Source organism: Adiantum capillus-veneris, chromosome 8, assembly GCF_014529385.1.
Source record: "Adiantum capillus-veneris isolate H3 chromosome 8, ASM1452938v2, whole genome shotgun sequence".
NCBI classification, from domain to species: Eukaryota; Viridiplantae; Streptophyta; class Polypodiopsida; order Polypodiales; family Pteridaceae; genus Adiantum; species Adiantum capillus-veneris.
In genome coordinates this window covers 43,183,124-43,255,212 of record NC_140938.1, presented here as the reverse complement: position 1 = coordinate 43,255,212, position 72,089 = coordinate 43,183,124, and positions in this window count along the sequence as shown.

Sequence of the window (72,089 nt, the reverse complement as noted above, 5' to 3'; positions counted from 1 at the left end):
GAGCACTTTGACATTCTAGACTGGGGTTTTGGGCCGTTCCGGACGCGATGGCGCTGTCCATTTTTCCAAATTCCTCACTCTTTTTCTGCTATTTTTGCTGTGTAAGTTTCTCCTATGAGCGAAGTTTCTGCTCTAGTTTGTGATTGTATCTGGCTTATTTTACCCATATTGTGTGAGCTATTTGCCCCATTGGTGTTGGCCCAAGCTCAATTGTATCTAAACATCAGAAATTATCCTCTTTTGAGCTGAGTTTTTTGGGTGTGTGTGTGTGTGTGTCTGTGTGGAGTGGGCAAGTGGATAGTCTCTCTCCTCTCACTCCAGAGGTGTGTTCCTTGTCTTGGCCAGGTGTGTTGTCTAAGCCGAGTGGTGCCCCATAGTGTGTGTGTGTATCTTCCCAAGAGTGTGTGTCGGGTCGTTATAGAGGCGCTGTGTGTGTTTTTATCCCGCTCACAGCGCGTTAGGTGACCAACACGGAGGATCTCTTTCAGTGATTCTACAGCTGGACTACACTTATAGTGCCAGCCTAGTACGCTTCTAGCGAGTTCACACTTAGTGACCGCATGTACATATGTGCTACTTTTCAGTTTTAGCACTAAGTCATTTTGTACTCTCTTTTCTGTGAGTAGAAGAAGAAGCTTTTCATCTCTCTGTGCTTTGTGCTTGTCTTGTGTAGCTCTCTTGCATCCTCTTTCTTTACATGGTATCAGAGCCTGGTGCAGGCAAGAGAGGCTAAGAGAGCAAGAGCATCACAATCCCTTCGTTCGCAATCCATGACCAGATGCCGAACAATTTTTTGTACAAGTTTCTGAACAGGTCTCCAAAGTGCAGTACACAGAGATTTACTGTACAAGTACAGTGGTTTTATGTACGCTTGATTGTGGACACTCGTTGAGTGTAGAAAGCGTTATAGGTACCACGATAGCAGGTTCAACAGATTTGCAGGTTTTTGCAGATTGCACCTATTTTGTCTTAGTGCTTCAAGATGTCTAACGGTTTCAGTCAGATTGTCACTGAGAAGCTTGAGAAAAATAACTACCCTGCATGGAAGTTCAGAATAACAAATTTCCTAAAAGGAAAAGGTTATTGGGACTATGTAGAAGGAGACAATGAAAAGGAACCAGAGATTTCCGAGGCAAATGCTACAGCAGAACAAAGGAAAGCTTTGAGGGACTGGCAACAAGGCCAGAACAAAGTGATGTATTGGCTTTCTATGAGCATCACAGATGGCATGATGGGCTATCTACAGGATGTTGAAACCCCCGCCATTGCATGGAAAAAATTAGGCAGAGTGTTTGAGGTGAACACCAAGTCCAGGAAGCTTCAACTAAAGTCGGAGCTAAATCAGGTTAAGAGGAACAACCTCTCCATCAATGATTATGCTTTGAAGATCAAGAGTATCACTGAGGCTCTTGGATCTATTAAAGTCTCAGTGGAAGACGATGACATTGTCCGTGCATGCTTGGATGGCCTAGGAGATGAGTATGTACATTTCAGGTCTTCCATGAATACAAGAGACGACATCCCCATGTTTCAAGATTTGATTTCTATGCTTATTCTTGAGGAGAAGAACCTTGACACATCTTCTTCTCATGGCAGAAATAATTCTGAACAGGCCTTCTATTCTAACTCCAACAGAGGTAGAGGTAGAGGTCGTGGTCGAGGCCCAAGGGGTTGCAGGGGCCAATTTCAAGAAGGTCAATCAAATCAAAACAATATAGGTGGCAGTGGAAACCAGTCTCAAGGCAGGGGGAGTCAAAGAGGTCGTGGTGCAGGATCAAGCAGGCAGCAACATACTGCAGATAGTAGAGAATGTTGGACTTGTGGTGAAAGAGGTCACATGTCACATGACTGTCCAAAGGGAAAAGCAAGTGGAAAGAGAGAATAGGGCAACTATGCATCTACTAGAAGAGATGCAGATGACAGCAAAAACGAGCGCATGTTTGTTTTGCAGCATGTAATGAATACAATGACTGTAGAGAATTCCACCCAAGATGATGTTTGGTATGTGGATTCAGGTGCCTCTAATCACATGACGTCTCGTGGAGAGTGGTTTAGAGATATGCGCAAACCAGATCTGTCAGGCTATGTGCAGACAGGAGATGACACAGCTCACCCCATTGCTCATGTAGGGGACATACCTCTAAATACAAAGAGTGGGAAATCAAAGTACTTAGCAGATGTACTTCATGTCCCAAACACTACAAAGAATCTTGTTTCTATTGGACAAATGGTTGAGCAGGGTTTGCAGGTTCGTTTCAATCCGAATGGATGTTATGTAGAAGATTTCCAGAATGGCTGTAAGCTAATCACAGAGGGCAAATGTGTGGGCAGAATTTTTACGCTGAATGTAGACATGCCTGAGGTAAAAGCTGCATTATTTGCACAGGGCACATGTGTTGTGGCTGATGTTGACATTTGGCACAAACGCATTGTCCATGTCAATGAGCAGAGATTACGCAGCATGCAATCAAAACAGATTGTAAAAGGTTTGCCCAAATTCAAGGTGGATGGTATGCATAAAGTGTGTGCAGCATGCTAGTTTCGAAAACAATCAAAGGGCTCATTTCCACATGAGCGCAATGTATGTAAAAAGCCACTTGAGGTGGTGCACACAGATGTTTGGGGTCCACAACCGATACTGCAAGTATACATGGTTGCAGGTATTATGTCTCTTTCATTGATGACCATACAAGGAAAGTATGGGTCTACTTCATGCGTAACAAAAGTGAAGTGTTTGGTCACTTTCAGGACTTCAAAGTCATGATTGAGAAGGAGACAGATATGCAAATCAAGACATTGAGGTCAGATGGAGGGGGAGAGTACTTCTCCAATGATTTTTCAGATTTTTTACGAATGCATGGTATACGCAGGCAGTTTACATGAAGATATACTCCACAGCAGAATGGGGTCGCAGAAAGGAAAAACAGGCACATTGCAGAGGTTGCACGTGCATTGATGAATGAGAAGAACATGCCTCATCATTACTGGGCTGAAGCTATAAATACAGCTGTGTACATTATGAACAGGACACCTACAGCTGCGGTGCATGATGTAACACCCGAGGAAAAGTTTACAGGTACAAAGCTTGATTTGGCACAGTTGAAAGTGTTTGGCTGCATAGCTTACGTGCATGTACCAGATGAGTTGCGTAGGAAATTGGATCCTAAAGCAAAGAAATGTATTTTTGTGGGATGTTCCCTTGAACAAAAGGGGTACAGGTGCTACAATCCTACTACACGAGAATTACGAGTGAGCAGAGATGTAGTCTTTGATGAGATGAGCAGCTGGTACAGTAATGCACATGGCACTATTGGGGCTGATGTAAAAGATGATGTGGTTGTACAAAATGTGAGGCCACAGTCACAGGTTTTGAGTGGACCACAAGAGTCGTCTTCTCGTGGCTCTGTTGAGAAGCCATGGAATGGTAGATTACGTACGCAGGTTACTCCACCAGCAGGTACAGGGAATGTATCACGAAAAGGAAAGGAAAAGGTTGATGAACCTCCCTTTATGGCTGATGCATCATCAGGTTTTTCACATGTAGACATGGATTCAGATGGTTCTGAACAAAGTCTTGATGAGGAATTTGGAATTCCGGCTGTCAGGACACCTGGTGTAAGGAAAGTACAAGAAGATGCTAGAGGGCAAAGGAGTGACCTAGGACCGCGCAGATCTAACAGAGTCAGAAATCCAGTTCAGAAATTGACTTATGATGGGTATCTAGCGTATCACCAAGCCTACATGGCTAAGGTGATACAGGATTTGGAGCCCACATGTTTTGAGGATGTAGTTGGAAATGTGCATTGGGATGATACAATGAATGAAGAGATGACTGCATTGGAAGCAAATGACACATGGGAGTTGGTGCCATTGCCAAGTGTCAAGAAAGCTATTGGCTATAAATGGATGTATAAAAACAAGCATAAGGCTGATGGTAACATTGAGCGTCACAAGGCAAGGCTGGTCGCAAAGGGTTATGCAAAGACGTATGGCATAGACTATGAGGAGATCTTTGCTCCAGTGGCAAAGATGACGACTGTGAGAGCTGTCATAGCAGTGGCTACATCTAGAGGATGGATTATGCATCAAATGGATGTAAAGAATGCCTTCTTGAATGGTGAGTTGCAAGAGGAAGTGTATATGGATCAGCCACCTGGTTATGTCGATCTAGGTTACCCAGATTATGTATGCAGGCTTCTCAAAGCTTTGTATGGTTTGAAGTAGGGCTCTAGAGCATGGTATGACAGGATTGCCAAGTATCTTGTCAGTATTGGGTTTAGGAGAGCTCATGCTGATCATTCACTCTATGTACGTGAGAGTGATGTGGGGATTGTGGTCGTTACCATATATGTAGATGACCTTATTATTGTGGGTGACAATGCTATGGAGATTGACCGTGTGAAGGGTCTTCTCAAACAGGAGTTTGAAATGAAATATTTGGGCGAGTTGCGCTACTTTCTTGGCATTGAGGTGATCAGGACTCCAGAGGGTGTATGGTTGTCACAGAGACAATATGCTTTGGATATGTTGTCAAAGTATGGTATGGTTGATTGTAAGCCAATTTCTATTCCCTTGGATGTGAATGCAAAGCTGAGTGCAGATAAGGGTGATGTTGTTGAGGATGTCAAGATGTACAGGAAGATTGTGGGTAGTCTAATCTACTTGACTATCACGAGGCTAGACTTGAGCTACACAGTAGGCTTGGAGAGTCAGTTCATGCAGCTTCCGAGGAAGCCACATTTGGGAGTACGACGCACACTTCGGTATGTGCAAGGGACTCTTGACTACACATTGTTCTATGCAGCAGATGCGCCATTAGCATTGTATGGGTATACAGATGCAGATTGGGCATGTAGCATTGTTGATAAGAGATCTATGAGTGGCTTCATGTTCTCTTTTGGGAGTACTGCTGTTACTTGGAGCAGCAAAAAGCAGCCTACAACTGCTTTATCGAGCACAGAGGCCGAGTACAGAGGTGCAGCAGTTGTGGCGTGCGAGGTAGCTTGGCTACGGGTAGCTTGGCAGGGAGTGCAGGTGGACCAGCAGATTGTCATCCATTGTGAAAACCTCAGCAACATGCAGTTGGCTAGGAACCCAGTGTTCCATGCCAGGACCAAGCACAAAGAGGTCCATTAGCACTACGTTCGAGAGCGAGTGTTGGTGGGCGACATCGACTTGGTCTATGTAAGCATAGAGGAGCAAATAGAGGATATCTTTACCAAGGCCCTCAGAGCTGAGAAGCTTCGACGTTTCCGGACTATGCTTGGACTTTGCGACATGCAAAGCTCGAGGGGGAGTGTTGAGATGTCGAGCTCTACATCTTGAGCTGGCATCCACTACGGGTCTTGGCCGCTTACGGCATTTACTCACTGGCGCGTTAGGTGACCGACACGAAGGATCTCTGCCAGTGATTCTACAGCTAGACTACACTTATAGTGCCAGCCTAGTACGCTTCTAGCAAGTTCACACTTAGTGACCGCATGTACATATGTGATACTTTTCAGTTTTAGCACTAAGTCATTTTGTACTCTCTTTTCTGTGAGCAGAAGAAGAAGCTTTCCATCTCTGTGTGCTTTGTGCTTGTATTATGTAGCTCTCTTGCATCCTCTTTCTTTACAAGAAGGAATGACAATGAGGGCAAGAGATAGGAAAACGCCAGGTACTTTCACCAAAGAAACCGCCGTAGCCACTGTTAGAAGCTGGACACACCCCACGGCATCTAACTACTCGGAGGACTATTATTCTTTTGTAATTATTCATTCATTGAGGAAAACCTGATTTTTCACCTTGTAATTATTGGGACTTATAGAAGTTTCCAGATTGTATCCCAGTTTTGATAGTTAGATTGAGTAGATGGTTGGTTTTGGAACTTTAGGGTTTGAGAAATTGTAAGGTATATATACCACTTTTTGACCTTAATGAAAAATCTTTTTGTCATTTTAAACAAGTTTTGAAGTCTGGAGTGAGCGTACTGTGTAAGAGAGAGAGTGTGAGCTTCATCTTGACGCTACGTGTGCTCCGGAGGTTGGAACGAGTGTGGAGAAGTGCAGCGTGTTGCCCCCGACTAGAGCTACGCGCCGATACCAACATTCTGCACGTACGGTCCGGCTTTGTGAGCTCCTTCTACGAGCTTCATCGGTTGTTTGGGTGAGCATACGTTGTCCGATTTTGCATTGCAGCATATCCACGCGTTCACATTGAGTAGAACTACACATTACGCACTTTAGATTTTGGAAATGAAGACCTGCAGATTTCGGCCAGACATCCTACGTGTTCTGCACCAGGTGTTTTGGGTCGGGATTTTGGTTCATAGACCTTAGGGAGAGCGACCTATTGGTATTAGTAGGGTCTCCTTCAAGTTCTATGGTGTTTCGAGATTGTTTGATGGGTGTTCGACTCTAGGGAGCGTTGTAGGAAGTTTCCTCTTTTGCACTCTTGAAGGCTGTGACTTAGACAATTGGTAGAGAGCTCTGTAGGAATTAGTTAGGAGTCGGTCGAGTGTAGGTTGACACATTATGCTTGCTTCCACGCACCTGCGGGTCGAGCTTCGTCCTTAGCTGACATTACATGTTAGGTGAGTTCTCGCTGTGCTGACGTCCGTCGTGGCGTATCCGTCCAACATTGGCGCCGCTGTCGGGGACGAAAACCTTAGGTAGGTGATCGAGACTAATCCTTGAGGATTGGGATTTTTGGCTTGCCAAGAGTTTCGCTTTACATTTAGATAGGATCAGAGGGTGGAGGACTCTCTAGGTCTTAGAGGGAGTCTAGGAAGCATGTGTTTGGCTTAGATCCTTCGACTCAGGTAGATGAGGTTGACTTTTGTAATTTTAGGTAGTAGTCGAGTTCTAGAGTAGGAGATGGAGTGGTAGAAGCGGTGAGAGGAGAGCTTGAGAGTCCGGAGAGGCCAAAAAGCAACCAAAAACACCATTATCACCATTTCACATGATAGGTAGGAGTAGAGTAAGTAGGACATCATGATTCAAGATCTAGAGCATTTCATACATGTACACTTGCTTGGTAGAATCATTACAAGTTTGTAAAAGACAAAAAAGTGTGTTTGAAAGCTTAATTGAAGTCCAAAAGTTATTGTGAGTGTTTCTGATAGATCTACAGAGCATCAGGAGCATTCCTGCCAGAAAAAACTTTAATTTTAAGCCAGGAGACATCATACGTGTAGGATGTCTACAGGCCCATCTGGGAGGAATTTTGGGATTTTGAGTTGACCAGTGTGTTCAAGAGGTAGGGTTTACCCTAATTTCAACTGGAAAGTGTAAATTTGGCCATATCTTGACAGGATAAGGCCAGATAGACTGAAATTGCCAGACATCCTACCCAAATAGTGCCAAAACATTATTTTGGGACCAAAACCATAAGATGGCTGCATGAGCATGTCTTGCATGATATATTGAGTGGCTGAAAGGGGTTTCACCTCATTTGGGTAAGAAAATTGGGTTCAAAGCGGACTTTAGCACTTTTGACTAAAAAAGCAAAAACAGCTAAAATTTGGGACTTTTGACATCCAAAACAAAATCTAAGTATACCACTGGGTTACTGACATCAAAGGGAAGCTGTGGGACAAATCTGGGGTCAAACAGGCCAAAAAGACATTCTACGCGTAGGATGTCTTCTGAGTGATTTTGGACTCCAAACTGAGTTCTGAGTATACCAAAGTGATCAGCAACTCAAGGGGAGCCTGGGTTTTGAGTTTGAAGCCATTCTGATGAAAAAGACATCCTACGTGTAGGATGTCTAATGCAAGAAATTGAAGCCAGACTTTGACTTTGAGCATAGTAAGGTGTTATATAGCCTAAGACAAGCCTCCTAGTCAACTTTGGTCCAATTTGGAGTTGATTAGACTGATCACTACCATCAACAGGCCGTCGGAACAGATTTCTGACTCTTTGACCAGTTAATAGGTGTCCAAATCAAAAAGTAAAAGCAGCTGTAAGCTCAAAACAACAAGAGGAAACAACAGTGCAAAATCCAGGCAAAACACAGTAGGAGATATCCTACGCATAGGATGTCTATTGGGGCATATTGCAAAGAAAATTTGACCTGGCATAGACAGTGAGGTTCCATTTGGCTTAAGGGTTCCAGAACTTCTTTCAGAAGTGAATTTGGACCTTGTTTGCCCATTTGATGAAGCAAAGACTGAATTCAGACTTTTTCGCGTAAATTGACCAACATCTGAGGGAAGTACTGTTTCAGATTAGCAAACCTAATCCAGAACATCAGCAGTGTATAAAATACAGTAGTGGTTGAGATTAACTCTCAAGTTATACCAATCATTACTAAGATAACCTCTAGTAGATAAATGCTTTGATTCGATTGGCGAAATTAAAACGCTTGTATACAAGTATATTCAGCAACAAAGCAAGAAGTGCAGAAACTGACCCATTGCTAGGTGAGTGGTTGAATTTGTGATAAATTTCATTGATAAGTTTGATGAATTTAAGATCAGGAAGATACATTGTTAGAGACCAGAAAGTGGCAGGTGACCAAAGTAGCTTAGTGTCCACCGAAGAGAGTGTAACTCAGGCAAGGCTAGATCCGCTAGCACCGATTATTGAGGAAGGTAGTGATACTTGCACTTCGTCAGAAAAATCTTTCTTCATGATGGGTAGTCAACAGCCAGGAGGTTTCACCTATGATGGACCTATGCGAGGAGGAAACACCTCCCAAAATCCTTTGAATGATTCCAGGCTCACGGTGATCTTCTTAGAGGGAACAAACTCGAGAGGAGCCCTAGTCTATTCTGACTATCGAGGCCGCAAGTGCATTTGTATTGAAGAGAGGCCAGCTCAAAGATTGGAGATAATCCGAGTGTATGATGATGGAGATAGATTCCGAGACGAAAAGGGGAATCACTATTTAATAGTTAGTAACCCTGAAGATTACAACAGATATGGAGATAATGTGGCTAAAGGGAAAATGGTTTCAGAAACTCAAGAACCGCCACCAAACATTGATCGACCCGGAGCTATTTTTATGTATGATAAGAAAACAACCAGGGTTCCAGCTTATAACGAGAATGTGGGAATCTACAAACATGAAAGCGGGGGTATAGTCTCTTACTTTTGCAACAAAGAACCATACGTCAACGAATCCTTTTTCAGATGAGTATGACACTACCTCACATTGCACCCGACCGCAAGCATTCAACAACCAAGACCAACCAGCAAACCAGCCATCATTGCAGGCATGGCTTTGACAGAGTGCAACAATGAAACTAGACTGAAATCGAGATGGTTATCAAGCCGCATGAGGGCTCAAGGATTTGCAAGAACCACCACTCTATTCAAGGTATCAAGCAGAGAGTAAGCCAAAGACACAAGGGTCGACAGAGCCTAGAGGACCACCCATAGAACGAGTTCGCAGAGAAGAACCATCTCCAGCAAGAACCGTTAGAAATTATGGCTTAGGAGCACCATTGGGAGAGGAACTAGCCTATTACAGAAGGCCTGAGGAGGTGTATCTACTGGGATGGGGTGATCCAATGATGAGGTTTGTAGACCATCGCAGAATTAGACCTTCTCAAGTGCAAAAATGGGTAAACAAGAAATACACAGGAAGCAGAGACCCAAGAGATCATGTAGCAGCCTTTGTGCATTAATTAGAGCCGAAGAGGTGTTAGATTTGCCCACCCAATTTGCATGGTTTGGACTAACCCTAGAGGATGATGCTGCCACTTGGTTTGACTTTGTAGAGCGTAGAGACTTTGAGTCGATGGAGGAAGTGTTTGACAAGTTTATTGAGGAATTCTCTCAAAGGGGAATATCTCATAATACCGTCTCACAAATCCATAAATTCAAACAGAAAGATGGAGAATCTGTACGAAAGGCAGCCCTAAGACTAAAAAAATATGTTAAGTTCTGTCCTGTTGAAGAACTGCCAACTCAGTCCAGACTTATGCTGATATTCATCCAAGGACTAAGGAATGCAGATCTCCAGAAAGACTTACATATGAAAAGGAGCACGACGTTGAATGAGTTGACCAAGGAGGCTCTGTACCTTGTGGACAATTGTGTGGTCTACAAAGAAGGGGAGTTCAAGGACCTTGATGACGATTCGTCTTCACAGCAAAGTGGAAGCAAGTCTTCCAAGACAACACCGAAAGGAGAAGTAGCGGTAAACCAGGAGCAGCTTGTAGATGAAGTGCTAAAAAAGATCAACTTGTACACCAAACCCCAGGCTAAACAGCCCAAGTGGTGTGCTATTGAACAAAAATGGACAAACCATGGGACCGAGGAATGTTATTATAACAAGGGATATGTGAGAGAGAGACCTTACACTCCCCAAGCTCCAGTAGCTTCCCCTCAAGTTCCACCGATGCCTAGATATCAAGCAGGCAACTTACCAGGACCTGTAGGTGTAGAAAGAACACAACCGGTGATGGGGCAACAACCACCCCTACCAGGATTATGACCAGTTGGTATAAGATACACACCAACAGTAACTGAATCAGAGGAAAAGGCTTTGGTGCCTATGCATGCATATTATGAAAATCCCAATGGATATGCGGCAAACCCTATCTATTATCCACCGGAAGAACCCTCGACGCCAGAACCATGGAGCATGATAGGGAATCAAGGACCACCAGCTGCTGCACAAGCCGCAGGAGAAGGAAGATATAGCCTAGATGAACGAACACTGATGTTCATAGCCAATGGAGGCATGGGCGGACAGAGACATGCTTACCAACAAAGAGAGGCTCAAGGAGCACCTCAGCAACCCAAGGGACCCTGTTACAAGTGTGGTGGAGACCATTGGCTGAGAGACTGTCCTCATGATGAAATCATTAGAGTCAATGCGTATTTCCCAGAATGTGGAATTACTCATTTGATTCCCGATTGCCCTAAAAATCTGAACAAAGGAGCAAAAACCACCTTGAACATGTTAGAAATAGTACCTTCCAGTGGAGGATCGGAAAATGAAACAAACATACCTATTCAGGCGGTAACATGTGCCCAAGCCCAAAGAAGGACGAACGAACCCATAGTTGAAGAACCAAAAACCGATGCCCAAAGTTAAGAAACGAAAAATCAGAGAAGCACTTGGAAAGCTAGAAAGGCACTGTGAGCGGGATGAAAACACACACAGCACCTCTATAACGACCCGATACACACTCTTGGAATGATACACACACACACTATGGTGGCACCACTCGACTTACACAACACACCTAGCCGAGACAGGGAACACACCTCTAGAGTGAGAGGAGAGAGACTATCCACTTGCCCACTCCACACACACACACACACACACACACACACACACACACACAAAAACTCAAATCAAAAGAGGATAATTTCTGATGTTTAGATACAATTGAGCTTGGGCCAACACCAATGGGGCAAATAGTTTACACAATATTGAAGAAATACACCAGATACAACCACAAAGTTGAGCAGAGGCTTCACTCACCGAAGAAGATTACACAGAAAAACAGCAGAAAAAGAGTGAGGAATTTGGCAAAATGGACATCACCATCGCGTCTGGAACGGCCCAAAACCCCAGTCTACAATGTCAAAGTGCTCAAATCCGACCTCGGATGAGCAGTTTACGGCCAAAACAAGCTCCAAAATGAGCAAAAACACACCTACGGCTGTTCCTCCTCTCTTCTCCACGTTTTTTCTGGTCTTCTCTCTGTTTTTTCAGTTTCCACACTTAGCTTTTTTAGTTGGGCACCCTTGGCCTTTTAGATGACCTCAAACGGACCCCGAACAGGCCAAAAGCTGACCTCGCAGTGCATAGTTGTCACCTTTTTGCATCATCCGCACACTTGGCACTCAGTTTTTCCCAATAATGCATCCCGCAACCACATGAAGTGGCCCCAAAAAGTGGTCCTCATGATGAACTTTCTACATAAGTATCAAAAGAAAACACCCACGTCGTGTCCATACTTCTCCGCGTGCAAGTATTGACCCTGTTCGACCTCCTGACGCCACTCGATGATGCACTTGGTTACCTCATGTCGTCGGCCCGCGGATAGCTTCCTCGAGAAGTTTTATGCTCTACCAATTCCTCCTTAGTGTAGAAAAAACACACTGGTACTGATAATAGTGAAAATCGATGCACTATGTACACCCTGTCCTACCTGTACACACGTGGGCCCCACGCAACCACCTGGCTATGGAAATTGGGTAATCCTTTATTCGATGCACCATGCATGTGTATGTACATATGCGCAATCCCTTGCTCAAAAAAACTCCTGACATAATTTTCCCATCCCCTAGCCTGCTAGATCATTCATGATCAGCAGTAGCAAAGAGAGATATGAGACTCGCCGCATCACAGGTCTCCTCATCCTTCACCAACATTGCTTGCTCCACAGACAGCTCATCTTGCTCCACCATCATTTACCTGGCATGATATAATTTAAGACGCAATCCATTTACCCTTTACTTATGTAGAATCCCATCCAGGTTAGCCAATTCGGATATGTGCCATTTGGAAAACACTCCACTACCTTGAAAGGGCCTTCCCACTTAATTTGAAACTTCTTTTGGAAGGTGTTGTCCAGCTTACTGTTGTAGCGCAAAACCAAGTCATGTTTCTTGATACCCTTACTTTTGACCTTTTCATTTATCTTTGCCAAAGCCTTATCCTACATCTGCCCATAATGCTCCAATGCGATCATCCTATCCAACTGAACCTCCTGTAACTGTAAGAGCCTCTCTTTGAATGCATTACTAGACGGCCCAAGTAGCTTCTCTAGCATCTTTACTGTAGGCAACTCTACTTCCACAGGCAATAGTGCTTCCTTTCCATATACCAAATGAAATGGAGTAAACCCTGTACCTGTCTTCACCGAAGTACGGTAAGCCCATAATGCACTAGGCAATTCCAAATCCCAATTCTTTCCTTGGTGCTGTGTCACTTTCGAAAGAATCTGTACCAACTCACCATTGAATCTTTCATTTAAGCCATTACACTGTGGGTAATAAGGAGTGGTATGCTGGTGCCTAATCTTCATCTTTGCGCATAAGAAGTCTAGCAGTGAGGCGGTCCGGGGCGGGCAACAAGAAGAGCAACCTCTAGACACCCTTCAAGGCTCCCGTGCTGCTCAATGGGGCTGGGGCACAACACAACACAAACCAAAACAACAAACCCACAGCCAAAATCCCAACTACACAAGGGGCACCACCTAGTTTAAGAGCGAACTAGGACGCAAAAGAGGAGAATCGTTAGAGCAACCCACAAACAAGCAAGGAATTTACACTAACCCTAACACCAATGGAACACTCTCACACACTAAAACACGAGAGAGAGAGAGAGAGAGAGAGAGAGAGAGAGAGAGAGAGAGAGAGAGAGAGAGAGAGGAGAGAGAGAGAGAGAGAGAGAGAGAGAGAGAGAGAGTGCTCGGGCTGCTTTGAAACGTATCAGCAATGATCAAGCAAACACAACTATATATTTAAGAAAGAGAGAGAAAGGGGGAGGGGGTGCTTGTTGCATTAATACCTTCTTACAAATCTGTCATGACAAATCAAAGTGAGATTAGTATTTGTTCAACATAGCTTGCGTAAATTTCACCACAACACATCACAAGAAAAGCCATCCCAATCACTGTCTTAAGGCCAGGGGAGTCCTCTCCACCACCTGTCGCCCTCTTACAGTATGTGGGATTTATGGCTAGATTGATGACAACACCAGAGACAAGCTATCAAGAACTTAACAAAAAACACAAGACACTTACGCATCATTGTTGTCATTACTTCACGTTGGAAGGGAGACAAAGTATCCAAGCTTAGTCCAAATCCACCCTCCTTGATTCAGCAAATGTTGGGCTTACACTAGTAGGAGAAATGATAGATTTCCTACTTCAATTGAATGATCACTCTCTCTAGTACAATGGCATAGAGTTCCCTTGCTAATCCCCTATTACAAACACATGCACATGCATAAGACAATGAGCTTCCACTCAAGAGCTCCTTCTAGAGAGGTTGAGCTTGGCTTCTCAAGCTATAACATAGTGCTCTTCTTTCTCCCCCTTTTGTGCTAGCCACACCCTCCTTTTATAGCATTTTGAAGGCTAGGGGTTACTCCTCTAACCATGGTTGGGTTTGATTTTCAGCCATTTATTTAATTTCTTTTGCTTGGAATTATCAAGAAGTTTGGTGGGGAAAGAGAGAGGAGGAGAAATGGAGGTGATAGGACTTTTCATAGTGGGTTAGTGTTAGTGTTAGTAGAGTTAGTATTAATTTACAAATGGAATTGGATATTTACAATGGGAGTATCCTTGTAGGATACAAATAAGGAAGAAAAAACTCTTAAGAGGTAAGAAAAGGTGGATTTCTTACAAGGTTGATGCTCCAAGTGTTTTGAGTAGGGCCAAATTTTGACGCTTGTGACGGTCCACTAGCTTTGACGGTACATTTTTTTTCCACTCTTGACCTTCCTTGAGAGACAAGGTATTGAAGCTGAGTAATCAACCACCATGATGCTGGTCTTTTAAGAGAAGAGGCTGAATTTTGTGGTTTTTTTGATAGATATGGGTAAATTGGAGGATGGAAAATGAAAAATGAGACTAGGTGGTCAATTTTGGAATGGAATTGTGTGTGGGAGGTATGAGTTCACCATGGTTTCTCTTATTCTTCAAGGTTGAGGAGAAGGTGAGTAGGGTGCAGAGAGGAGTGGTGAGAGAGGTGGGGATGATGAGTGGAGAAGTGTGTGTGAAAGAGGGAAAATGATAAAGTGGAAGAGAGAGTGTGGCTGCATAGCATGGGGAAAACTGGGGTCCACTAATAAAATCTAGCTCATAGCTCGTAGCTCAAAAAAAGATGAAAAAAATTTGAGACAAAAGTTCAGCCACGAGCTACAACTTTTGTTTTGTATCACCTTTTCAAATTCGGAGAGCAAGTGAACTTTAGAAATTCAGCAAAACCCCACCGTTTTTTTCCACTGCACTAGGTCCTTGTGGGGTCCTTCTTTGGATGATTCTTTTGAATACCTCCAAGAGTGAGCCCCTCCATAGTGCATGTATGCATGCCACCTACCCTTGACCTTATTTGGTAGGTCTATAATTGAAGATATTGTTGAGATTATGATATAAGTGAATAGTACAACTAAGAAAATCAAATTTTGAGGGGTCTAAAAAATATGTACATGTCAAATATAAATAATATAAGTGGAAAAAAATATAAAAGGGTCAAAAGAAATCTCTCTCATTATGAGGCTACCATAAAAAGATAATTATTTTTGGTGTTCTAATTTTTAGAAAAAAAAAACAAAATAGATGTAGGAAGGGAAAAATCCACATTAGTGAAAAAAATATACACATAACTAAAACTAGTTTTTTTGGATTTTTGTTGGGGTGATATAAAAATATTTCTATTGGAATAAAGAGTATGAAAAAAATGGTAAGGAAAAAATTGTGGTAATGGTGAGGCAATGTACAGAGCATAAATAAGCACACACCTAGGTAGAAATATTTAAATAAATACCAAATAATTTATAAAAAAATCTTTTATTTAGGCCCTATATACAAAGAAATATTTACATACGCATGGGCCATAATATACTTATATTTTTTTATTTATTTTTTATTTTTTTTGGCTCAACTAGCCAATGACTAGCTAATTGAGGGTTTTTTAAGAAAGATATGGGAAAAGTCCGTGACTCACGCACGCCATGTACAGTGAAATGTTAGGGATGCCATAGCGTTTGAGTGATTTGATAGGGGGGGAAATAATCACTTTGGCAATCTCAGAGAGCCGAAAAACGGCTATCATTAGCCCTCCCCCTGGATGATGGGTATATTCATGTACATCATAGAGCATCTTTTCCAAAGAGAGTGCTTCAGAGTCCTTGACGAGATTTTTATTGTTTGGCCCTCAGAATTTTGGCTAGATTTACACTCATGCTTCTTGTACAATACTTACATGAGACAGTGGCCTTTTGGACAGATCTTTGGTAGATCCTTTGATAGAAGGCGACTCAAATAGGGCTTCAAGCGATACCCGTTTACTTTCCTGGAGTGCTCTTGACCATTCAAGTCCCATAAGCTGATAGTTAACTTGAATTGAAAAGCCTTCTTGACTATGTATGGCCCTTGCCATCTTGTTTCAAATTTGGCCCATCAAAACGATTATCGAGTCGATTGTCATACCTTAGCACAAGATCTCCTTCATTGATGCCTTTGTCCTTCAGTTTCTTGTCAAGCTTCTCCTTTGTCTGTGTGGCTTTCCTCTTATAGCACTGTATGCTGCTTCTCTTTTCCACTCAGGCTCAGCTAAGGTAAGAAGTCGATCCATCCATGCTTCTTGATCATCTTGTGCTGATTTTCCATGAAGTCGCATTGTTGGAATGTTTAGCTCAATTGGCTGTAAAGCCTCTTGACCATAGACCAAGTGAATGGTGTGAACTCCGTGGCTTCCCTATATGTGGTTCGATACGCCCACAAGGCACCATCCAAGAAAGTCATCCCACAACTTTGTCTTGTTTTTCACCATCTTTCTAATGATGCCTGCAATGACACCATTAGCTTTTTCTACCAAACCATTTTATGGGGGATAGTAGGGTGTACTGTGACGATGTAGAAGTGAAGTTCTTCACAGACTTCTGTGAGCATCCCTTTTCTAAAACCCTGGACCATTATCAGTAAACAATTCTCAAAGGTGTGCCAATATCTACAACAAATGTGAGTGTAGACGAATTTGCTCACTGTCTTCTCATTTACCTTTGCCACACTTTGTGCTTCCACCCACCTAGTCATATAGTCTACAGCCACTAGAATGTAGTGTTTACCATTTTTTGTCCTAGGCAGAGGACCCATAGCATCAATGCCCCACTTTTCAAACGGTCCATTTGCAAGCACGATTTGCCTTGACCATAAACCAATCTTCTATTCCATTAACCTGACAATTGTGAAATTTTACACCAGTGTTGGACATCCACATGCAGACTTGGCCAAAATACCCCGCAAGCAAAAATCTTCTTCACAGTAATTCTTGGGCAAAATGACCACCACATGCTTCTTCATGCAAACCTTTTAGAATGGTTGGAATTTCCTCAATAGTTGGTACTCTTCTGCATACTTGATCCCCTCCCTCTTTGATAGAGGGAGCCTTCTAGGAAGAGAATATGCGCTTGCCTTCTTCATGAGTCTCCTCCTTTTGAGCCTTCGTGAAGTCTTGTGGAAACTCGCCCTCCAAAATGTAGCTAATAATGGGAGTCAATGACTCCAATCCCTGGTATCTCGGTTGCTTGACAGTTGCTGCCACCATGATGACCTGCACTTCTTTCTCAACACATGTAACTACTTGTGTGCAAGTAAATCGGCATCTTCATCTGTTTCCTAGGAATATGATATAGTTGCACTTCTTCAAATTGATTAACATATCTACGAATGGCATGGAATTTTGTCCGTATGCTTTCATTCTTGCATGCCCAAATACTAAAATCTGCTTACCAATGAGAAGTGCATCTCCCTTTACCATGAGGCGTTGTATCCCTTGGCCAATGACATCTTCAAACCATGAATTAGTGTGTCGTATTCTGCTTCATTATTGCTAGCTGAACTTGGTTGATTGAACTTCTCTTTCATGACCACCTCTCACTTGGGTTGAGCAAACACTAGCCCTCCCCTGCTTTCCTGTGGCTCGACGAAAAGCTCCATCAAAGAACAAGGTAAAAGCATTAGGAATACTTTTTGGTGGTGGCAATGGTTAGGGTCTTTACTTCAGGCACCTTAATCTCCTTTTCTGCACCCTATAAGTGAGAATCCCTGCCAATTGTGCACGCCCACTATCTTCTACCTTGAAAGGAGTATTGATGAACTCTTGCAACTCCATTAATCCACTTTGAGATCTAGTACTAAGATTCATTTGAGATGACACCAAGGGAACAAATTCTCTGCAGTGAGAATTACAAAAGGTTTTGGTAGCAGGTAGGATCTAAACTTTCTCACGCAAACATGAGAGGAAAGAATCATGAGTTCTGCTTCTGTGTAGTCTCTCTCCAAAGCATTCATGAACCCTATAGCAAAGTAGAGGGTCGCATCTTGTACTGTGGGGATCTTGTTGTAGCAAACAACACCAATTGTTTCCCTTCCAACACTAGAGCTAACAAAGAATGTGTACTCCCAACAAGGAGGCATGAGTGTTGGTAGCTCTGACAAAATGATTTAATGTTACAAAAATACTCTTCAAGCTCATCAGACCATGCAAATTCTACTTGTTGTGTCAACTTTTGCAAAGGATGAAGCAACTCCGAAGCTAAGTGAATAAAGCGTTACATATACTTCACTTTTTGAATGAATGATATGACCTCTTTGAGATTCTTGGGTGAGGGGAGCTCAATAAGAGCCTTTGCCTTTGAAGGATCCACCTCAATGCCTTTTATAGGAAACCTTGTGACCAAGCAAGATCACTTCATCCTCAGCTATGTGACACTTGTCGGGTTGAGTTGACCTCCCATGTCATAGAGCTTCTTTAACCTTCTTCTACCCTTTGTAGATGCAATGATTTTGAGCTATAAATGCAAAAAATCATCAATAAAAACCTAATGGTCTTTCCAAAGAATGCTTGAAACACCATGTTCATGAAGCATTTGAAAAGTTGCAGGAGCATTTGTCAGGCCAAATGGCATGACTCTAAAAGCATAACAACCCCAAGGAGTGATTAAAGGTTGTTTTCAATTGATCCTCCAATGCGATACCTATTTGAAAGTAACCCGAGTAGCCATCACACACAGTGTACTTCTCATGACAGCTACTTCATTTAGTATCTCATCCTGAAATGGGAGGGGAAAGTGATCTCTTTTTGTTGCCTCATTAAGTGGACGATAATCCACACACACCCTCCACTTGCCGTTTTTCTTAGGAGTGACAAACAACGGGAGAGACCCACTCTGAATTTCCACTGGATAAATGAAACCTGCTGCTAGAAGCTTTCTTACCTCCTTGAGTAGAGCCTGCTCCTTAATGACTCCTAGCCTTCGTAGCTTTTGAGCCTTAGGTGTGGCCTCTGGCTCTTAACTCAATCTTGTGTTGAAACAACATCTACTCCACGCACATCAGTGTAGTCTTTAGCAAAAAGCCTCGGAAATTTCCTTAGCACACATTTGAACTCCTCTCTTTCATCCTTTGTAAGTGTTGTAGACACACATACCTTCTACATTCCTTCATCTTCCACCTTTTGGTTCTCTTGGGAACATACCTCTTCCAAACCTCGAGAAGAGGTCTCCTGGTTGTTTGGCTTTAAACTTACCCCCATGACTTCAATGGAGGACTCCTCTTCAGTAATGCTGCCGCTACTTCTTCTTCTGAAGTGTTTTCAGTCCAATCTTCTTCCGTCTCACTTCGAGATGATTCTTCATGGAGCTCCTCTTGGCGTTGCTCCTTCATGTCAAAGACAACCTTCTTGTGATTGTCATTCCTGCAAATTAGCTTTCCACTCTCCCAATCCTGCAAAGCTCGCATTTTCATTAGCCATGGTCTTCTAGGATAAATGGGTAACCATTTCCCTTGGTAGACATGACATAGAAAATCCACTGCCTTCTTAATTGCCAAAGGCCTCCCAAAAAACATTTTTACAAATGCCTACGCACCTAGCCTTGCTATGTTTTCCCATTTCACTTTGATTTCAGGTGTCTCATGGATGTGCATGCCTAGTCTTTGCATGAGGGCTTTCTGTCATGATGCAAATTTGTGCACCCCCATCCACTAGACCTTTCCTAACCAATCTTCCTTTTATGTAACAATCTAGCACAGGTGTAATATCCTCATTCATTTCAGCATGTGCAATTTTTACAACAGGAAAACTCTCTTTTACCTCTCTCCTAGTGCTAACTGCCTTTGTTAAATCCCTCCTAACTTGTGGGCATAATGCAAGAAACTGAGGCCATGAGATATCAGGACCCTTACCTCGCATGTCTTCCAACAGGTTGTATGGAGCCATACCATGTCCAAAAGAGAAGTCTTGGAGATTGATACGACATCGAGTCCTCTTAGCTTCCTTGGTCTCCTTTGCCTTCTTTGCCTTGTCCTGGTCACTCTGTGATGGGACACCTCTTTCTCTTTACCTTTTCCTCGGCCACGCTTAATGCCATTTGCTTCCATGTCAACCTCATTTGAGTTTGTCACCTCTACCACATGCACATTTGGATCTGGCAAAGGTGGAACTCCTTCTACCCCTTGTGGAGGTGGTCTTGGTCCATTTGGTCTTTGTAGAAGCCTTGGTTGTTGACTTCCTTCACCTGCATTCATCACTGGGTAATTCAAGTTAGGTCTCCCTGGCTCCCCACGGGGCAAGGGACAATTATACATCCCATGTCCAGACCTCTCCGCAATTCCAACATTGCAAGACTCTCCTAGGTCGTGGATCTCGCTCTTCAGACTTCTTTGCTTGTCCCTTTGGACCTACAGCTTGTGCAAGGTGAATTGACAGGCTACTTAAAGATTCGTTTAACTTCTCAATTACTTCCGTCGTTACCTCAGGAAGCTCCCTCGATGTTGATGCTTATGACTTACCTTTGGGTCTAAGACCTTCTATTGGAACCTCTCCCCTTAAGAACTTGAGTTTCCTATATTTCTCAGCAGCCCTAGTTTCAGCTGCATCAAAGGTAGCAGGTGCACCCGCCTCAACTTTTACCTTAGGTCAGGAAAGAGTCCGGCTATGAACCTCTTCTTCTTTAGAAATTCTGCACCATCACCAGGGTTAGCAACCATTTCGTATCCATAGAGCCCAAAGACGTAGAAACTCTTGCTTGTACAAGTAGTAGTCATCTAAGTCTTTTTGCTTATGAGAAGAAACAATGTCTTGCCATAATTTTTGAGTGTTTTGGGGATCAAAGAATATTTCTTGAAATGATTCAAAACTTCTGTGTAATTCCCCTTAACTTCCTCAGGCAAAGAGTCAAACCAAGTGCTAGATCTTTCCTAAGGACCACCTCAAACATTTCTACACGTTCTTGATCAGTTATTATCCTCTTGATACGGCAAGACATCTTGAAAATTCGCTAAAAATAATTCTGCATCCTCTCCAGGCTCTCCAAAGAAAAGAGGATACCCAGACATTTGGCGTTGGCTTTCCATTGATTTGATTTCAAGTGACGCGTTTTTGTTTTTTCTTTCTTTAAAAGATTTACACAATATATTTTCTAAATTGCAATCTATTCTACAAAAATTAAAAATATTCACATCAAATGACTATGATAATCAATAAGAGGTAGAATGACAGGGTTTGGTGATGCGAGAATTTCTCTGCTCTTTGGGCACCAAACATGAATACCATACGTTGTTGAAAATGGATTTTTCTACTAATTGCAATGTTTACTCCTATGTGTGGAGTGAAATGGAAGGAAAGGAAAAAACCTCTATTCCTGGGCCATTTCCATGGTCTATGCATGACCTAAATGCTTAAAACAAAACAAAATATAGACGTCAAAACTTAGGTCGTACCTAATGAGAGGCAAAACAAAAATAAAAGGATTTACTGAAGCGTTATCTCGGCCAACCTAAGAGGATCTAAAATTCTACGAATGACACGTTGAAATTGCAACTTAGTACTAACAATTATGTGTACCTTCGCCTTGCAATGGGAATGAAGGGATCATACAAATTTTCGTGATTCATGCAAACTACTTGATATGCTAAAGGTTGATTCTACACAAAAATACACAAGCCGTCCTCCGTGGGGGCACCAATTTGGGCGGTCGGGGCGGGCAACAAGAAGAGCAACCTCCTCTAGACACCCTTCAAGGCTCCCGTGCTGCTCAATGGGGCTGGGGCACAACACAACACAACCAAAACAACAAACCCCAGCCAAAACCCAAACTACAAAGGGGCACCACCTAGTTTAAGAGCGAACTAGGACGCAAAAGAGGAGAATCGTTAGAGCAAACCCACAAACAAGCAAGGAATTTACACTAACCCTAACACCAATGGAACACTCTCACACACTATAACACAGAGAGAGAGACGAGACGAGAGAGAGGAGGGAGAGAGGAGAGAGAGAGAGAGAGAGAGAAGAGAGAGAGAGAGAGAGAGAGAGAGAGAGAGAGTGCTCGGGCTGCTTTGAACGTATCAGCAATGATCAAGCAAACACAACTTATATTTAAGAAAGAGAGAGAAGGGGAGGGGGTGCTTGTTGCATTAATACCTTCTTACAAATCTGTCATGAACAAATCAAAGTGAGATTAGTATTTGTTTCAACATAGCTTGCGTAATTCACCACAACACATCACAGAAAAGCCATCCCAATCACTGTCTTAAGGCCTGGGGAGTCCTCTCCACCCTGTCGCCCTCTTACAGTATGTGGGATTTATGGCTAGATTGATGACAACACAGAGACAAGCTATCAAGAACTTAACAAAAAACACCAAGACACTTACGCATCATTGTTGTCCATTACTTCACGTTGGAAGGGAGACAAAGTATCCAAGCTTAGTCCAAATCCACCCTCCTTGATTCAGCAAATGTTGGGCTTACACTAGTAGGAGAAATGATAGATTTCCTACTCTCAAATTGAATGATCACTCTCTCTCGTACAATGGTTAGAGTTCCCTTGCTAATCCCCTATTACAACACATGCACATGCATAAGACAATGAGCTTCCACTCAAGAGCTCCTCTAGAGAGGTTGAGCTTGGCTTCTCAAGCTATATAACATAGTGCTCTTTCTTCTCCCCCTTTTGTGTAGCCACCCCCTCCTTTTATAGCTGAATTTTGAAGGCTAGGGTTACTCCTCTAACCATGGTTGGGTTAGATTTTCAAGCCATTTATTTAATTTCTTTTGCTTGGGAATTATCAAGAAGTTGGTGGGGGAAAGAGAGAGGAGAGAAATGGAGGTGATAGGACTTTTATAGTGGGGTTAGTGTTAGTGTTAGTGAGTTAGTATTAATTTACAAATGGAATTGGATATTTACAATGGGAGTATCCATGTAGGAAACAATAAGGAAGAAAAACTCTTAAGAGGTAAGAAAAGGTGGATTCTTACAAGGTTGATGCTCCAAGTGTTTTGAGTAGGGCCAATTTTGACGCTTGTTGACGGTCCACTAGCTTTGACGGTACATTTTTTCTCCACTCTTGACCTTCCTTGAGAGACAAGGTAATTGAAGCTGAGTAATCAACCACCATGATGCTGTCTTTTAAGAGAAGAGGCTGAATTTGTGGTTTTTTTTTTGATTGATATGGGTAAAATGGAGGAGGAAAAATGAGACTAGGTGGTCAATTTTGGATTGGAATTGTGTGTGGGAGGTATGAGTTCACCATGGTTTCTCTTATTCTTCAAGGTTGAGGAGAAGGTGAGTAGGGTGCAGAGAGGAGTGGTGAGAGAGGTGGGGATGATGAGTGGAGAAGTGTGTGTGAAAGAGGAAAATGATAAAGTGGAAGAGAGAGTGTGGCTGCATAGCATGGGAAAAACTGGGGTCCACTATAATAAAATCATAGCTCATAGCTCGTAGCTCAAAAAAAGATGAAAACATTTGGGACAAAAGTTCAGCCCCGAGCTACAACTTTTGTTTGTATCACCTTTTCAATTCGGAGAGCAAGTGAACTTTAGAAATTCAGCAAAACCCACCGTTTTTTTCCACTGCTACAAGGTCCTTGTGGGGTCCTTCTTTGGATGATTCTTTGAATACCTCAAGAGTGAGCCCTCCATAGTGCATGTACTGCATGCAACCTACCCTTGACCTTATTTGGTAGGTCTATAATTGAAAGATATTGTTGAGATTATGATATAAGTGAATAGTACAACTAAGAAAATCAAAATATTGAGGGGTCTAAAAAATATGTACATGTCAAATATAAATAATATAAGTGGGAAAAAAAAATATAAAAGGGTCAAAAGAAATCTCTCTCATTATGAGGCTACCATAAAAAGATAAATATTTTTGGTTTTCTAATTTTTTAGAAAAAAATAAACAAATAGATGTAGGAAGGGAAAAAATCACAATAGTGAAAAATATACACATAAATAAAACTAGTTTTTTTGGATTTTTGTTGGGGTGATGAAATAAAAAATATTTCTATAGGAATATAAAGAGTATGAAAAATGGTAAGAAAAAATTGTGGTAATGGTGAGGCAATGTACAGAGCATAAATAGCACACACCTAGGTAGAAATATTTAAATAATACCAAAATAATTATAAAAAAATCTTTTATTTAGGCCCTATATACAAAGAATATATTTACATACGCATGGGCCATAATATACTTATATTTTTTATTTATTTTTTATTTTTTTGGCTCAACTAGCCCAATGACTAGCTAATTGAGGGTTTTTTAAGAAGATATGGGAAAAGTCCCGTGACTCACGCACGCCTATGTACAGTGAAATGGTAGGGATAGCCATAGCGTTTGAGTGATTTGATAGGGGGGGTATAACTCACTATGGAATCACAGAGAGCCGAAAAACGGCTATCATTAGCCCTCCCCCTGGATGATGGTATATTCATTTACCATCATAGAGCATCTTTTCCAAAGAAGTGCTTCAGAGTCCTTGACGAGATTTTTATTGTTTGGCCCCTCAGAATTTTGGCTAGAGTTACACTCATGCTTCATGTAACAATACTTACATGAGACAGTGGCCTTTTGACAGATCTTTGGTAGATCCTTTGATAGAAGGCGACTCAAATAGGGCTTCAAGCGATACCCGTTTACTTTCCTGGAGTGCTCTTTACCATTCAAGTCCATAAGCTGATAGTAACTTGAATTGAAAGCCTTCTTGACTATGTATGGCCCTTGCCATCTTGTTTCAAATTTGGCATCAAAACGATTATCGAGTCGATTGTCATACCTTAGCACAAGATCTCCTTCATTGATGCCTTTGTCTTCAGTTTCTTGTCAAGCTTCTCCTTTGTCTGTGTGGCTTTCCTCTTATAGCACTCTCGTATGCTGCTTCTCTTTTCCACTCGAGCTCAGCTAAGGTAAGAAGTCGATCCATCCATGCTTCTTGATCATTTTGTGCTGATTTTCATGAAGTCGCATTGTTGGAATGTTTAGCTCAATTGGCTGTAAAGCCTCTTAGACCATAGACCAAGTGAAATGGTGTGAACTCCGTGGCTTCCCTATATTGTGGTTCGATACGCCCACAAGGCACCATCCAAGAAGTCATCCCACAACTTTGTCTTGTTTTTCACCATCTTTCTAATGATGCCTGCAATGACACCATTAGCTTTTTCTACCAAACCATTTGATTGGGGATAGTAGTAGGTGTACTGTGACGATTGTAGAATGTGAAGTTCTTCACAGACTTCTGTGAGCAATCCCTTTCTAAACCCTGGACCATTATCAGAAACAATCTCCAAAGGTGTGCCAAATCTACAACAAATGTGAGTGTAGACGAATTTGCTCACTGTCTTCTCATTTACCTTTGCCACACTTTGTGCTTCCACCACCTAGTCATATAGTCTACAGCCACTAGAATGTAGAGTTTACCATTTTTTGTCCTAGGCAGAGGACCCATAGCATCAATGCCCCACTTTCAAACGGTCCATTTGCAAGCACGATTTGCCTTGGACCATAAAACCAATCTTCTATTCCCATTTACCTGACAATTGTGAAACTTTTTACACCAGTGTTGGACATCCACATGCAGACTTGGCCAAACATACCCCGCAAGCAAAATCTTCTTCACAGTTAATTCTTGGGCAAAATGACCACCACATGCTTCTTCATGCAAACCTTTTAGAATGGTTGGAATTTCCTCAATAGTTGGTACTCTTCTGCATACTTGATCCCTCCCTCTTTGATAGAGGGAGCCTTCTAGAAGAGATATGCGCTTGCCTTCTTCATGAGTCTCCTCTTTTGAGCCTTCGTGAAGTCTTGTGGAAACTCGCCCTCCAAAATGTAGCTAATAATGGGAGTCAATGACTCCAATCCTGGTATCTCGGTTGCTTGACAGTTGCTGCCACCATGATGACCTGCACTTCTTTCTCAACACATGTAACTACTTGCTGTGCAAGTAAGTAAATCGGCATCTTCATTCTGTTTCCTAGGAATATGATATAGTTGCACTTCTTCAAATTGATTAAACAATCTACGAATGGCATGAACTTTTGTCCGTAAGCTTTCATTCTTGCATGCCCAAATACCTAAAATCTGCTTAACAATGAGAAGTGCATCTCCCTTTACATGAGGCGTTGTATCCCTTGGCCAATGCACATCTTCAAACCATGAATTAGTGTGTCGTATTCTGCTTCATTATTGCTAGCTGAACTTGGTTGATTGAACTTCTCTTTCATGACCACCTCTCACTTGGGTTGAGCAACACTAGCCCTCCCCTGCTTTTCCTGTGGCTCGACGAAAAGCTCCATCAAAGAACAAGGTAAAAGCATTAGGAATACTTTTTGGTGGTGGCAATGGTAGGGTCTTTACTTCAGGCACCTTAATCTCCTTTTCATGCACCCTATAAGTGAGAATCCCTGCCAATTGTGCACGCACACTATCTTCTACCTTGAAGAGTATTGAAACTCTTGCAACTCCATAATCCACTTTGAGATCCTAGTACTAAGATTCATTTGAGATGACACCCAAGGGAACAAATTCTCTGCAGTGAGAATTACAAAAGGTTTTGGTAGCAGGTAGGATCTAAACTTTCTCACCGCAAACATGAGAGAAAGAATCATGAGTTCTGCTTCTGTGTAGTCTCTCTCCAAAGCATTCATGAACCTACTAGCAAAGTAGATGGGTCGCATCCTTGTAATGTGGGGATCTTGTTGTAGCAACCACAACACCAATTGTTTCCCTTCCAACACTAGAGCTAACAAAGAATGTGTACTCCCAACAAGGAGGCATGAGTGTTGGTAGCTCTGACAAAATGACTTTAATGTTACAAAAATACTCTTCAAGCTCATCAGACCATGCAAATTCTACTTGTTGTGTCAACTTTTGCAAAGGATGAAGCAACTCCGAAGCTAAGTGAATAAAAAGCGTGGACATATACTTCACTTTTTGAATGAATGATATGACCTCTTTGAGATTCTTGGGTGAGGGGAGCTCAATAAGAGCCTTTGCCTTTGAAGGATCCACCTCAATGCCTTTATAGGAAACCTTGTGACCAAGCAAGATCACTTCATCCTCAGCTATGTGACACTTGTCGGGGTTGAGTTGACCTCCCATGTCATAGAGCTTCTTTAAACCTTCTTCTACCCTTTGTAGATGCAATGATTTTGAGCTATAAATGCAAAAAATCATCAATAAAAACCCTAATGGTCTTTCCAAAGAATGCTTGAAACACCATGTTCATGAAGCATTGAAAAGTTGCAGGAGCATTTGTCAGCCAAATGGCATGACTCTAAAAGCATAACAACCCCAAGGAGTGATAAAGGTTGTTTTCAATTGATCCTCCAATGCGATACCTATTTGAAAGTAACCCGAGTAGCCATCACACACAGTGTACTTCTCATGACCAGCTACTTCATTTAGTATCTCATCCTGAAATGGGAGGGGAAAGTGATCTCTTTTTGTTGCCTCATTAAGTGGACGATAATCCACACACACCCCTCCACTTGCCGTTTTTCTTAGGAGTGACAAACAACGGAGAGACCCACTCTGAATTCTCCACTGGATAAATGAAACCTGCTGCTAGAAGCTTTCTTACCTCCTTGAGTAGAGCCTTTCCTTAATGACTCCTAGCCTTCGTAGCTTTTGAGCCTTAGGTGTGGCCTCTGGCTTCAACTCAATCTTGTGTTGAACAACATCTACTCCACGCACATCAGTGTAGTCTTTAGCAAAAAGCCTCGGAAATTTCCTTAGCACACATTTTGAACTCCTCTCTTTCATCCTTTGTAAGTGTTGTAGACAACATACCTTCTAACATTCCTTCATCTTCCACCTTTTGGTTCTCTTGGGAACATACCTCTTCCAAACTCGAGAAGAGGTCTCTGTTGTTTGGCTTAAACCTTACCCCCATGACTTCAATGGAGGACTCCTCTTCAGTAATGCTGCCGCTACTTTCTTCTTCTGAAGTGTTTTCAGTCCAATCTTCTTCCGTCTCACTTCGAGATGATTCTTCATGGAGCTCCTCTTGGCGTTGCTCCTTCATGTCAAAGACAACCTTCTTGTGATTGTCATTCCTGCAAATTAGCTTTCCACTCTCCCAATCCTGCAAAGCTCGCATTTTCATTAGCCATGGTCTTCCTAGGATAAATGGGTAACCATTTCCCTTGGTAGACATGACATAGAAAATCCACTGCCTTCTTAATGCCAAAGGCCTCCACAAAAACATTTTTACAAATGCCTACGCACCTAGCCTTGCTATTGTTTTCCATTTTCACTTTGATTTCAGGTGTCTCATGGATGTGCATGCCTAGTCTTTGCATGAGGCTTTCTGTCATGATGCAAATTGTGGCACCCCCATCCACTAGACCTTTCCTAACCAATCTTCCTTTATGTAACAATCTAGCACAGGTGTAATATCCTCATTCATTTCAGCATGTGCAATTTTTACAACAGGAAAACTCTCTTTTACCTCTCTCCTAGTGCTAACTGCCTTTGTTAAATCCCTCCTAACTTGTGGGCATAATGCAAGAAACTGAGGCCATGAGATATCAGGACCCTTACCTCGCATGTCTTCCAACAGGTTGTATGGAGCCATACCATGTCCAAAAGAGAAGTCTTGAGATTGATACGACATCGAGTCCTCTTGCTTCCTTGGTCTCCTTTGCCTTCTTGCCTTGTCCATGGTCACTCTGTGATGGGACACCCTCTTTCTCTTTACCTTTTCCTCGGCCACGCTTAATGCCATTTGCTTCCATGTCAACCTCATTTGAGTTTGTCACCTCTACCACATGCACATTTGGATCTGGCAAAGGTGGAACTCCTTCTACCCTTGTGGAGGTGGTCTTGGTCCATTTGGTCTTTGTAGAAGCCTTGGTTGTTGACTAGTTCCTTCACCTGCATTCATCACTGGGTAATTCAAGTTAGGTCTCCCTGGCTCCCACGGGCCAAGGACAATTATACATCCCATGTCCAGACTCTCCGCAATTCCAACATTGCAAGACTCTCCTAGGTCGTGGATCTCGCTCTTCAGACTTCTTTGCTTGTCCCTTTGGACCTACAGCTTGTGCAAGGTGAATTGACAGGCTACTTAAAGATTCGTTTAACTTCTCAATACTTCCGTCGTTACCTCAGGAAGCTCCCTCGATGTTGATGCTTATGACTTACCTTTGGGTCTAAGACCTTCTATTGGAACCTCTCCCCTTAAGAACTTGAGTTTCCTATATTTCTCAGCAGCCCTAGTTTCAGCTGCATCAAAGGTAGCAGGTGCACCCGCCTCAACTTTTACCTTAAGGTCAGGAAAGAGTCCGGCTATGAACCTCTTCTTCTTTAGAAATTCTGCACCATCACCAGGGTTAGCAACATTTCGTATCCATAGAGCCCAAAGACGTAGAAACTCTTGCTTGTACAAGTAGTAGTCATCTAAGTCTTTTTGCTTATGAGAAACAATGTCTTGCCATAATTTTTGAGTGTTTTGGGGATCAAAGAAGTATTTCTTGAAATGATTCAAAACTTCTGTGTAATTCCCCTTAACTTCCTCAGGCAAGAGTCAAACCAAGTGCTAGCATCTTTCCTAAGGACCACCTCAAACATTTCTACACGTTCTTGATCAGTTATTATCCTCTTGATACGGCAAGACATCTTGAAATTCGCTAAAAATAATTCAGCATCCTCTCCAGGCTCTCCAAAGAAAAGAGGATACCCAGACATTTGGCGTTGGCTTTCCATTGAATTGATTTCAAAGTGACGCGTTTTTGTTTTTTCTTTCTTTAAAAGATTTACACAATAATATTTTCTAAATTGCAATCTATTCTACAACAAATTAAAAATATTCACATCAAATGACCTATGATAATCAATAAGAGGTAGAATGACAGGGTTTGGTGACGCGAGAATTTCTCCTGCTCTTTGGGCACCAAACATGAATACCATACGTTGTTGAAAATGGATTTTTCTACTAATTGCAATGTTTACTCTAATGTGTGGAGTGAAATGGAAGGGGAAAACCTCTATTCCTGGGCCATTATCCATGGTCTATGCATGACCTAATGCTTAAAACAAAACAAAAAATATAGACGTCCAAACTAAGGTCGTACCTAATGAGAGGCAAAATAAAAGGATTTACTGAAGCGTTTATCTCGGCCAACCTAAGAGGATCTAAAATTCTACGAATGACACGTTGAAATTGCAACTTAGTACTAACAATTATGTGTACCTTTCGCCTTGCAATGGGAATGAAGGGATCATACAAATTTTCGTGATTCATGCAAACTACTTGACTATGCTAAAGGTTGATTCTACACAAAAATACACAAGCCGTCCTCCGTGGGGGCACCAATTTGAGGCGGTCCGGGGGCGGGCACAAGAAGAGCAACCTCTAGACACCCTTCAAGGCTCCCGTGCTGCTCAATGGGGCTGGGCACAACACAACACAACACAAACCAAAACAACAAACCCACAGCCAAATCCCAACTACACAAGGGGCACACCTAGTTTAAGAGCGAACTAGGACGCAAAAGAGGAGAATCGTTAGAGCAACCCACAAACAAGCAAGGAATTTACACTAACCCTAACACCAATGGAACACTCTACACTAACACAGAGAGAGAGAGAGAGAGAGAGAGAGAGAGAGAGATGAGAGAGAGAGAGAGAGAGAGAGAAGAGAGAGAGTGAGAGAGAGAGAGAGAGAGAGAGAGTGCTCGGGCTGCTTTGAAACGTATCAGCAATGATCAAGCAAACACAACTATATATTTAAGAAAGAGAGAGAAAGGGGGAGGGGGGTGCTTGTTGCATTAATACCTTCTTACAAATCTGTCATGACAAATCAAAGTGAGATTAGTATTTGTTCAACATAGCTTGCGTAAATTTCACCACAACACATCACAAGAAAAGCCATCCCAATCACTGTCTTAAGGCCAGGGGAGTCCTCTCCACCCTGTCGCCCTCTTACAGTATGTGGGATTTATGGCTAGATTGATGACAACACCAGAGACAAGCTATCAAGAACTTAACAAAAAACACCAAGACACTTACGCATCATTGTTGTCCATTACTTCACGTTGGAAGGGAGACAAAGTATCCAAGCTTAGTCCAAATCCACCCTCCTTGATTCAGCAAATGTTGGGCTTACACTAGTAGGAGAAATGATAGATTTCCTACTCTCAATTGAATGATCACTCTCTCTCGTACAATGGCATAGAGTTCCCTTGCTAATCCCCTATTACAACACATGCACATGCATAAGACAATGAGCTTCCACTCAAGAGCTCCTTCTAGAGAGGTTGAGCTTGGCTTCTCAAGCTATAACATAGTGCTCTTTCTTCTCCCCCTTTTGTGCTAGCCACACCCTCCTTTTATAGCAATTTTGAAGGCTAGGGTTACTCCTCTAACCATGGTTGGGTTAGATTTTCAGCCATTTATTTAATTTCTTTTGCTTGGAATTATCAAGAAGTTGGTGGGGAAAGAGAGAGGAGAGAAATGGAGGTGATAGGACTTTTCATAGTGGGTTAGTGTTAGTGTTAGTAGAGTTAGTATTAATTTACAAATGGAATTGGATATTTACAATGGGAGTATCCATGTAGGATACAAATAAGGAAGAAAAACTCTTAAGAGGTAAGAAAAGGTGGATTTCTTACAAGGTTGATGCTCCAAGTGTTTTGAGTAGGGCCAATTTTGACGCTTGTTGACGGTCCACTAGCTTTGACGGTACATTTTTTCTCCACTCTTGACCTTCCTTGAGAGACAAGGTAATTGAAGCTGAGTAATCAACCACCATGATGCTGTCTTTTAAGAGAAGAGGCTGAATTTTGTGGTTTTTTTGATAGATATGGGTAAATTGGAGGAGGAAAAATGAGACTAGGTGGTCAATTTTGGAATGGAATTGTGTGTGGGAGGTATGAGTTCACCATGGTTTCTCTTATTCTTCAAGGTTGAGGAGAAGGTGAGTAGGGTGCAGAGAGGAGTGGTGAGAGAGGTGGGGATGATGAGTGGAGAAGTGTGTGTGAAAGAGGAAAATGATAAAGTGGAAGAGAGAGTGTGGCTGCATAGCATGGGAAAACTGGGGTCCACTAATAAAATCATAGCTCATAGCTCGTAGCTCAAAAAAAGATGAAAAAATTTGAGACAAAAGTTCAGCCCACGAGCTACAACTTTTGTTTGTATCACCTTTTCAAATTCGGAGAGCAAGTGAACTTTAGAAATTCAGCAAAACCCACCGTTTTTTTCCACTGCACTAGGTCCTTGTGGGGTCCTTCTTTGGATGATTCTTTTGAATACCTCCAAGAGTGAGCCCTCCATAGTGCATGTATGCATGCCACCTACCCTTGACCTTATTTGGTAGGTCTATAATTGAAGATATTGTTGAGATTATGATATAAGTGAATAGTACAACTAAGAAAATCAAATATTGAGGGGTCTAAAAAATATGTACATGTCAAATATAAATAATATAAGTGGAAAAAAATATAAAAGGGTCAAAAGAAATCTCTCTCATTATGAGGCTACCATAAAAAGATAAATATTTTTGGTGTTCTAATTTTTTAGAAAAAAAAAACAAAATAGATGTAGGAAGGGAAAAATCACAATAGTGAAAAAATATACACATAAATAAAACTAGTTTTTTTGGATTTTTGTTGGGGTGATATAAAAATATTTCTATATGGAATAAAGAGTATGAAAAATGGTAAGAAAAAATTGTGGTAATGGTGAGGCAATGTACAGAGCATAAATAGCACACACCTAGGTAGAAATATTTAAATAAATACCAAAATAATTATAAAAAAATCTTTTATTTAGGCCCTATATACAAAGAAATATTTACATACGCATGGGCCATAATATACTTATATTTTTTATTTATTTTTTATTTTTTTGGCTCAACTAGCCCAATGACTAGCTAATTGAGGGTTTTTTAAGAAGATATGGGAAAAGTCCCGTGACTCACGCACGCCTATGTACAGTGAAATGGTAGGGATAGCCATAGCGTTTGAGTGATTTGATAGGGGGGGATAACTCACTATGGCAATCACAGAGAGCCGAAAAACGGCTATCATTAGCCCTCCCCCTGGATGATGGTATATTCATGTACCATCATAGAGCATCTTTTCCAAAGAGAGTGCTTCAGAGTCCTTGACGAGATTTTTATTGTTTGGCCCCTCAGAATTTTGGCTAGAGTTACACTCATGCTTCATGTAACAATACTTACATGAGACAGTGGCCTTTTGACAGATCTTTGGTAGATCCTTTGATAGAAGGCGACTCAAATAGGGCTTCAAGCGATACCCGTTTACTTTCCTGGAGTGCTCTTTACCATTCAAGTCCATAAGCTGATAGTAACTTGAATTGAAAGCCTTCTTGACTATGTATGGCCCTTGCCATCTTGTTTCAAATTTGGCATCAAAACGATTATCGAGTCGATTGTCATACCTTAGCACAAGATCTCCTTCATTGATGCCTTTGTCCTTCAGTTTCTTGTCAAGCTTCTCCTTTGTCTGTGTGGCTTTCCTCTTATAGCACTCGTATGCTGCTTTCTTTTCCACTCGAGCTCAGCTAAGGTAAGAAGTCGATCCATCCATGCTTCTTGATCATCTTGTGCTGATTTTCCATGAAGTCGCATTGTTGGAATGTTTAGCTCAATTGGCTGTAAAGCCTCTTGACCATAGACCAAGTGAAATGGTGTGAACTCCGTGGCTTCCCTATATGTGGTTCGATACGCCCACAAGGCACCATCCAAGAAGTCATCCCACAACTTTGTCTTGTTTTTCACCATCTTTCTAATGATGCCTGCAATGACACCATTAGCTTTTTCTACCAAACCATTTGATTGGGGATAGTAGGGTGTACTGTGACGATGATGTAGAATGTGAAGTTCTTCACAGACTTCTGTGAGCAATCCCTTTCTAAACCCTGGACCATTATCAGAAACAATCTCCAAAGGTGTGCCAAATCTACAACAAATGTGAGTGTAGACGAATTTGCTCACTGTCTTCTCATTTTACCTTTGCCACACTTTGTGCTTCCACCCACCTAGTCATATAGTCTACAGCCACTAGAATGTAGAGTTTACCATTTTTTGTCCTAGGCAGAGGACCCATAGCATCAATGCCCCACTTTTCAAACGGTCCATTTGCAAGCACGATTTGCCTTGGACCATAAACCAATCTTCTATTCCCATTTACCTGACAATTGTGACAACTTTTACACCAGTGTTGGACATCCACATGCAGACTTGGCCAAACATACCCCGCAAGCAAAATCTTCTTCACAGTTAATTCTTGGGCAAAATGACCACCACATGCTTCTTCATGCAAACCTTTTAGAATGGTTGGAATTTCCTCAATAGTTGGTACTCTTCTGCATACTTGATCCCTCCCTCTTTGATAGAGGGAGCCTTCTAGGAAGAGATATGCGCTTGCCTTCTTCATGAGTCTCCTCTTTTGAGCCTTCGTGAAGTCTTGTGGAAACTCGCCCTCCAAAATGTAGCTAATAATGGGAGTCAATGACTCCAATCCCTGGTATCTCGGTTGCTTGACAGTTGCTGCCACCATGATGACCTGCACTTCTTTCTCAACACATGTAACTACTTGCTGTGCAAGTAAATCGGCATCTTCATTCTGTTTCCTAGGAATATGATATAGTTGCACTTCTTCAAATTGATTAAACAATCTACGAATGGCATGAACTTTTGTCCGTAAGCTTTCATTCTTGCATGCCCAAATACCTAAAATCTGCTTAACAATGAGAAGTGCATCTCCCTTTACCATGAGGCGTTGTATCCCTTGGCCAATGCACATCTTCAAACCATGAATTAGTGTGTCGTATTCTGCTTCATTATTGCTAGCTGAACTTGGTTGATTGAACTTCTCTTTCATGACCACCTCTCCACTTGGGTTGAGCAACACTAGCCCTCCCCCTGCTTTTCCTGTGGCTCGACGAAAAGCTCCATCAAAGAACAAGGTAAAAGCATTAGGAATACTTTTTGGTGGTGGCAATGGTAGGGTCTTTACTTCAGGCACCTTAATCTCCTTTTCATGCACCCTATAAGTGAGAATCCCTGCCAATTGTGCACGCACACTATCTTCTACCTTGAAAGAGTATTGAAACTCTTGCAACTCCATAATCCACTTTGAGATCCTAGTACTAAGATTCATTTGAGATGACACCCAAGGGAACAAATTCTCTGCAGTGAGAATTACAAAAGGTTTTGGTAGCAGGTAGGATCTAAACTTTCTCACCGCAAACATGAGAGAAAGAATCATGAGTTCTGCTTCTGTGTAGTCTCTCTCCAAAGCATTCATGAACCTACTAGCAAAGTAGATGGGTCGCATCCTTGTACTGTGGGGATCTTGTTGTAGCAACACAACACCAATTGTTTCCCTTCCAACACTAGAGCTAACAAAGAATGTGTACTCCCAACAAGGAGGCATGAGTGTTGGTAGCTCTGACAAAATGACTTTAATGTTACAAAAATACTCTTCAAGCTCATCAGACCATGCAAATTCTACTTGTTGTGTCAACTTTTGCAAAGGATGAAGCAACTCCGAAGCTAAGTGAATAAAGCGTGACATATACTTCACTTTTTGAATGAATGATATGACCTCTTTGAGATTCTTGGGTGAGGGGAGCTCAATAAGAGCCTTTGCCTTTGAAGGATCCACCTCAATGCCTTTATAGGAAACCTTGTGACCAAGCAAGATCACTTCATCCTCAGCTATGTGACACTTGTCGGGGTTGAGTTGACCTCCCATGTCATAGAGCTTCTTTAAACCTTCTTCTACCCTTTGTAGATGCAATGATTTTGAGCTATAAATGCAAAAATCATCAATAAAAACCCTAATGGTCTTTCCAAAGAATGCTTGAAACACCATGTTCATGAAGCATTGAAAAGTTGCAGGAGCATTTGTCAGGCCAAATGGCATGACTCTAAAAGCATAACAACCCCAAGGAGTGATAAAGGTTGTTTTCAATTGATCCTCCAATGCGATACCTATTTGAAAGTAACCCGAGTAGCCATCACACACAGTGTACTTCTCATGACCAGCTACTTCATTTAGTATCTCATCCTGAAATGGGAGGGGAAAGTGATCTCTTTTTGTTGCCTCATTAAGTGGACGATAATCCACACACACCCTCCACTTGCCGTTTTTCTTAGGAGTGACAACAACGGGAGAGACCCACTCTGAATTCTCCACTGGATAAATGAAACCTGCTGCTAGAAGCTTTCTTACCTCCTTGAGTAGAGCCTGCTCCTTAATGACTCCTAGCCTTCGTAGCTTTTGAGCCTTAGGTGTGGCCTCTGGCTTCAACTCAATCTTGTGTTGAACAACATCTACTCCACGCACATCAGTGTAGTCTTTAGCAAAAAGCCTCGGAAATTTCCTTAGCACACATTTGAACTCCTCTCTTTCATCCTTTGTAAGTGTTGTAGACAACATACCTTCTAACATTCCTTCATCTTCCACCTTTTGGTTCTCTTGGGAACATACCTCTTCCAAACCTCGAGAAGAGGTCTCCTGGTTGTTTGGCTTAAACCTTACCCCCATGACTTCAATGGAGGACTCCTCTTCAGTAATGCTGCCGCTACTTTCTTCTTCTGAAGTGTTTTCAGTCCAATCTTCTTCCGTCTCACTTCGAGATGATTCTTCATGGAGCTCCTCTTGGCGTTGCTCCTTCATGTCAAAGACAACCTTCTTGTGATTGTCATTCCTGCAAATTAGCTTTCCACTCTCCCAATCCTGCAAAGCTCGCATTTTCATTAGCCATGGTCTTCCTAGGATAAATGGGTAACCATTTCCCTTGGTAGACATGACATAGAAATCCACTGCCTTCTTAATGCCAAAGGCCTCCACAAAAACATTTTTACAAATGCCTACGCACCTAGCCTTGCTATTGTTTTCCATTTTCACTTTGATTTCAGGTGTCTCATGGATGTGCATGCCTAGTCTTTGCATGAGGCTTTCTGTCATGATGCAAATTTGTGCACCCCCATCCACTAGACCTTTCCTAACCAATCTTCCTTTTATGTAACAATCTAGCACAGGTGTAATATCCTCATTCATTTCAGCATGTGCAATTTTTACAACAGGAAAACTCTCTTTTACCTCTCTCCTAGTGCTAACTGCCTTTGTTAAATCCCTCCTAACTTGTGGGCATAATGCAAGAAACTGAGGCCATGAGATATCAGGACCCTTACCTCGCATGTCTTCCAACAGGTTGTATGGAGCCATACCATGTCCAAAAGAGAAGTCTTGGAGATTGATACGACATCGAGTCCTCTTAGCTTCCTTGGTCTCCTTTGCCTTCTTGCCTTGTCCATGGTCACTCTGTGATGGGACACCCTCTTTCTCTTTACCTTTTCCTCGGCCACGCTTAATGCCATTTGCTTCCATGTCAACCTCATTTGAGTTTGTCACCTCTACCACATGCACATTTGGATCTGGCAAAGGTGGAACTCCTTCTACCCCTTGTGGAGGTGGTCTTGGTCCATTTGGTCTTTGTAGAAGCCTTGGTTGTTGACTAGTTCCTTCACCTGCATTCATCACTGGGTAATTCAAGTTAGGTCTCCCTGGCTCCCCACGGGGCCAAGGACAATTATACATCCCATGTCCAGACTCTCCGCAATTCCAACATTGCAAGACTCTCCTAGGTCGTGGATCTCGCTCTTCAGACTTCTTTGCTTGTCCCTTTGGACCTACAGCTTGTGCAAGGTGAATTGACAGGCTACTTAAAGATTCGTTTAACTTCTCAATTACTTCCGTCGTTACCTCAGGAAGCTCCCTCGATGTTGATGCTTATGACTTACCTTTGGGTCTAAGACCTTCTATTGGAACCTCTCCCCTTAAGAACTTGAGTTTCCTATATTTCTCAGCAGCCCTAGTTTCAGCTGCATCAAAGGTAGCAGGTGCACCCGCCTCAACTTTTACCTTAAGGTCAGGAAAGAGTCCGGCTATGAACCTCTTCTTCTTTAGAAATTCTGCACCATCACCAGGGTTAGCAACATTTCGTATCCATAGAGCCCAAAGACGTAGAAACTCTTGCTTGTACAAGTAGTAGTCATCTAAGTCTTTTTGCTTATGAGAAACAATGTCTTGCCATAATTTTTGAGTGTTTTGGGGATCAAAGAAGTATTTCTTGAAATGATTCAAAACTTCTGTGTAATTCCCCTTAACTTCCTCAGGCAAAGAGTCAAACCAAGTGCTAGCATCTTTCCTAAGGACCACCTCAAACATTTCTACACGTTCTTGATCAGTTATTATCCTCTTGATACGGCAAGACATCTTGAAATTCGCTAAAAATAATTCAGCATCCTCTCCAGGCTCTCCAAAGAAAAGAGGATACCCAGACATTTGGCGTTGGCTTTCCATTGAATTGATTTCAAAGTGACGCGTTTTTGTTTTTTCTTTCTTTAAAAGATTTACACAATAATATTTTCTAAATTGCAATCTATTCTACAACAAATTAAAAATATTCACATCAAATGACCTATGATAATCAATAAGAGGTAGAATGACAGGGTTTGGTGACGCGAGAATTTCTCCTGCTCTTTGGGCACCAAACATGAATACCATACGTTGTTGAAAATGGATTTTTCTACTAATTGCAATGTTTACTCTAATGTGTGGAGTGAAATGGAAGGGGAAAACCTCTATTCCTGGGCCATTATCCATGGTCTATGCATGACCTAATGCTTAAAACAAAACAAAAATATAGACGTCCAAACTAAGGTCGTACCTAATGAGAGGCAAAATAAAAGGATTTACTGAAGCGTTTATCTCGGCCAACCTAAGAGGATCTAAAATTCTACGAATGACACGTTGAAATTGCAACTTAGTACTAACAATTATGTGTACCTTTCGCCTTGCAATGGGAATGAAGGGATCATACAAATTTTCGTGATTCATGCAAACTACTTGACTATGCTAAAGGTTGATTCTACACAAAAATACACAAGCCGTCCTCCGTGGGGGCACCAATTTGAGGCGGTCCGGGGCGGGCAACAAGAAGAGCAACCTCTAGACACCCTTCAAGGCTCCCGTGCTGCTCAATGGGGCTGGGGCACAACACAACACAAACCAAAACAACAAACCCACAGCCAAATCCCAACTACACAAGGGGCACCACCTAGTTTAAGAGCGAACTAGGACGCAAAAGAGGAGAATCGTTAGAGCAACCCACAAACAAGCAAGGAATTTACACTAACCCTAACACCAATGGAACACTCTCACACACTAAAACACGAGAGAGAGAGAGAGAGAGAGAGAGAGAGAGAGAGAGAGAGAGAGAGAGAGAGAGAGAGAGAGAGAGAGAGAGAGAGTGCTCGGGCTGCTTTGAAACGTATCAGCAATGATCAAGCAAACACAACTATATATTTAAGAAAGAGAGAGAAAGGGGGAGGGGGTGCTTGTTGCATTAATACCTTCTTACAAATCTGTCATGACAAATCAAAGTGAGATTAGTATTTGTTCAACATAGCTTGCGTAAATTTCACCACAACACATCACAAGAAAAGCCATCCCAATCACTGTCTTAAGGCCAGGGGAGTCCTCTCCACCCTGTCGCCCTCTTACAGTATGTGGGATTTATGGCTAGATTGATGACAACACCAGAGACAAGCTATCAAGAACTTAACAAAAAACACCAAGACACTTACGCATCATTGTTGTCCATTACTTCACGTTGGAAGGGAGACAAAGTATCCAAGCTTAGTCCAAATCCACCCTCCTTGATTCAGCAAATGTTGGGCTTACACTAGTAGGAGAAATGATAGATTTCCTACTCTCAATTGAATGATCACTCTCTCTCGTACAATGGCATAGAGTTCCCTTGCTAATCCCCTATTACAACACATGCACATGCATAAGACAATGAGCTTCCACTCAAGAGCTCCTTCTAGAGAGGTTGAGCTTGGCTTCTCAAGCTATAACATAGTGCTCTTTCTTCTCCCCCTTTTGTGCTAGCCACACCCTCTTTTATAGCAATTTTGAAGGCTAGGGTTACTCCTCTAACCATGGTTGGGTTAGATTTTCAGCCATTTATTTAATTTCTTTTGCTTGGAATTATCAAGAAGTTGGTGGGGAAAGAGAGAGGAGAGAAATGGAGGTGATAGGACTTTTCATAGTGGGTTAGTGTTAGTGTTAGTAGAGTTAGTATTAATTTACAAATGGAATTGGATATTTACAATGGGAGTATCCATGTAGGATACAAATAAGGAAGAAAAACTCTTAAGAGGTAAGAAAAGGTGGATTTCTTACAAGGTTGATGCTCCAAGTGTTTTGAGTAGGGCCAATTTTGACGCTTGTTGACGGTCCACTAGCTTTGACGGTACATTTTTTCTCCACTCTTGACCTTCCTTGAGAGACAAGGTAATTGAAGCTGAGAGTAATCAACCACCATGATGCTGTCTTTTAAGAGAAGAGGCTGAATTTTGTGGTTTTTTTTGATAGATATGGGTAAATTGGAGGAGGAAAAATGAGACTAGGTGGTCAATTTTGGAATGGAATTGTGTGTGGGAGGTATGAGTTCACCATGGTTTCTCTTATTCTTCAAGGTTGAGGAGAAGGTGAGTAGGGTGCAGAGAGGAGTGGTGAGAGAGGTGGGGATGATGAGTGGAGAAGTGTGTGTGAAAGAGGAAAATGATAAAGTGGAAGAGAGAGTGTGGCTGCATAGCATGGGAAAACTGGGGTCCACTAATAAAATCATAGCTCATAGCTCGTAGCTCAAAAAAAGATGAAAAAATTTGAGACAAAAGTTCCCAGCCCACGAGCTACAACTTTTGTTTGTATCACCTTTCAAATTCGGAGAGCAAGTGAACTTTAGAAATTCAGCAAAACCCACCGTTTTTTTCCACTGCATCTAGGTCCTTGTTGGGGTCCTTCTTTGGATGATTCTTTTTAAATACCTCCAAGAGTGAGCCCTCCATAGTGCATGTATGCATGCCACCTACCCTTGACCTTATTTGGTAGGTCTATAATTGAAGATATTGTTGAGATTATGATATAAGTGAATAGTACAACTAAGAAAATCAAATATTGAGGGGTCTAAAAAATATGTACATGTCAAATATAAATAATATAAGTGGAAAAAAATATATAAAGGGTCAAAAGAAATCTCTCTCATTATGAGGCTACCATAAAAAGATAAATATTTTTGGTGTTCTAATTTTTTAGAAAAAAAAAAACAAAATAGATGTAGGAAGGGAAAAATCACAATAGTGAAAAAAATATACACATAAATAAAACTAGTTTTTTTGGATTTTTGTTGGGGTGATATAAAAATATTTCTATATGGAATAAAGAGTATGAAAAATGGTAAGAAAAAAATTGTGGTAATGGTGGGCAATGTACAGAGCATAAATAGCACACACCTAGGTAGAAATATTTAAATAAATACCAAAATAATTATAAAAAAAATCTTTTATTTAGGCCCTATATACAAAGAAATATTTACATACGCATGGGCCATAATATACTTATATTTTTTATTTATTTTTTATTTTTTTGGCTCAACTAGCCCAATGACTAGCTAATTGAGGGTTTTTTTAAGAAGATATGGGAAAAGTCCCGTGACTCACCACGCACTGCCTATACAGTGAAATGGTAGGGATAGCCATAGCGTTTGAGTGATTTGATAGGGGGGATAACTCACTATGGCAATCACAGAGAGCCGAAAAACGGCTATCATTAGCCCTCCCCCTGGATGATGGTATATTCATGTACCATCATAGAGCATCTTTTCCAAAGAGAGTGCTTCAGAGTCCTTGACGAGTTTTTTATTGTTTGGCCCCTCAGAATTTTGGCTAGAGTTACACTCATGCTTCATGTAACAATACTTACATGAGACAGTGGCCTTTTGACAGATCTTTGGTAGATCCTTTGATAGAAGGCGACTCAAATAGGGCTTCAAGCGATACCCGTTTACTTTCCTGGAGTGCTCTTTACCATTCAAGTCCATAAGCTGATAGTAACTTGAATTGAAAGCCTTCTTGACTATGTATGGCCCTTGCCATCTTGTTTCAAATTTGCATCAAAACGATTATCGAGTCGATTGTCATACCTTAGCACAAGATCTCCTTCATTGATGCCTTTGTCCTTCAGTTTCTTGTCAAGCTTCTCCTTTGTCTGTGTGGCTTTCCTCTTATAGCACTCGTATGCTGCTTCTCTTTTCCACTCGAGCTCAGCTAAGGTAAGAAGTCGATCCATCCATGCTTCTTGATCATCTTGTGCTGATTTTCCATGAAGTCGCATTGTTGGAATGTTTAGCTCAATTGGCTGTAAAGCCTCTTGACCATAGACCAAGTGAAATGGTGTGAACTCCGTGGCTTCCCTATATGTGGTTCGATACGCCCACAAGGCACCATCCAAGAAGTCATCCCACAACTTTGTCTTGTTTTTCACCATCTTTCTAATGATGCCTGCAATGACACCATTAGCTTTTTCTACCAAACCATTTGATTGCCGTCAAAATATAGCTTTTGCCCCTGATTGTGATAGGTAACGGGCCTATTGCATCAATCCCCCACTTTTCAAACACATCAAATGCCATAATGGTTTTTCGTAGCTCTGGATTCAACACTCTCTTTCCAAATTCTTGACACCTATTGCAAGACCTACACCAATGGTGAACATCCTTGTGCAAACTAGGCCATACATACCCCTCTTGCAAAATCTTATGCAAGGTGATCTTTAGAGAAAAATGGCCACCACATGCGCCTTCATGATTCTCTTCCAACACTCTGTAAAGCTCCTCCTGCCAAGGTACACGTCTCAACACGAGATCAGCCCCTTTCATGTATAAGACATCACCAATCAATTTGTACCTGTATGCTCTACGCACAAAGCCATACTTCTTAGACTTCCAAATCTCGTTTGGAATGATTCCTGTTAGCAAAAACTCCTCTTCTTGAGCCAAACTTTCCCGGCCATGATAAAGAGGTAAAGTGGTCCTCAACACAAATAGCTCCCCAATCATGCCTTGAGCTGCTTCATGTGCCTCTCCATTTAGAGCACGTTCAATGTGTCTGATGATCCATGCTTCGAACTTTTTTAACAGGCCTTTAATTCTGAAGCACATTTCCTTCAATGAGGTGTTCTTGCTCTTCCACACACCCACCACTTGCGTCACCACTAACAAGGCATCACCTTTTATGCTCAACCTTCGAACCCCATGCTTCAAACAAATGTGTAATCCCGCTTCCAGAGTAGCATATTCAGCCTCATTGTTACTATGAGCATCCAATTTGAACCCTCTCTTGCATACTAGCTTCCTCTCTGGATCATAAAGTGCTATACCCCCTGAAGCTGCATCATGGCTCTTTCTGTATGAACCATCAAAGAACAACACATGTGCATTGCTAATCTGTGGCACTTCTTCAACTACTTTTCTCACCACCTCTTCCTTAACAATAAGGGGATTCTCCTTGTAGGTCAACAAATCAACTAGGGTAGCCCTTGTACTATCTTCCACTAGAAAAGAGAACTCAAACTCTTGCAGCTCAATTACCCATTTCTTCACCACATTTGACATGTTAGTGCCATTAATTAACTATGGAAAAAGGCATAAATCGTCAAGAAAACAAAAGGTGGTGGTAGCAAGTAATGACGAAATCGTCGACAAGCAAATATTACAATAGCCATCACTAGCTCTACTTCCGAGAACTTTCTCTCTGCTACCAACTTCACTCGACTTGCACAATACACTGACCTCATATAATGGCTGCCCTTACCCTTTTGCAATAGCATGGCTCCAATGGCATCATCCCCTATTGATGGATTTACATAAAACACTTTCTCCCAATCAGGAGCCTGCATGGCTGACAACCCCCCTAACACCTCTTTCACCTCTTGAAACACTTCTTCACACTTGTCATCCCATTGCAATGGATCATGCTTTGCCACTTGCTGTAATGGATAAAGAGCTGCGAAGACAATGGAATAAACCGTGCCATGTACTTCACTTTGTGTATAAAGGTTGCCAATTGCTTAGTACTCGTAGGTGATCGGAGAAGAATAATAGACTTCACCTTGTCTAGATCAGCCTCAATGCCATTTTCTGACACCATATGGCCCAATAGTTTCACCCTTGGCTGTGCTAGATGACATTTCTTTGGATTAAGTTGTCCTCCACATTCATCATATTGAGCCAATACCATCTGCAACTTCTCATGGTGTTCAGCCCTACTGCTATAGACACAGAAGTCATCCATAAAAGCTTTAACACAACTACCAATGAATGGTTTCAACACCCAATTTGCTCTCTCTTGATAGAAGGAAGGTCCATTTGACAACCCAAATGGCAATACTGTGTAGCAATAGCAGCCCCATGGCGTAATAAAAGTGGTCTTTGTGCGGTCTTTAAGAGCAATCTTCAATTGAAAATAGCCTGAAAACCATCACACACACTGTACCTCTCATAACCTGCCACTGAATCCAAGATCTGATCGATGAATGGAAGAGGATATGGGTTCTTCTTAGTGGCTGCGTTTAAGGGTTTAAAATCTACACAAATTCTCCACTTCCCATCCTTCTTTGGACTGACTACAACTGGACTCACCCATTCTGTGGTCTCCACAGGGACTCTATGAACCCTGCCTTCAACAACTTGTCCACCTCTTCTCGCAAGGCTTCCATTTGCTCTTGACCCATCCTTCTTAGCCTTTGCCGCACTGGCTTAGCACCTTCTTTCAACTCTATATGCATCTCTTTGCCCTTGAACCCTCTGATCTCTTCATATGAAGTAATGAACAAATCAGGAAAACTAGCTAGCATGTGCAAATATATATCCTTCTCCATAGCTGAGAGGTCTCCACTGATCATTTGTGTCATCAATTCCTGCTTCTTTGACAACTCAACCTCGGTTTGCATCAGCCCTTCAATCACTTCATAAGGCCCTTCACTTTCATCTTCAACCTCATTCGCAAATGCAACTAAACCAAACTCTTGGATTTCTTTGTCCATCAAAAGAAATGCAACATCAGCATCCTCATCACTGCTGGTAGTGCTATCATTGTCCTCATCTGTCACCGTGGAAGAGTCTTCATCACTAGACTCATCCTCATCTTCATAAAGCTCCTCTAATCGTTTCCTTGTGTCTATATTATACAGCTTCTTGGCACCTGTCTTTCCATAGAGGCTAATAGTACCATGTCGCCAATCTTGAACAGCTCCCACTGCACGTAACCATGGTCTGCTCAGTATAATAGGATATGCTCCCAACCCTGCTGGCATCACATGAAAATCAACCACTGCCTTTTCATCATATGCCTCCACTTCTAAGCTCTTTACAACACCCAAGCATTTTACTTTATGATGGTTTGCCAATCTGATCCGAAAACCTGACACCCCAACCACTGTGAGACCCATCTTCTCAACGCATGAGTGTGTTATGACGCATATTTGGGCTCCGCCATCCACATAACCTTGTCCCAAATTTTTCCTTTTATGCCACACATCTACTATTGGACAAATGTCTGGTAGCTCATCCATTGCCAACACCTTTACTGAACCTCTCTCTGGCTCTTTCTCCATTGGGTTAACCATCCTCTTCCACTGTCGCTTTAGCTTAGGCACCATCTCTATAAGCTGCCCAAAAGTAACATCTGCCTTCCTGCTCGTCAGATCCTCCTTCAAGTCATAAATTAATTGCCCATCCCCTAGTGGAAAATTTGAAACATGAAACTTGCGACGAGCCCTCCTTTTCCTCTTGGCCTTGACATCCTCGCCTTCATGACTCTTTCCCTTCTTCTTACTAGGACCTGGGGCACTTCTTCCTTCCTTGTCCTCTGTAGTCCTCTTCCCAATAGGCATCACTAATGTATCCTCTAGCTTTGATGCCTTCTCTAAGGTAACCACACTTAACACTTTTGTCTTTCCCTTTTCCTCCTGGGTTAATCCACTGGTTCCTTCATCTCCCTTAATTTCGATGCCATAATCATGTGACCTAGTTAAAACCTGTTTTGGCAATGGATACATGTCTCCACCCATCCTTGGTGGCTTATCACATTGCGGGCTGATGTGGCCCAACTCTCCACAATTGTAACATGTGGGCGTCTGCCTTCAAAACCTACCATTGCTTTGTCCAACACCATTCCTAGGCCTTTCTTCACCTCTTGGTTGATTTGCAAACCTCCCTCGACCTTGATTATTTCCCACTTGACCTAACATGTTTAGGCTGAGATTCTTCATCAAATCTACCATTTGCCTCATGTCTTGCCTTAGCCCATCATCTTGCACTGTTGTAGTGACCACTGCTGGCATAACCTGAGTAGTAAGAGGAACCACTGGTTCATGATGAACCCCTGACATGCGACCTTGTAAAGACTCTATAGGCTGAAATTCAGACCTCATGGGCAAAGACTCCACCCCTAACTGACTCATTTTCCTTAACTTCCACTCTTTGTTCCTTGCTACCTCTAGTGCATTTTCATATGTCCTAGGCTTCTTTAGCTCCACTCTCCAACGTATATTCTCCCAAAGACCAGCCAAGAACCTATCCTTCTTCATCATGTCAGGCGGGGGTACCTGTGGTGCTAAGGCCTTGCACATTCGCATGCCAATGAAAACTGACGTATGTACGCATCTACTGGCTCACCTTCCTTTTGCACCAAAGCCTGTACTTCTTGCCACACTTTATTAGGATCTTCTATCTTCACAAACTCCACTTCCAACCCATGTCGTAGATTGTCCCAACTCAACCTTACAGGTGGATCAGCCACACGCAACTCCTCTTCAAATGATTTAGACCAAACTATTGCATCACTCTTCAAACAAATTTGGAGAAGGCGTAACATCTGCGCAGGGTCATGGATCTGGTTGCTAATGCAGACAACCTCCATCTTTTCCAAAAATTCTTCCACATCTTCATCACTTCTTCCATGAAAATCCGGATAAGAGAAAGCCATGGCTGCCCAAGTTATAATGCTTTGAGAACCCCTTTGAACACACGTGCAAGAACCCAAAACTTTTGACTACCCAATCCCCAGAAACTTCAATGGAGCTCAACTTTAGATAAGGACAAACACATGCACATCAAATGAGTTTTCATAGTTGACCATCGGAATTACAACAGGCAAAGGACATTCCAAGATCTCTCGTAATCTTCTTGGCCCGAACATAAAGACTATGCGCTGTTGGAAAAAAATCTTCCTAGACACATGAACATTTATCTGGATTCTTTGAGTTAAATGAAATGGAGTGAATTGAGGGCCATTTTGATCATCCATTAAAGCCAACCATGAAGCTCCCAAGAAGGCACACCTGACTTAACCTCTGATTTTGCCAAAATTTCAGCAGCATAATAGCATAAATGGCTCAAAAGACCAAAAAACCAGCCATCATAACTTGGAAAAAATTTGGCAGAGTTTCCCAAGAAGTAGAGCAGTAGGAACCCAAAATATAGACTGTATATGTATGCATAAACTGTCAACAATAGAACCCGAGCATCAAGTAGGACTCACTAGTACATAGCCTATGGCGAGGTCACAAAAAGGGTGCTCCAGCTACCTGTATCACCGAAAGGATCTCCACATTTGAGAATCCCCTAGCTCAATAAAAACCTCACGCTATCGACCCTCACACGAAGGCTAATGCAAATCGCGTATAGTCAAGTCTCAGAAATGACTATCTTCCAGACCAAGTCCAAAAATGGCTGGGACTGCCAAATACAACCAAGTATGGCTTCACAAATGCGTACAATGGCAGTTTCCACAAGTAACGTACAATCCAGCAGACAATGCGCTCAAATAGGCGCCAAGTGATGCATACCCACAACAACTGCACGTGACATCACTGCTAGAATATCACTTTACTCCAGCTACCTGTACCTATGTGAATCACCTGTACCTGTACCTATCCCTGTAACCTGTAACCTGTAACTTGTAACCTGTAACCTGTAACCTGTAGCCCCGAATCTCGAAGCTCGAAGCTCGAAGCAGAAGGTACTCGAAGAAGATCCTCCGTGGGGGCACCAAAAGAATGTGAGCGGGATGAAAGCACACACAGCGCCTCTATAATGACCCGACACACACTCTTGGAATGATACACACACACACACTATGGGGCACCACTCGGCTTACACAACACACCTGGCCGAGACAGGGAACACACCTCTAGAGTGAGAGGAGAGAGACTATCCACTTGCCCACTCCACACACACACACACACATACACACACACACAAAAACTCAGCTCAAAAGAGGATAATTTTTGATGTTTAGATACAATTGAGCTTGGGCCAACACCAATGGGGCAAATAGTTTACACAATATTGAAGAAATACACCAGATACAACCACAAAGTTGAGCAGAGGCTTCACTCACCGGAGAAGATTACACAGAAAAACAGCAAAAAAAGAGTGAGGAATTTGGCAAAATGAACAACACCATCGCGTCCGGAACGGTCCAAAACCCCAGTCTACAATGTCAAAGTGCTCAAATCCGACCTCGGATGAGAAGTTTACGGCCAAAACAAGTTCCAAAATGAGCAAAAACACACTTGCGGCTGTTCCTCCTCTCTTCTCCACGTTTTTTCTGGTCTTCTCTCTATTTTTTCAGTTCCCACACTTAGCTTTTTTAGTTGGGCACCCTTGGCCTTTTAGATGACCTCAAACGGACCCCGAACAGGCCAAAAACTGACCTCGCAGTGCATAGTTGTCACCTTTTTGCATCATCCGCACACCTGGCACTCAATTTTTCCCAATAATGCATCCCGCAACCACATGAAGTGGCCCCAAAAAGTGGTCCTCATGATGACCTTTCTGCATAAGTATCACAAGAAAACACCCACGTCGTGTCCATACTTCTCCGCGTGCAAGTATTGACCCCGTTCGACCTCCTGACGCCACTCGATGATGCACCTGCTTACCTCATGTCGTCGGCCCGCAGATAGCTTCCTCGAGAAGTTTTATGCTCTACCAACTCCTCCTTAGTGTAGAAAAAACACACTGGTACTGATAATAGTGAAAATCGATGCACTATGTACACCCTGTCCTACCTGTACACACGTGGGCCCCACGCAACCACCTGGCTATGGAAATTGGGTAATCCTTTATTCGATGCACCATGCATGTGTATGTACATATGCGCAATCCCTTGCTCAAAAAAACTCCTGACAGCGCGTAGGAAGGCCAAGAAGGAACGAGAGCAAACAACCCTATTCAAGGAGTTGAAACATACAAAGAACAGATTGGAGCGGTTAGAGGATCTAGCTAGCTTAAGCTCACACACCACAACAGTCATAGCACCCAAGGAAATAGCAGAGCCCAAAAGTGTAGGATTAGGAGGATCTGTACTAGCAGACAAGGTAAAGCGCTTCTAAAAGCTTATGAAGCTCGACTTAAAAAGAAACAAACCAAGGAGCAAACATGGATGATTTATCCATATGCAAAAATAGAAAAACAGAGGTTGGATATGTGTAAAAACATGATTGAGACGGCTCAATCATTGATGGAAGACCCGCTGGGTAAACCGGCAAATTGTCATGAAGCACCAGCTCCAAACCCCTATCCAACCAACATTAGAGAAACATGAGGAAACAAAGGAAAGACTTACTAATGACTATGAGTCCAGAGGATAGCCTATCATAGTGCCAAATACCACCGATGGGGCAAGTGACGGGTTCCAGCCTAAAATATTGGCAGAAATGGGTAAGGACTGTAAAGGTCTAGATGATCTGTGGAAGCAAATCGGTGAGGCCAACGAGGCTAATAGGATGAGTAACCACCTGAATAGCGCGAGAAAAGAAAAGAATGTGATCTTACCTCCTAATGAAGAATTTGAGGCAACGTCGCAAATGAACTTTGAGATACATTCACAAGGGGGAGATCAAGGATCAATTAGTTCGGGGCACAGCCAACCAGACTCTTTGAAAACTTTACCCTCTTACCTAGGAGAGTACGAAGCTAAGTCGGAAGTGAGAGCAATCCCATCTCAAAGACTTTCTTCTAACAAGGTGATGGATTCTCAAGGATTGATTGAGTTGTTATCCACTCCGGTGGCATGCACAATCACGTTAGTAGAACTCCTAAGGTTAAGGCCAAACATGTGGACCAGAGTAGGAAAATGCCTAGAAAAATTTGGAGTGAAAGACCCCACCTTGAAGCTACAAGAAGGAATCAGAGAGTTGGACAAACCTCAACTAAACACTAGGCCACTACCATTGAATAAGGTTGGAGAATATTGCGAGGGAGAAGACGGAAACACTACGCTACAAGTAGAATTCCAAGGAGTAGTTTCCAAAGCTATTCTTGACAGTGGAGCGGGAGTTGCTATCGCCACCAAATAAATCTGGAAAAAATGGGGAAAACCAGCTTTGAGAGCTACCAGAATGAAACTGCAATTGGCAGATGGTTTCATGGAGAAGCCACTGGGACTCCTAGAAAAAGTGATTTTCACTTCGTGCGGAATCGAGTATGAGCATACATTTGTAATAGTCGATTTTGAGGAGAATTTGATAATAGATGTAGAAGTTGAATTAAAAGGAGACCCACAACACTCAGACTTAGAACCAGATAACAACTTCATAGACTCAATATAGCTTCATAGTAGAATGAATATTGTGTCAAAAACCATTATGAAAGAGCTTGTATTCAATGTGTTTTGATCATATACAATGCTTCATATTCGCAATTATACATAGTTTGTCGATCTCAAATGTTATGCTCAGAACCAACATCTTGGTCACCAATCAGATTTCTAATTGTGCTAGGGGTATCTTGGCGGGCTTTCTTGAATTTATACTCATTTGACATGCCAAACATAACATATATTCCTTGTGGAATATCTTATGAACAAATTGCACATCGGCTACTATTTTGCATCAAACAAACAAGACAGACAAAGTGATAATAATGACCACATGTCAATGTATAGTATCCACTCCATCCATCAAAATTCTTATAGCAAATTAGACATTGGAAAGATAAAGATGCATACAAAGTAGACGAGGGGACCAAATCTGGAATCAAGACAAGGTGATTGATGTGTGTCCCTTATACAAGTGGATGATTCACTTGTTGTGTCAGATTCTAAAAATATTGTCTTTAGGTGATGAGTACTTTTCTCCATTCGGACCTGTGAGGGTTGGGGTGTTAGGGTGGCTATAAAAACCCGAGTTATTTTTTCATCTTTCTCTGCCAGTTGTGTCATGTAAATATCTTTCTCTCTCTCTTTAACTGTAGCGGCACCTTTAACTACCAATGCCAGCTAATCTCGGATGAAAGTGACACAACTCTCCCTGATATCATGGGTGGCAACAGTTGTCTCCTTTGACAAAAAGTCTACCGATCGCCATTGCACAAAATGAACATATAACATTTTTACAAAATATAACACACAATCTTCATTGTGTAGTGAATGGCCATAAACTTCCAAGTAGATCCTCTCAGCATTCTTTTTTATCCCTTCATGGGTGCACTTCAATACCTTCCACGTTCCTTTCTTTATCTTCACATCCTCACATGGCCAGATTGTTTTGATCATGTCCTTGGTCACTTATTTATTGATCTCTTTCCATTGCATGTGGTTTGAATTTGCCCATTTTGAAAGTTGTTGAGCAGTGTGCATCACTTGATGTGCGAAATACCATGCGCTAGAGACTTCATGCGCTGAAATGCATTAACAGCCGCTTGTTGTTGATCATAAGGCACTGATTGGTGATGCATGGTTTTTAGGACCCCTTCTGAAGATGCAATAAAGGCACAGTCAGTTGTTGGGTAGATGAGGATACTCTAGTCCAAGGGATCTCAAAAGAAAAGAAAAATCTACTTCACAAGCACCAAAGAGTAAAAAGTGCCATGGACAGAAGATACGTGGGAACGAGCTCTTATGCATGTCTACAACCTATATCTTACAGAATAGCCCATTCTAGGTGTGAATTTCTAGTGAAATTTACACGAGGATGTTCGTGTGGACTCACAGCACAGCATACTCCGTTTTCACTTTTTTACCGACAGTAAATATTTTTTACCACAGTAAATATTTTTTTACCTACAGTAAATATTTTTCACCTACATGGTAAATACAAATCACTTTTTACCTACAGTAACTTTTTTTACCCATGGTAAATATTTTTTACTGCACCATAAGTATTTGGTAGGTAACAGTTCACTGTTACTAGAAGCAGTGATTGGGCATCAACAATGCAGTTACATGAGGAGAAAAGGGGAAAATCTTATGGTAAAGGTGAGTCAACAGGGATAAAGACTTTTGAGTTGAAAAGAGACATGCTGATTTTTTCAAAGAACACATGTCAAAAGAAGCCATGGTTGAGGATTTTTTAAGAATTTGATATTCAGGAGGACCCAGCTGCCACCTCCCCCCTGTAGGTCCCCCCCTGACATGTGCAGAACCTCCAGTTTCAACAGCCACCTTACCTACTCTTAAATGTTGGTCAAGGCCTTATCCCCATGTGTCACAATTAGAAAAATCAGCATTTACCCTCCCCTCTCACATCACTCTAGAGAATATCTTGATGGTGACATATCAGGTGACCTCAATCTGTTGACCACCCTAAGCAAAAAGTAATCCCAATCAGCGGATTTAAGCATGTTTATCCCTAATCCTAAACCCTCTCAGAAACCTATATAAGGAGGCCTTCTCTCACTCAAAACCAACACTTCACCCACTTTACCAAGCAACGAAGCTATGACGACATTGCTCACAACGAGGAGCTATGGATGGAGCTCTACTCTCTCTCTCCCTCTAGTATACTACATTACTAGCCCTAAAACCTAAATAAGGAGTCTTCTCTCATGCTCCATGGCCACCATCCTCGCCATCATTCTCTAAGGTATTGATGTGTTGCTAGTAGGATCATACCTACTTGCTGGGTTGATTGTTTTTGACAAGGGATTATGCCATCCTTGGCTTGCTTCTCTATATCCTTGTTATGTATGATCAGATGCCGTTGTATTATTAAGCTGATGTCTTGTGTATATATATGCTACATAAGGTCCCTAAGCTTCGTTTCTATGTGTTTTTCCATATGTTTTGATGCCATCATAATGCCAGAAGTCTCACTTTCCTATGTGCACTATGTGTGAGGTCCCTAAACCTCTTAATTTAGGGTGGTGCCCCTTTGTTTTGTTCTTTGCTTGTTTGCATGAGGCGTGGTTTGTGGAGTGTGCACGAGTACAGAGGCCACCCGATTGCACTGCTCTTTTTCCCGCTATCATTTTGGTGCCCCCACTGAGGAGGGCTACACAGACCTTCAGTTTATAAGCAATGAAGATGTGCAATCTACAACATGGACGAATGGCGTGAGGAGTTTGCAAATTGGAGAACAGAAGAGGAGGAGGCTTTAGAGGCCTTAAAAGCTTTTATCAAGGTCTTGTTACCAGGTTGTAGTGTCATTGAAATTCAAGAAGTAAGTTCTTCTACATGCCTTGTTCATGATCGTCGCCAACGAAGGAGAGTGAGAAGAAGAGCTTGATATACCTCTCCTCTCAACCTATGAGTGCTCCAGAAACCTCCAACGCACACGAGCTTGAAATATTCTACATCAACATACACGAAGGTACTGTGACACACATTAAGGGAAGAGAAAGCATCACCAGACCTCTCTTTCCTGAGGAGCCGACTAAGAGGAGGAAGATCACCTCTACACCTAAGTGGCCCAAGGCCACAGCGCGTGCTCAAGCGTAAGGTAACATTTGGCTTAATCTGAGTAATAAGGGATTACATGACCACTACAGGCAAGAAAAAGGCTAGTGAGCAACCAACTTCAACCTCCAACTTGCAACCATGACTCTCACCCCTGAATCCTCCTGAAGCAAAGAGGCGAAGGCTTGCCTACAAGATTGCCGCCCGTCTGCGAGTGCTCCCAGTGCACTTTGTGAATCCAGACACCACCAATCCCAAGCCAACCTCCTGTCCGCGTGAAGATCACTTTGGATATTGTCCAAAGTGCTTTGGAGACCGGGTGAAAAGCCTCCCTGCCCTACCTTTGCTGCTAATTTTCAAGAAGTTATCTCAATCTAAGGAAACTATCTTAGTTGATGATGCGCTGCACATTAATGGTGTCACTTTCATTCGTCATGCTGATTATGGTAATAGCATCCAATTGTTGCTTGCTAAAAGGCTCAGCATTGTACAAAGTGTTGCCATCACGCCTTACGTCTTCACAGATGCATCAGGAAGAGTCGAAGTGATCCGAGGTGTTGACCTTCTGTGGCTGATCAGGCTCATTGGTCCCAAGGTGGTGCAACTAAGCTAGGCTCTTGTGTGTAAGTATGGATGCCAATAATGAGAATGATGATCCCCGCATGTTTCCTTTCCATTTTGTGCGTCATATCCGTGTGAATATTTGTATTGATAGAAAAATATTTTATCAGCAAAGAATAGCCCTGTTGTTTGGAGCCGAGAGAGTTGGGGAAATCTTGCGCTCCTCATCCTGTCATTCTACCCTTACTAGACTATTACCATTCCTTTGATGTGTCGATCTTCATCCTATTTTGAGCTAAGTTGTGCTAAAGCTCCAAATTGTAATTACCATACTCTATTTTAAAATAAATTGGAGCTGTTTGTGTAATTGTTTACTCTCTCACTTATGGCCTTCCCTAATTTTTATGGTAAGCCTGGGGAGGTTGCTCCAGACTTTTTGGATAATTTGGAAATGGCCTTTCTGGTATCGCGAAGGGATGACGAAGCTACTAAGTTAAGGGCCTTTCCTTTGGTCTTGAGGGAAGATGCAAAATTATGGTATCAAACTTTGGCACCTGAAGAAAGAAGAGACTGGGAGTCCTTAAAGATGGCCTTCATTGAAGAATTTCACCGCCATGAGCCTCCAGAGGAGATATGGAGACAGCTCTTAGAGCTACGCCAAACATCACCCAATGACTATAGAAGCTATGAAGGAAAGTTTTCCAACCTGTGGGAGAAATGGTGTGCATCACTAGGTGAAGGAGAAAGGGCGCCATAATGCCTAAAGAAGGACTGTTTCCTGGCAGGGATTTACCCCATCCTTCGAGAAAAGGTAAAAGATAAATTCCCAGATACATTTGATAAAGCTATAACTTATGCAAGGGAGAAGGATAGGAAGTTAAAATTCCAAGCTCAACTACAAGGGGGAATGGAGCCTCCACCGCTAGCTCAACCTACGGCAAGGGTAGTAGCAGGGACAGGAGCAACAGACCAAGAGTCCTCTCAACAATAATTACTTCAACAAATCACCAATCAACTAGAGAGCCTGTCCATCAATCTGGTTCAAGGTGTAAGGGCTCCCCAGCCAGGAAATGAACGAAATAGACAAGAAGGACAAAGGCAAGCACGTGAGTACATTTGCTACAACTGTGGAGAGGTAGGTCACGGCATGTATTATTACCCCCATCCACGACGCTATCAAGGAAATGGTAATCAAAGATGGCCTCCTCGCCAGCAAGTCACTCCTCCTCGAGCTAGGCCACTAAATGGACAAAATGCACACGTGGCTCCACCAATCCAAATATTGAGACCCCCTCCTCCACCACCACAAGCACCAGCAGAGATCCCTCCACTACCATCAAGAGGGGAGGAGAGGGCTATCTCTGTCATAAGTCTTGACAATGGTAAGGATAAAGGGAAAGAAAAAATGGAGGAAGTTGTTTCCATGCCAATAAAGAGAGTTAGGAGACAAAGAACTGATGAAATGGAAGCTTCAGAGCCGGATAAAGGGAATGAGGGTTCCTCCCAAGTGATAGGAGACAAGAAAAGGAAGATTAGGTCAAGGAGGCACATAGGAGTAGAAGACTTTCCACTTGGGGTAGGATCCATACCTTACGACCTAGTAGCAGATGTGAGTAAGCAAGGACCAAAGATTTCATGGCAGCAACTCCTCCACCTTTCCCCAAAGATGCGTAGAACCTGGTCTAAGATGGTCAGCACCAGGAGGGCTAAGGCAAAGTCAGTTGGGTCTATTAGTGCAAGAGGCATGAAGGATATCGTGCCAGTCATTGATGCAGAGATTAAGAGTCAGCGAGTCTCCAATGTGTACGTAGATGGTGGAGCCGAGATTTGTGTTATGACAGAGAAATTAATGCACAGGTTGGGTTTGGAAGTAAACGAGAAAACTTCCTTACAAGCTAAGATGGCAAATAATGTAAGGGTGGCTTGTGTGGGAAAGGTTAATGGAGTGAAGGTTTTAGCTTTTGGTGTTGCAATCTCAATTGATGCTTATGTGATCCCAACTAAGGGGGAGGGCTATCTGCTAATCCTTGGAAGACCTTGGCTTATGGCTATGAAAGCTAGGCAAGATTGGGAGACAGGTTCCCTTGAGTTGCGACCAAATCATAAGGTAGGTGGCAAGCAACAAAAAATTGTGTATGACATGAAGCAGGGTAGACAACAAGACCTAGAGATGGAGACTTCTATGGATGAATGGAGCACAAGAAATTGCTCTTCATCTGAGGATGAGTCATCTGAGGAGGATTCTTTGAGACAATTCCATGTGTTGTAGGGCATATGGAAAAACCTCCTCAGTTGTGATCACCACAAATTGTCTCGGAAGTAAGTAAGCCCGAAACTTCTCCACTGCAAACTTAAGAGCTAGCACCAATTGCTCAGTTGCGCTGAAACCCTTTTTAGCAGCTGTCATCACTCTACTAGAGAAGTAGACTGGTCTCATGAGAGATGTCTTTGGGTCTTTTTGCATCAAGACAGCTCCTAGAGCTTCTGGACCTACACTAGGATTTACATAGAATAATTCACCCCACGTGGGTTGTAGGACGACAGGCAATGAGCTCAAAATGGTTTTAACTTCTTGAAAGCACCTTTCACCCTCCTCACTCCATGTCAATGTAGTGTGTTTAGTGAGCTGCTGCAAAGGATAGATTGCCTGAGAAAGGAGATGTATGAATCGTCCCATGTAGCGAACCTTTTGAATGAAGGAGACTAGTTGCTTCACGTTTGAAGGAGTAGGTAAAGCTAACAATGTCTTTACCTTTTCAGGGTCAGCCTCAATACCATCTTGAGACACAACATGGCCTAGTAGAGTGACCTTGCTCTCACCTATGTGGCACTTGTCTTTATTCAATTGCCCACCCAATTGGGTCAGACGGGTGAAACCTTCATCAACCTTGGACAGATGTACTTCCCTAGAGCTGTAAATGCAAAAATCATCAATGAAGACTCGTATGGACTTACCAAAGTAAGGTTGAAACACCAAGTTCATAAACCTCTGGAAAGTAGCTGGGGAATTAGTTAAACCAAAAGGCATAACTCTATAAGCAAAACACCCCCAAGGTGTTATGAAGGTAGTCTTTCTTTGGTCTTCATCTGCAATTCTGATTTGGAAGTAGCCTGAGTACCCATCACACGCTGTGTACCTTTCATGACTAGCCACTTCATTTAGTATTTCATCTTGAAAAGGCAAAGGAAAATGGTCCCTTTTTGTGGCTGCGTTTATAGGCTTGTAATCCACACATACCCTCCACTTCCCATTTTTCTTTGGTGCTACCACAACTGGAGACACCCACTCAGAATCTTCCACTGGGTAGATAAATCCTGCCTTGAGTAATCTTTTTACTTCTTTTAAGAGTGCATCTTGTTGCACTAGACCTAATCTCCTTAGCCTTTGCACCACTGGTTTTGCACCTTCCTTTAATTGGATATGGTGTTGGGTTACCGTCACTCCTTTAATGTGCTCGTAATCAGTTATAAAGAGGCCAGCATGCTTCTTTAGTACCTGCAAATAGGGTTCTCTCTCTTATTCTAGTAGGTCCTTAGCTAGCATCTCCTCTAAGCCTGTGGCTTCTTCCTTGTTTAGAGAGTCTTGACCACCTTCTCCTTCTGGGTTTCGCAGTATTATACCCATGACTTCCAAAGAGCAGTCAAAATATACACCAAAAACCCTAAAATTCAAAATTCTTCCAAAACCTTTTCTACTCTTCAAAGCCCCCCCTCCCAAACTATTCCATACCTAAAAAGTGATTTTGTCTCTCTAGAACCTCTTTTCCAAGCCCTCCTTGGTTGCAATCATCACAATCACCCTCTACTCCAACACTTTCTCTCTACTACCATCTCCATTGCAACAAGAAAAAAGCTCCTCTCTCCTACACTCCCACATTCCATTGCCACACCAAGCAAGGGTTATCCACCTTATCCTATCTCCATTGCAGCACCAACCATGCTCCTCCCCCTGTGTCTGCCACTCCCACCTCCCATTGACACACCAAGAAAAATCATTCCCTTTCTCCCGCTGCATTGTAGCAACAAGCAAGATATTCCTCCTCCTCCTAATTTCCTTTACTCATATGTGGCAAGCTCTACTTTGCAAAGGTTGCCAAAAGATGAGGCCACAACACTTGCATGCCACAACACAAGAGTATAGATGGTGAGTGGGTGCCACAGGAGTTCACCAAAGGTTCTTGGGTATCATGCATCCATCTTCTATTGGCCTCACCATGTTCAAAATTGTGAAAACTTTGATCATCATTGGAAAGGAAAGCTCCTTGGCTCTAAGAATCGCAAGGTCAAGGGGACCATAGCCATTGTGCAACATTTTTTCTCAATTTCAAGCATGCAATTGCAACAATCAATTTGATTCCTAGCACATTATAAGTACATGGTTTGAGAATACAAGTTCTCATAGTGGAATGTTTTTACGGCTTCATAATTATGTTTTGGCTCGCTTTTGCAGTCATATTTCCATTTACATTGGTGGAGGATATTGGAGCATAATTTTTGCACACCTTTGCCCAACCAAATTGGTTCAAAGAGGAATTTTCTTCTATTCTCACTCTTATACTGTATCTACTTCTATGCAAGGCTATGGAAAGCTTGAACCCATCAAGGTATCTTCCTTATTTATGATGGAGTGGCCACAGCCAGATTTATGGTCAGTAGCATCAAGGATGATGGTAATAGATGTCCAAAACTCTTTGAAATATTCTAAAGCTTCAAGGTCTATGGGCTTGAGTTGGTGTTTGCCTATTCATTGTTTTGTGCATATCTTTAAAGAGTGTGCATTTGTAGAGACAACCACAATTCTTGTATGTAAACATGTGCATTATGAGGATTCATTAGGAAAAACATAGACTTTGCATGGGCCTTGTAAGGAAGCCTAATTTTTAGGGATTAAGGTTAATGCTGTGTAGGGTTAAGGGGACAAGAGTATTTAAGGAGCTAGTTTTAAATAGGCTTTTAAAGCCTTTTTTTAAGGAGCATGTAGGATGTGGACCTTGGAGGTCCCTTTCTCTCTCTATCTTTTTGAAAGTGAAGGGAGTAAATGAGTGTGGCGACATCATAAAAGACGGTGCATAACTAAGGTCACAATTTGGCTTTAAAAAAAAACAATTATTTTCACTTTTATTTTTACTTAAAACTCCCTGGTAACATATATGCATATTAAAAAACCATTTCCTGACCTACAAGCATTAAAAGTCCATTTTTTCAAAATTCTTTGCCTACAAGAAAAAAACTTTGTTCTCTCCTCCTCCCTCCCCTCTCCTCCTTCTCCCTCCCCTCTCTCTCCTTGTCCCCTTCTCTCATCCTCCTCCCCTCTCCCTCCCTCTCCCTCCCTCCACCCTTCCTATCTGTCCCACCTTCTTTTAATCCTTTTCTAGATTACACATCAGCTACCATGGTTCTCAGTGAAATCACAAAAATGTATTCCTCCACCACCATACATCACAAGCACAATATTCACTTGTCCATGGAGTTTGCATAAATGGCCGCACGTATGGATGAGTAGAGATCATCAGAAGAACGCTGCGTGTTGGCAGCGTCCAACACCAGTAGTTGTTTACCTCTTCTCCACGAGCATATTTTTCCATTTATGATGTATAGGTTTACGGGCTCTTGACGAGTTCCAGATTGTATCAATTATTTAACTTTATATACCTTGGATGGAATCATGGCCATTTGTTTTTTAAACCCTATGCATGAAAAATAATTGTACGTCATGTGAAAGGTGAGATATCATTTTGAGAGGAAAACCTAGAGCTGAGAGGAGAAGAAGGAGGCTATGGAGGTGAAGGCTTGGAGTCACATATAATCTCTTCACGAATCGATTATTTCATGCATTGAAGGTGATTCCTTTTGCTTCTCTCTTGCTTTTCACTAATGTTGTGTATTAGTGTTTTGATGTGTGTAGATTAAGAACTAATCGCTCTCTAGTTCTTGGCTGCCTCTTGTGTGTTTGATTATGGTATTTTGGGCATGATTAGATTAGGATTTGTGCATGCATTGAACTCATTGTAACCCCATGAGCTTGGGTGAGCTCATGATTAGGATGCACCTACAAGGATTAATAGAGAATGCAACAAAGAGCATTGTGTGATTTGCATAAGGTTTAGCATATGTGCAACACTAATCCCTTCTATTAGTTCTCTCTTCTCTCTAATTTAGATGGACTCTCATGGTTTTCCCACTCTATTCCTTCTCATTCCTCTCATACACTCACCCATGTGTGATGCTTTCATGCTCTAGCTGGGTCGCTACCGTCCGTGGATTGATGATTTTGTTGATCTATTGGAGCTATGCTACAAAGGGATCCAACATTTGACGCCATTTCCAGGGACGGTAGCCTAACCTAGAGGAGATTTTTTGAGAAAATTGAGTGTTTATAGGTGTGAAAATCCCCAATTTTTAAATAGTTAATCACTAGTTTGCTAATAATTGGAGTGTTTTACATGTTTATATGCGTAATTAGAGGCTTGGTAATCACTCTTTTGAAACAAAATCGTAAAAATTTCAAGTAAATTTGAATGAGTTTTAGTGTGTAATCAAGTGATTTTTCACTAATTATCCCCTCTAATTACTTGCTAATTGCATGTGTGTTTAATGCTACACATTGATAAATCTTCAATTGGATGTGTGCTCATTAATCTTATGCATTTAATTTTATGAAATAAAAGATACACATAAGATTTTGTGTTGGTGTGTGTAGGTCAAAGAGGTTTTGGAAGTACACACACACACACACACTGACACTATGTCACAACAGCTGACCATAGCTATGCACACACACACACACACACACACACACACTTGGTCATAACTTCTGACCTAGATAGCATCTATGGGGCTCGGTTAATGTTCTATTGTGGCTTTAGGGGATTTTACCTTATGTTTTACTGGCTAAATTACTGTCCTGAGGCTGTGATGGCTCTAGCACCTCTTCCGGAGGGGGTGGTAGACTATACTCCGAATCACTGTCTGAGCTCAAACAGTTAAATTGAGTTGTTCGGGTAAGGGATTACCCTATGCTGTACAAATGCTTGATTTGTTATCACATTGGTTGATATTAGAATTTATGATAAAATTAAAGCCTTCCCAACATCTTGTGTTGGCTACCCCATGGATATTGTTCCCTACCTGTTTTAGTTTTTAAGCTATAACCTATTGTTTGGCCCCTCAAAAACCTGGGCGGGTGTTGAGTTCACTATCTCCTCTTAGGTTTTATCATGGTGTCGCGACTGTCATACTGTATCACTGCGCCACTCTGATGGAAAGTTGCTTGCCTTGGCTTCCCTACCTCCCACTCATGAATAGAATCCTACCCGGATTACCTCGCACATTCATCAAGGCTAGGCGGCCACGACACCACCTCTAATGAGCATCTGTCAGAGTGCATCCATGCTTCCTCCACTACAAAAGGTGAGGGTGTTTTTCTCCCCTCACTTAGGCTTGGTATTCCTTAGCTGCTTGGAAATCTACTTGGCATGGCGACTGCTCACAGGTTTTGTTAAATCTCATAACTTCAAATCCATGCTCTGATATTTGACTATAAAATAGGAATTTAATAAAAATCTTATTGAAAAACTAGTCGTATCTTCTCACATTGGCAAAGGGTTTTGTTTGGATGCTTGACTGGTACTGACTGCATAAAAGTTGACATTGAATACTAGTAAATGTGTTGGGTATGCATTAAAATTTTGGTGATAGTAATGGTTTGGGATTCTTTATCTGATACTGACTGAAACCTGGTGATGGTGCTGGTTATGGATAAACTCTGGTAATGATACTGGTGAGGACAGGTTTTCTACCTTGGCATAGTAAAAGAATATGATTATGTCCTTGCTGGCTTCCAGTCCTCATCACTGAATGTAGAAATCTGTAAAAGTCTTTCCCACTAACTGAATTTAATGCCTAGTTACTTGCCACCACCTGGTTTTTTTGGTCTCAAATTTTTGGTATAATTCTGGAATAATCCTCGTATAATTCACATCAATATAGATTGTTGTTTGGCTTCTTGACTGATCCGCTATTGAGAAGGAATATGACATCTAACACTTTTCTGAAGAACCAGAAGGTAAGCATATGGGCTGATTGCCTGGTGGTGGTGCTCGCTATGCATAGTTTGTTTTGGTTACTGAAATGCTGCCATATTTTGGCTGCCATTTTTTCGGTACAGTTTTGACCACATATGGAATGCAGTTTAGCCTCTCTACCTGTTAGTTATGTGTTAAAAAAAGGGGGGGAGCTTGTAATGGGCCTGAACTAGGTGGTCATACTTGCAAGTTACATATTCAGGCCTAATCTAAAGGAACATTGCAATAGGGTACACTGGCTTTTTTAATGCCATTTTCTGGTTTAGATTGGTTCACATCAGTAGCTGGTCATACTTGCAAGTTACTCAGGCTTAATCTAAAGGAACATTACATAGGGTACACTGGTTTTTTAATGCCATTTTCTGGTTCAGATTGGTTCACATCAATATATGAGGGGTTTTTGGCTTCTTTTTCTGGTACTAACTGATCCTCTGCTATGGGCTGAAGTATAGCAGATACAAGTAGATTCCCGATACAAGTGTTGCTCGATATTTTAAAGTTTTGGCAGTTACTCGAGCTTACTTTATGGTTGTTGGTTTGAGTATTGCATACTGGATCCTACTTGGATCTACCGCTCTGTTTTTGACTAGTTTCTGACTGGATCCTACTTTGATAACCTTAGTTAATCTGATGATTGAAAGCTTGGTAGCACTACTGGTTCTGCTACCGAAATGGGACTCTAGCAAAATATATGAATAACTTTAGCAAAAAATAAGGATCCAAAATCCTCGAGACTTTAAATGTGCAGGACAGTAGCTAGCTAAAAATTTTTAAGTTTGACATGGATAACAACTGATAGATTCTTTGAATCTTGCCATACGTAGCCAAGTCTAACATGTCTGTTGTCTTGACTATATGGATGCAGGTGAGAATTCTATCTTGGCTTAACACTAGAATGGTAATAGGACACTTTTATGTCCTTGGACACTTTTGTGTCCTGTTAAGTGACCATTTTGCTTGAATTATTTGAAGAGTATGAAAATGAATTTCTAGGTGCTATATATCTACAAAGTTGTCTTATGAGCTGAAAAAAACTTAGCATTTTTTTTTGAGTATCGATGTCACCATTAACCTTACTCTTGCACAACATTTTGGAACCTAAACTGTGTGAAAAAACGGGTCCTGTTTTTGGCTTTTTTTCAATTTTTGGCAACTATACCACTCTAAACTTCATGTTTGTGAGGTTTAGATGGCTAGAGGTTAGGCCTTCATAGCTTGTAGGGAGAGCTAAGGGTTAAAATTGAAAGTTCTGACCAATTTACAAGAATTGCATAATCCTGTTTTTTGGCCAAAATTAGCACTTTTATGATTTTTTTGGTGGCTTTCTTGATATCCAAATTCAATTTTGATTGTGTAAGTGTAATGTATAACATAAAGCTAATATTCCTTGAGTTTTGGGGGACCTAATATGCTATATAGCATAGTATATGATGATGGTTGAGTTTTTTGATTGCTGAAGAATACGATACATTTTAGAGTAGCAAGTATAACTTTCTCAATATTGCTAGTTTCTTAAGCCAATTGTGTGTATTTTGTAGGTAGTAACCATATCTAATCATAGACTAAAAACTTGGCTAGATGTTGAGTAGTTTCTATGGGTTTCTGGAGGTCATAATGCTAAACCCAGTTTTTTCATGTTTGTTGTATTTAGCACTTTATCATTGCCCCCAAGGTTCCAATTGTAAGAGATCCATTATCCTTTTGACATGCTCCATGGCTCCTTTTGAATCCATAGGCACAAAGGGAACTAAGAAAACATGTATATAGTATCTGTATTGAGCGTGACTATAGAAACTTTGATGATAGGTCCGCAGAATGGCAAAAATGCAACTTTTTTGTACCGTTTTTTTTTGCCCAAAAAGAAATTAGTGAGGTAAAAGCAACCATATGTTTTGGTCACCAACCCATTGAAGTTAACGGGGCATTTTATCTCATGTCCTACAAAAATCTCTACTCTTATTTATATGCAATCAACCATAAGAAATTGCTGTTTTGGGCAAAATGCACTGGTCCATCAACTTTGGAGGCTTGTAGTGACCAAGGGATGATAAAAATTACAAGTTTCTCATTTTTTCCATATTATGTAGTTATTGAACTATAAGCTCATGAAAGGATTTTTCAAAATGAGTGGATCTACTATGGTTTTGGGATTTTTTCTCAAAACCCTGAAAGGACACTTTTATGTCCTGTTAGGTTACCATTCTAGTGTTAAAGAGGTTTAACTTGCTACAGTCCGACTTTGGAAGCATTTGATGCTGCAATTGGGATAGTTTTTGATACCTTTGTACTAATTCCTTTGGAATGATACTTCATTCTTACTATATTGAACAGTTTTGATTCAAAGACTGAATTGTTTCTGTACATATCTTTGCCTTGACATCTTTAGCCAGCCGTCTTTTTGAACATCTTGTTCAATTGGTGTGTTATTTATTTAGTTTAACAACTACACAACTACACACACACACACACACGCACACACGCACACACGCACACACACACACACACACACACACACACACACACACACACGCACACACACACACACACTGGTGGAGTCGTCACTTGGAGTGGGAGTTTGACGCAATTCTTGACATGAATGTGAGTGCATTAACCTACTTAATTGCTGATTTAGGTGTATTTCTCAATTGAAAATTATTCACAACAAAATTGTTTTGATGTGGTGTGTATTGGGATGTGCTATGTGTAGACAAAGTGCACAAAATTGAGTGCAATTGTGTGGCTATGTTGATGCCAATTGATTGATTTGAAGTTATTGGATGTTTATGATTCGAAAAAAAAAAGAATTTAGCAAAAGTTTTGGTGTCGTTCAATAGCCCCTCGAAGAGGTTCACTGTGTGAATTTGGTATTAAATTATGTTTAATCCCTTGAGGTAGCTCTATAAACTTGTCTCCATGTAGATCAAATGACCCTTGCAAGACGGTTTTTGTTGCAGATACTTTGTCCAAATACCGTGTCCTCTCACGATGGGAAAAGAAAGTGACTATAAGGGTAAAGACATATAATAATGAAAAACAATAAGGTTTTAACTTACTACATAAAAATTGATTTAGAAGACCTTTTACTTATATACTCAATGTCATAAAAAATAAGTTGTTTGTTTTGATGTGTACTCTACAAAACAAAGTGTGAAGCTCGTGTAGTTGATATTGTCTTAAGACACTGGAAACAAGAACTGGTTAATGTTGTATGCTACTTGTAGTGACAAAGAACCCTTTGGCTACGAAGAATTTCTCTGCAGTACCAATAGATGTGTAAAGATTCTCCATTTTACACTCATTATAATTTGGGATTGTTGATTCAGCCTCAAATGGAGCAAGACCTGATGGAAGATCAGCCCATATTCGTGTGCATGGTGCCTTGCTAGGAGAATGAAGAGTGCTACTTACTTTTTGCAAAAAAGTCAGATATAGTGTCCTACCTCTACTTCTATATCAGATATATTCTCATGTAAACAAACATATAATGGTGCAAAAGACTTCATCAAATCTTCTAGATACTCTTCAGATTCTTCAACATCCTTTGAATCTTTATTCTTTTCATTAACTACTCTTTTTTGACATTTCTGGCCGTTTTCTACTTCTCCCTCATATCAATCCCCTTCTTTGAGAATCTAAGTCACTTTTTTCCTTTCAATTTCTTCATATTATTTTTGCTCTTTGGGAGAGAAGGACTTGTTGGTGGCATTGTACCTTTTCCCTTTTCACCCTTTGGCATTAGCTTTGTACAAGGTCTACCAAGGTTCTCAGCTATGGACACGCTTTATCTTTGTGAGGAGATCCCTCCTTGAATCCTTTTTTAGTTATGAGATTTGTATACACTTAAAACTCTCATATAGGGATACATACACAAGATACATGCATAGATAGAAACATGTTATAGAACTATTAGTGATTTATGAATGACATTTCTCTCATCATTATAAAAATTATTCTCATCTTTCGGATATTCCCCTTGTGAATACTCCAGAAACCATGGACTTCAATTCTACATTGTAATGATTCTGGTAGTGATTTGTCTACATCTATCCATAAACACGTATAAAGAGACTTGTAATGAGAAATATCAGCTTTTTTCCAATCTTCAATCTCGGGTGGAATCTCGCTAATATCCTCGTCTCTCAATAGAAGTGCAAATGACTTGACGAGGACCTAACCAAATTCATCACACCATCTAAGGAAATGATCAACTATGAAGACCAAATTGTGATATAAGTTGTGAGTACATTGTATTTACCTATAGGAAAATTTGTGTGGGATAGCCTCCAAATATGGCTTCTTCTTCTTTGACATTCTAGGTGTCAATTTTGGTAGCTACTTAAAAGCATGTGGAAGGTGCATTTGTTGACAATTATTAAAAAAATGTCATCATAGCCTTGCTAGATGAACTAAAAGATACTTCTTTAATCCCTCCCATGAGCTATATTTCTTGCTTCACAACACACTCCCAATAGGATAATATGAAACATAAGAATACCATTCTTTGTCTCCTCCATCAAAGCTCCATAGTTTTCCAATGTCTTTGCTTAATATATGATAAAGGGAAAACACTTTTCTACACATAAAAAATTCAAAACTAAAATTTGACGTGTAGCACCATGATTTAGCATATCAAAAATCACATAAAACTTACCTTTTTAGTGACATTGGTGTTTGGGTCAAGGTAACAAACTTGTCAAGAGTTACATTATGGTCACTCTCCCAATCTAGACCCACTTATCTCCCAACTCACTGTTGTCTATTGTTTCTAACTTGAAGCCATTTTTTGTTTTCAAATGTTGATCCACCTCGCGAATGCAACACTTATACTCTGTATTGTAATTCTCACTATGGGGCGTAATTTTACTATTTGATGTTTTTGTTGTCAACTCCTCTTTGAATTCACTCTACAAAAACAATCAAACAAGAAATCAAAACCAATTTATGATTTCATAAAACTTGATCAAAGTTAAAGACAACTACCAATTATAAGAGCTTCATGAGAATACCAAGTGTTATCTTCCACCCGAGCAAGAGATGTCTTTTTCTATCCTTTGTAATCTTAGAAGAAATATTGTGAAAAGCTTTTTTATCAAAATACTTCCTCCAACTTTGTTCATTTCCAAGTCCAAGCCTTCTGACTAAGAATTTATCACTTGCGAGTGTTCGTTTGAATGGGTTTGGGCCAACCTTTCACAACACGAGTCAATATTACTACCAAAGCGCTTGGGATGAATAAGAGAAGAATAGAAGAGGGGGCATAATATATTATACCTATTAAGACAATCTAGAGTCCACAACTTTGAGCACTCTTCATCAGTGGAGAAGCATGTCATGGTGCATTTGACACACACACACTTTGAATGATCTTCACGATAAGCTATACAAAGCATTGCTAAGATTACAATGTGCAAAAAAAGTAAATATCTGTACTATATAACCACAACTAGTACATACGATTATTGATTTCTAAAGTTAAAGCTAATAACAAATGATTGCCATTCAATACCACTAGATTCTTATCTGCAAGGTGAGTCCAGCCTTAGGAAAGTAAAAGCTCCTCGTAAAATAGATAATTGATGTTTCCTCAAAAGGAGTTAGCCCATTTTGTCTCATCCTCTTCGGTGACATGGATGGTCTCTCCCTTGGGAAATATTTTAGAGTCTAGAAAGTTTCCAAGACTTGGCATTAAGCCTACTTGCCTAAATCTATACCCTAGCTCAACAACATTAACCCTAGAAATATGTATAGTTTCATGGCCCACCATCCAACAACGGGGAACCCAAGGGATCGAGATCTATCTCATTTTGAATCTCATACTTGGCTACCTAGGTTTGCAAAAGTCTTATGCCTATCTCCACATACCTAATATCTAATCTTTAAATGTTTATCAAATAATTTTGACCCGAGTCATCACCATGTTCACCTCTATAGACAATATCCTGAGATTGGATACTAGAAACCTCTCCTAATGTAAGCTGGGTGCTTGCCCCTTGCCTTTCCATTACCTTTTGTTATTAAACATGACCCAATTAAAACACAATTCTTTATTAGTACAATCAAATCATCCTTGAAAGACTGATCATGAATTGAAAAGTCAAGTAAAGTTAAGATATACTCACTATGAGAAAAGGTTATGTATACATTTTATGACATTGCTTCCTTCCATGCGGTCTTCTTCTAGGCATTTGAGCTACCACAAATATGCTACAAATCGGCCCCAAAATGGCAGTAGATCCATTCCAAAATAGAAGTGTTTTTTGTCCTAAAATAGCAACAGATCAACACCAAAATTGAAATGTTTTTGGCCCCAAAACAACAAAAAATAAGACTCAAAATAGTAGAGTTTTCATCCTACATGGAAGGAATGTCTTATGCCCGACATGGTTGTGGCAACGAATGCGTATGTTTTTGTAAAGGAATTTGTGCAAGAGACAAAGTTCCCTAAGTTGATACATGCATATATTTACAATCCTTGATGGGCACATTCTCCTAAAAATGTGGTCCATGAGACTACATCTAGAGTTTTTAATTTGCTAAAAATAGACCATACCATCTTGAACCTACACATACCCCCTAGATTTTGACAGATCACTAACTACATCAAACTCATCTTTATCAAGGTTTTGCAAAAATAACTTTTGAGACATCCTTTCCCCGTAGTGGCCTCCTTATTGAGTAATAGCTAGACTTGGTATGAGCTTCATTTTAGTTGTTCATTTTCAAAGTTTCAAGCTTAGCCTACTCCCCACACGAGATTTCTCTTTCTCTCTCTCATGAATGTCGCATTGTTTAAACTACTCCACCTTCGAGAGGCATCAAGCTACACAATAAATTTTGAAGGCCATGCAAAATCTTCATAAGTATCCTTCTTTTTAGAAGGGAATCTCCTTGAACCTAGATTTTTTGTTCTCTAGCATGTGGATCCATCCCAATATCTAAGAAAACTAGAAGGCCATGCTTAGATGGACTAGATGAGTCAAACATTATACTGCAAAGTCCTTAAGCCAAACCATGGTAAACTTGTTTTCAAGGTTTTACATGAAAACCATGCATGTAGTGAGCCTTTCTAGTACACCCAATATAAAAAAGGAGATTTTTATTGGTATACCATTGATGTCAGGGACAAGCTGTTGAAGCCACTAATATTAGCAAAGTCTAATCGGAGATGCCACAAAACTTAAAATGATTACATTAAAATAAAAGAGCAAGAAAAGAGGAACACAATGCAAGTTTTGGAATGATTACCCAACCATTAGATAAGTTGATTACAAGTTGGATTTTCTTGACCGCTTGAGTGTATGTACACAGAGCTCTCTTTTTTCAAAAGATAAGCCTCCTTTTCATAGTAGTGTTATTGTCTTTTATACCTAGGGCTTTCTAAATAGCCAATGGGGGGCTCACATGGGCCTTTACAAAGATCATGAGATAATGACAACTCATAGAATTGATCTGCCACTCTGGAATCAAGATTTACACACAGCACAACTACACTACCTCGAAAAAATAACAGAGTACAAATACATTAAAATATGGTGTCCGGCTAGGTGGGTGCCCGTATGTTGAATCCACCAAACACTCCTTCCTTCCTAGCTCATACCATCCCGTGACACGACCATGTGTAATTTGATGAGCTGTCTTCACGTTTGTCTTGAAGGTTGGTCTTTAGCTTTCAAATTGCTTTATAGTTGATGAGACTCCCTCCTTCCTTGACTAATACATATCAGATGTGTTCTCATTGATATGCAAGTTCTTCTTTTCATTGCCACATTTGGGAGTGAAGATGTCTATTGGTGTTTGCGACATTTTGGGAACTAAGACTCTTTGGGTAGTTGACTTTATGATTGATCTTGCTATCAGGCTCCACTACAATGCGAGTCCTATGTAATATTTCACCAACTTTTAAGCATTGTGTGAGCTCCTTATTACTGTTGTCGATAGTTCCCTTGTTGAATATGTCATTCCTTGTTTGTTGTTCTTGTATGCCAGTCTTTGACTTGCCATTGTTCGATTTGGTCTTGTCCTTTGAAGATCAAGATTATACTTGCGGATGCATAGTCACAAACCTCTACTGAACTTGAAATGCTTACACTTGAATGCAAGACCAAGGAAAGAGGAACACAATGCAATTTTTGGAGTTGAAATTGGATCACCCAATCATTAGATAGCTTGACTACAAATTGGATTTGCATGGCCACTTGAGCGTACGTACACTGTGGATGGATTTCCTAACCTCACTCTTATCTTATTGCAGACATAGCAAGAACCACGAACATAATTGTCAATCCATGGGACGAAGCTGACTTGACTAGTTCATAAAGGCTACAAGAGGGTGCCAATCTCTTGGAAAACGACAGACAACTCGCATCTAACACAAGCTACACTCAAATGACCTAAGTCATCAAAAGCTAATCACTAATCGACAATCAAAAACATGACCGTTAGTACAACATCAAACGACATCCGAATGTTACGAAACTTGGAGGAAAAGTATATAAGACCTAAGCACACATGCTTATGGTCTCAAATCTCACTTTTGATAAAGTGCAAATAACACAATAATTAACAGCAAGAGTTTTTACCTAGTCGTTTTTGACTCCGAATGCATCTAAATGCTTAGAAATGATGTCCCAATATCGCATTCTACCATGTAGCCTGTTATTCCCTCTATCTTGGCATGTAATCACTCTTGGTAAGCCTTTCTCTTCCCATTCTTGGATCGTTGGAAGGATGCCATCTCCCACCTATGCATTAGGAAAGAAATGGACTCATTTTCGGGCCTTTTAGCTCTAGTGAGAGAATGCTCCTTAGCCAATAGGAGGAAGGCTAACGTTACGTTGAAAAAATCTTTTTTCTCATTATAAAAATATCCATGAAAACCGTTTTGGTGAAATTGTCACTATCATCAAAAAAGTAAGGCGCTTGATAATGCCAGCTTGCACAAGCGCCGAACGCCTTTTTATGACCCGCTGTTGCTATCCTATAAAGTAAAGTACATATACTTGTGCATCTCGCACAAGTATCCATCACCTTTTTATGAAGTAGTGCAATTTAAATTTGAATAGATCGTACTTGAACTGATTGATAGGTACTATTTAAGACTATGAAGGAGTCAGAACCAAGCGAATAGAGTCCCTTGAGGGGTCTTTGGGACCTTTATTCGCTTGGTTCTGACCTCATGAGGCCTTATGATCAAGATATAGAATTTTTAAGCCTAGGGCCTCATGAGGTCAGTACCAAGTGAATAGGGTCTCAAGAGACCCTATTCACTTGGTACTGACCTCATGAGACCCTAGGATTAAAAATGCTATATCTTGAGCTAGAGACGTCAGATTTCAGTGTTTTAAAGAGCTATCTTAAGGTTTTTGGACGTTCCGGATGCATCTCTGGTATTATTTTTTAATTTTGAAAACAAATCTTATGTGTTTTCTCACATCACACATCACATCACTCATTAAGATTGACAGACATGGATTTTTGTGTACACTGAAGTTGGGCTCTCGAAAAGCATTTTGTACGAGCATGCATTTAAGTGAATGAGCAAACTTTTACGTATGTATTATGAGAAATAGAAATCCAAAAGAAAACTTTTGCATTTTTCATAATTACCTCTCTCTATGCTGAGTTGGCGTTTCTTACAGGGCCCAAAATTGAGTCCAAGTTTCTCCTAATGCTTACCTTGTGATCTCCTATCTTAAATTCCTACTTATGATGAAATTAGGACACGGGTCGCCGATGCCAAAAGCTACAGTCTACCATGATATGTTTATGTCAATGCATAGAGCTCTTACCTACGGTTGCAACACAATAGACACCACTACAATGTGACAACCGACAAGGAAGTAGGAAGCATGAGAAGGAGAGAAGTGAGCGTCGTTAGCTCACGCTGTGTATTTTTTATCCAAAACTTGATAATAAC